Below are 62,652 nucleotides of genomic sequence, written 5' to 3' on the forward strand. Positions count from 1 at the left end.
TTGGACATTAAGAAGCCGTGAATTCGTATTATTATTTATTATACACTTTAATTTATTTGATGTGAAAATATGATATTATATATATTTCAATTCTGATTACCTATAGGCATTAATTTACAAAAAAAAACGAAAAGAATTAGATAAAAAGAAAATAATAAACGCCCAATTTAATCCTATTATATCCGAATTAGTTCGTTTTTTATGCAAACGGGACAAATAAACCTTTTGTGGTTGTTGACAAATTTAATTTCTACCAGAAAGAGTTATGATATACACGTATCAAGAGGAAAAAAAACGACCCAAGTGCATATTTGTGTAGGTAAATGGTCGGAAAAAATTAACTTGTAAAAATATCAGCCTCAGATAAAAAGGGTAAACAAGCAAATAAAAAAAAACCACTGGCACGCGCTCGGAACCCCATTCGTTGCGTGGAGTGACGAAGGGGAAAACTGGTAAAAAAAACTTTATGGCGACCTTTTTTTCAGTCTGTTGACACTGTCACTTAGCACAGGGATTTACACGGTAAAACGTTTATTTTTTAATAAAGATAAAAAAGGATAATAGTTTTTTGTTTGAAAAGGAATTTATTTTATCAAACGTCCAACTAGTTCTTCCCAACATGTTCATGAAGTCCTTCGTCCCACTTTGCCTTACCGACTTACCAAATACCACCAAATAATTGAAAGTCATTTTTTTTTTTTTTTTACATATTGAAAACCTATATTTATATGTTGTATGGTTTTATTTATTTTTTAATCATCTTTTTCATTCTTAAATGTGATGATAAGTCAATTAACTCAATTGAATTGTATTATTCACAAAATTGGAACACATTTTTGCCATGTCGTACGTTTGTAAGACGGAGACAATACACGAAGGTGTGGAGTCCTCAGTCCTATTAAAACATTGATTTTAGGATTGTATACTTTTATAGACTGTAATATTTAAACAAGATCTACATTTAGATGTCTACTTAGATAGTAGGGCTATCACCTAACTTTTTTTCTCTGGCGTAACACATTAAAAAAAAGTGACTTATAAAAAATGAAATTGTTTTAGTAAATAATATTATGAATTTCGAAATGTATCAGACTAAGTTAAGGTTTTTAATTTTTAATTAGTTTATAAATATTGTATGGTATTTTGAAATCAATCTTACAAAATGGGCCATAAATTGAAAAAAATCGTAACAATTACAAAATTGGATTTGAACTAGCAAAACTCGATTTGCAATTATTTGCTGTTATTTTTAAGTCAATGAGATTAAGTAGAGGGGCTACATAATAAGTTGACAACCCCTCTCCCCCACTCACCACCAATGTAAATAATCATTTTTTCAAAAAAGCAAGATTTTCAAAATTTTATTGAAATATATAATTTGCGATGACTTGGAAGTACTTTTAAATCGAGATGATGGGGAGGGAGCTATTTATGTCTATATATTAGGTGTATCACTAAAGAAAAAATAACTATTTAAGAATACAATTTAATAATACCTATTTCTTACGTTCTTAAGTGTCAACTGATCAGTGATCTCACTACTTTACTCTTAAAATTAAAAAAGTCTAATTAAGTCCTATATTTCGGATACTGGTCTTATCAAAATGAGTTCAACCTGATAATTCTGTATATTTTAGTGTTCTTTACACACTGTCGAAGTATTTATATGTATTATAACAAAAATATGATTTTCATCAACATATAAAAATAGTTTTTTTTTGTTTAAAATATTTTACCGCCGAGACTATTGAATTGTATTGAATCTAATCATTTTTAGATATTAATTTGTAGAGGTATAACTTTAGAACGAGTAAAACTTATTTAACTGCATAACTAGGGATCAAAATTCTGGAAAAATTCGGAAAAAAACAATTTTATTTCCCAGAGCTACGGAAAATATGGAAAAATTGGAGAAAATTAAAAAATGTATGAGAAAATTAAAAAATATATATTTCTGAAAAAATCAAATTTTTCGGAAAATTAAAAAAAAACAGAATTTTTGGTAAATAAAAATTGTTCTTACGTATAAAATAGTTAAAAATAGATAAAAAAACCGGTCACTGTCATTCCACATTTGTCAATACGAAGTAAGTATGTATCATTGTACAATTATAACTATTAATAGGTACTGGTATTTTAATATATTTTGTTCTAAAAACCTTTTTTCATGAAATTTACCAATTTTTCCAAAAAATCCCAGTTCTCCCCATCAAAATTATTTTTTCTGGAAATTTTAAATGAAACCAAATTTTCCTAAGTTTTCGGAAAGAAAACCGGAGTAAACCCAAGTATTTTCCGGAAACTTTGATCGATTGCATAATAATTTTTTTTTCAAACAATGGTTTTTAGTAAGTGATAAAGAATTTAATTCAAAGAAATACACATGATTTTGTATTACACGTCATACTAATGAGAGTGTGAATTTGGCACAGAATTTGTTACCTTATTATTATGCTTCATTTTAGGAAAACATGTTATAAGTTTTAAGAGGGACACTAAAGACATAATATAATGTAATATTCTTGGATTTATTTTCACTACAGTGACACGTGCGTCTTTTGAAATATTATTGTTATGCGATTGTGTATTACGATTGCGAACCAGAGGCTGGTCTTTTAGTGCTTATATAGATGGCTGGGCGATGTAAAGTTTTGCCGCTGAAGTATAATATACTATATACTAATTTCCGGCAGGGTAGGTAGTTTCTTCTGCAGGGCCAAGCAACGTTATCTATTCAGGTTTTCTTGGTATAACTCCATCTACTGGCGTCCAATGGCGGCAACCTGTACCATGTTTATATTCGTGTGTATGTATGTATGTATGTATGTATGTATGTATGTATGTATGTATGTATGTACGACGTAAGTAGGTATATATTGTGTGTATGTTATGATTGGGAGGTAGGTACTTTGAAACCAGAGCTACTAGAATTTCAAAATCGCACCGCTATGACAAATAGCTCCCTTATGGGACGACTATCGCCGTCATCGTTGCCGTTGCGCGTTCATAAACTTCTCTCGCCAGTACTCGGGCAATTAATTACCATGTTTACTATATATATATACATAATAATATATTGTAGTAAGGTGTATTCGAGTGAGCGGCCCTGTTGGTGGTGGTGGCATCGGCTACGCAGTTAGGTCTTACAAAAAATTAATAATGATTATGACAATAAATCTCAATCCTGTATAACAGTTATCCACATGCACACCGTACATATTATATTACAACTCAGTGATTCTATTAACAGTAAACGCTCATTACATGCCCCGAAAAGTATTAATATTTTTGAAGAACGACAGTTTTCTTCGAATTCTGCAGATGTACAAAAATCGAATGTCACATGATTATTTAAATAGTGATAACTTATAAATATTTAAATATTTGATAACTAAAGCAATGGACCAATATTTGTGGGGTAATTTCTTTGAAACTCACCTCCACTCATCAAAGCTTAAAATAATTAAAATTATAACGAATTAACTACTCTTTTGAAATTTTCAGAAAAAATATTTTATTAGTGATTTGGAATTAAAAATTCAGAATTCTAATCAAAAAAGTAAATTATTTACAAAATAATAATAATCTGTTTTTTTTAAATGTTGTTTGGTAACAGCTTCAATGTACAAAAAAAAAATATAATAGTCTATATTGTGAGTTCTTACATATTATAGCTAAACGTTTTTCTTAAAGTATAAGTATGCACAGAGTACATTTTTTCTTTCTTTTTCTTGAACCCGCTGATTATAATATATTAGAAAATAATAAAATGTCTTCAATTTTTTTAAATCTTTAAAATCATTTCTAATACAATAATTGGATTACTAAGGTGAAAAAAATAATCTTGTGAATATTTATACACACAAGTATCATCTATAATAATATTATGGTGCCATATTATTTGTGAACCAATAAATCGTAGATTCGTAATTGTAATATACTAATATTTTGGAATGTTTAAGATGCGTCTCCGTCGCATTGAGACTTATAGAATATATAGTGCCTGTTTGGTGATAGCATTGATTATATTTATAATAATTAATGGCAATATAGGTTATTTTCTTCCGAAACGATAATTTCGTATCAATGTTACGACCACATTTTTGCAACTAAAATCAAATTAATTAAGATAGGTATTATACTACTTATTTAACAAATGTTTTTAATTTCATAATCACTTAATACCACAGTTTCAAGTGTTAGCAAGTACCTACAACTCAAAATAGAAACTCAAATGTGCAGTTACGATTAATTATATACGAATTGTATCGTTTTAGACTGGCAAATATTTAAATTCGATACATTTTTAAATGGATATGTGTCACGTCGGAAGTTAAGTAAAAAAGTTGTAAAAGTTAGCATCGGTAACAATTGATACGGTGTTATTATAGAATGCAAGTTATTAAGACACTCTTATCAATGAAGGACACAATTGTAATATGTAGTGAGATAGATTTATATGGTTTATATCTATACAGCTTGTGGTATAAAGATACTCATATTCATGTGCATAAATGAGTGTTTCGGTTTTAAGCGTTCACTCTTGTCGTGAATTTTCTTGGCGAACTTTACCACGATTCCGTTATAGCTTCACTGTAATACGTGAAAAGTACGTATACATATCGAGTAGGTACATACATATCCATATTAAACAAATTAGTCAAGTTTTATGAATGGCCTCAGGTAATGGAACACACACGGTCGTGGTGGTGGCAAAGAAAGGGAATAGTTTTCCACTCCCGGTCTCGTCACTTTACCATGTAATGCGTGTTATAATATATTAGAAGAGTTGTTGCGGATTAGTTTTCGACGAGATCTTGCTGGATAGTAGAAAGTGTTTCCTTTTTAGAAATAACATTTTTTTTTTATCATCATCTCGAATACAAAGCTGTACAGGTTACGGGCAAATTCATACATAAAAATGATCAATTCTGTACGTTAGATTCATTAATATTTAATACAATTATGCATATAAGTTTTAACGAATGACCTAAGCCTTCATAAATAAAAAATGGGACAGTGGTAAGGGTAACCACCCTGCTGTGCGGTAGGAGTCGGGTGATCACTGTAATAGATCTGTTTCACTTGAATTAAATGATGCCTATATATCATTGTACACAGTGAAGACGATTATGTGTTGGACTATAAGATATTTTATTTTATCATAATATTGTTTTTATTAATAATAATATACGTAGGTTGAATTCATTTTTGGAAACCATCATTTTCTATTTGCATACCTATTTTTCAAAAATGTTCTACGATTATTTGGAAACAGTATAAGCTATATAAGTACTTTTGGGACCTTAAGGTTTAATGTTCAAGACTTAGCTGTAAAAAATGAACATTTTATACATTTTTTATTCCAAATTAATTGTGATTTTGTCGAAATTTCAACTATAATGGTTTTAAAAAGTAATTATTCCTATGTGTCGTTAATATTTTTGAATAGTTATAATAAAAACATTGCATTATTTTTTTAAGCTTTTTGACCGAACGAATAATTTTTAATTGCATTTTTAGAAAAAAAAACTTATGTTAATCAAAATTAATTTAAGCAAATATAGTTTATTAAACAATTTTTTTACTAATAATTTTAAAATTTTAATAAATTTTAGTTTTGTATACTAATATTTTTAGTTATAGATGTCTGTTAAAAAAAAAAAATAATATTCCATAAATATATAATGACGTAGGTATAGGTATACTATCGATTTATTTTGTATTATCGAAGTATTTTCAATTATAATACAACCCCTATATTATAATCATTCATTCGGTATGGAAATTTGCAGATGGTACACATAGTTTCAATTGTATTTTACCCTATCAATAAAATCCCCTGTCTGTTAATACAGGTTTGTCGAGTTCGGCACCAAATATATCCACGTGCTCAGAATTGATTATAGATACATATATGAATAGGGATAATATGTGCATACAATACATACATCCTGACACCGGTGAAAGAACTGGTTTTAGCAATAAATGGACAACGTGACCCCTTATAAAATGTTCAAATATTCACTTTTGGCTTGAATTCGATCAAATATAATAATCCATCTATATATTTCAGTAAAGTTGTCGTTGGTTTCTTATTTATTAGGCAAAACAATTTTTTTTTTGATTAAATTTATTTTTTGTTTCTTTTATTTTCTTTCAAATTCTTCTTAACTCAATTTCCTAAGGCCGACATTCCTTTCGATATGTCTGGTAATTTTAGTTAGTTAATATTTATATTTCAGCTCATTCTTCTTCGATATTATTTTTAAAAAATAAGAAGAATTTTTCTAATAATTTCCTAATTATTTTTATATTGAAATCTTTTATTCACACAAAGATAACTGTCTGATTTTATTATCCGTTTATGATGCACTAATGCCATACCTACTAAAATATTGATGTACTTTGCACAACTTTATTACAAAAGTTGTTATCATATGAATATGATGCGGCGCTATTTAGGCTAACTCAAGTTATACTCAAAAATTACCCGTACCTATCTTGTAATTGGGCATCCTTTATTTTATGCTAGAGGAAGTTACATCCAAAATTAAAATAGCTCATGTATAATACAATAAATAAAGAGTATTTTTATTAACTATTGGGTATTGACTATATTGGAATAGGTAATTTTTTAATTAAATATTTAAATATTGTCTTGTGGGCATGTTCTTCTATATAAATAGGAAAAAGTAGCGTCCGTCTCCACAACTGTTATATTTTAATAATAAGAAGTTTTTGAGTAAAATTGGACTCTATGTAGGTAGTCTTTTAATAAATTTAATTTCCATTCCATTCAAAAATCGGAATGTTGCCCCAACATGTACAACTTCTGTGGTCCCCTGATGTAAAAGTTTGACCCACCTAAAAATGTGTGCAGTCTTATTATAAAGCTGAAATTGCACTACTACATAAAATGTTTGTTAGTTGGTATGTTAATTGTATAACTGAGAGTGAAAATCACTCTTAAACAGAAAGCTTTAACATTTTCCTTTAAATTATTCTATTTATTAAACAAAATACCAAATTATGTCAAGATATTGGTTGGGTTTCTTAACTATTATACAAGAAACCAATTAGTGCCTAATTGTACAACATTTCAGTTCAATGTTTATAATATTCTATATTCATCCCCTAAAAATATAACGAAGAAGCATTATAAAATACAAAAGAAACCTCTATTCTAGCGTTTTATTGAAATTGAATGTTGAATGTAGCATAATTGTCAGTAAAGTAATAACATATTTCTATGGATTATCAGTTACCAAGTATTAATTATATTGAACTATTAATAAGTTATACTAAAATATTAGACGGATATAAAAAAAACTAAAAATGTCATAAATGTAATTATATAATATTTATAGCCACTCAGGGAGCTGCTGTAGATTTGTATTATTTCTTTAAACATTTTAAATAATTTTCTTTAAAAATGCTGAAAGTTATTATCGGGATACCTATTTTAAATTATTTTATTAATACTTATCAAAATAATATATGTTGATGAATTATGACATTGATAATCTGATCATCGAAAATCTAATTTTAACATACATGAATATTATAAGTAACTATAGGTATAAATAAAAAACGAAATCCACTATAATAAACCTACGAATTTGTAAAGATATTGATTTTAAGGTAATTCATACGTCATTTACAATATGTAATTACATTATGTAAACGTTTATCGCTTAAATGTTAGGTATATAATATGAACTAATAGTATTCGTAGATGTTCACAGAAATACTATCGGATAGATTAAACTCTAAGGACCATCAATAAAATTAAGACGCACAACGACCGTTGACATTTAATCACAGTTTACTAACATGTTGTATCTAAAATTAAATAAACGTGATAATATTCAATATTGTTTAAACACACACAGCTATAGGGACCATAATGATTCGAAAAGCATTTTTATATAATATATGTAAATATTAATTGAATAAATTAATAAATAAGTTTGTAAAAATTGTCAGAGTAGGTATACAATAAATTATAATTACGTCTTCCCTAAATATTATATCTATTTTATGTTTTTTTTTAAAACCTTTATTAAAGATTATTTTCTTTACTAGGTATACACTATCCACATTTAATCAGAATAAGCTCGTTTAAATATCAATTTATGTAGGTAAAAAAGGAAATATTTTCAAAAAATCATCTGTTTAAAAATGTATACTAAAAGAGGTTTATACTCATTAAAAAAGAAGTTCAATTAGGCATTTCTTAAATAATGAAAAGAAAATAGTATGGAAAGAAAAACGAGTACTCAATATGCTTGATGAATTGCCCTGTAGCCTGTAGGTATATTTACATATTGTTTTATAATATTAATTATTAGATCCGACGAAATTCAGTAAGTATAATATTCATATGGGATGATATTCGCTTTGAATATTAAGTAGGTAGGTAGATAGTTAGTCTAGACAAAATAACTTTTTTTATTCGTCTACCAAATACCTCATGAAAACATTATTTCTTATCAAAATCATATTATAAATGTATGAAGATATTAAAATGTTTATACATTTTTTTGTAAACCTATTTTCTATACTATTGTGATCAACGATGAATGTTATATTAGGTATAAATGTATAATACCTTATGTACCTACATAATATATTATACGCTTTGAAACATTTGTTCAAATACCTACTTCTGTTTGTGATTACCTTAGATTAATTAAAACTACAGCTTGCATTATTAAAATATTTTTATATTTATAATTATTTTTTCAGTCACTCAATTAATTTTTGTATTTATCCAATGATTAAGCAAGTCAAAATAAATTGTTTCTGTATTTAGTTACCGACGTGAAATTAAGCGCAGTCGTAGTTTCTGTATTCAACGCGTACCATTTTTTTTTTTAAACAAGTTTATCCCCTTTTGTAGTAGACCTTTTATAGGGTTCTCCGGCAGATGGCAGTAAATTACTTGTAGAATTTATTTATTTTTCATGACTGAGGTAGAGACCACAACAATATTACAGTATTTAATACTAACATAATTACATATTTACATAGTAGGTACGTTTCTACTACCTAATTTTGCCTAATGTATTTATATATTATATTATTGCATTATAATTTATAATCTTTAAAAACGGCAAAATGCCAATAATAATGAGATTTTAATCAACATAATATTATATTATATTACGTAGACTTACATTCATCATTTACGTATTGAATATTGAAAAATTAAAATTAAAAATCTAGACTGTAAATTACAGTAAACCATAAATTGATTATTTATCAATTATTTTTGAATCTGCTTTCAAACATTATGTACACACAATCAAAATAATAGACATTACATACAACTAGTTATTAGCTGGTGTTTTGTTTGTTCACGTAAATGTAAAGTACTAGAATAACTGTTGGAATGATTGCCTTGCACGGACAAACGATCAATGTACAAAATTAAACATAGTCTAGTAGATCGAAAATATCAGTTGGTAAAATATACATTTTAACGATACCAACACTTAAACTGCAGCCTATAAGCTTTCGATTTTTAGATTTTTAATTTATGTAATAGTACTAGTAACGTAATAATACATTAAGTATTTAGAGACTATTTACTATTCAAGAAAGCAATTTTTATAAATTATGTATCTATGTATTTTTTTCTAACACGTTTTCTTCTCAATTAAAGTTTCTATTTTAAACAATTTAAAAACACTTAACTGTTCTCCCGTCAGGCTTTTGATTAAACGAGTTCGTAGAATATGTTTTCAATGTGTCTCGTTAGTTTATACCTAAAAAATTATAATTTATTAGTAATAACAGCATCACATACTCGTTCTATAACTATACTGTCTACACTCCAACTCATACTCTATAGTTCGGGTGATCATGGCCCTGCAGCAAAATATGATCTATTTCTTTCCAAGCTCGATTTATTCGTTTCCCTTGCTATATACCTGAAGTAGGCTGAGTATTCCAGTATAGGTATCTCATTAGAAACATGACTGCTTCTTATTCGTCTATCCACTTCTAATTATTATTTGTTTGAATCTCAATTTATCTGTTTATTTTATTGTTAAACAAACAAAGAATCGTTGAGATAAAATAAAAATAAAAATTACGATTAAAAAATAAAAAATAAAACTTGCTCGACCGAATTGAGTTAAATCAAATTATAGGCATTAACGTTAACTTTATTAGTAACTCAATGATTGTGATGAACTTCAGCGGCTTACAAAAAACTGATCTTTCTATTAACTTGTCATTATGTATTTGATTGCATAATTGAGTTTTTCTTGTCTTGAGCTTATTACACATACCAATACAATAATCTATACTACATCGCAATGCGAATATAGGAAAAACTTAAAATGAAAAATATGAAAATTATTAGACGAATCACATAATATTTGTATATTATATATAAAAGCTCGAATAAAATAGTATATAGGTACAGGCATAGGTACAGTACCTAACTTCAAATTCGACATTTGGATATATTTTCATTAATATTATAGACAGTCGTTATGTTATAGGTCGGGACGTATTTTGTGTGAACTAGGTCTTTTTTTACTCAGTACTTACCCCGCGCCGTGAGCGAAAACAAAACCACAGCCTGGTATAATAAAACAATTATATTAATACATATATTATTATGCCATTTACACCTATAGTAAAATTATGGTGGTGAAGTGCCACACTCGAGGCGTGCACGGTGTTATATCATAATACGAGTCGTCTTACTCGAACCCGTTTCGGCGTAGGACTTAACCACTACGCACTTGTTTTAGCATTATACAGTTTGTACAATATGCATATACATATAAATATATATACATGATGCCGCGTGTATATAGTAATGCGGTAATGCGGTTGTAGCAGTCGGTCGACTTTAGAGTGTTAACGATATTATTATGTCATTAACGAGTCGGATCACACGCCACGGAGAAAACCTATCGCGAAAACACTCTCGGCATATATATATATATACATATATTATTATTATTGTTATCATCGCATTGTTGTTATTATTATTATTATTATTATATTATAATATAATGACCGTACACGCGGTATACGCGGTTAAACTCGCGTGCGGTGCATAAGTCGTTTCGCATACGGCCGCGTGCGTGCTGTTTATATTGGTGGCGGTGGCGGAAAACTTCATATAGTGTGTGTACTGTACATTATATACTGTTGTGCACATACAAGTATTACGTTTACGTATAACTATGTAAGTATACATATTATATTGCAGCGTGGGAAACGGTGGCGGAGAGGCGCGGAAAGAAGTTTGCGCGCCGACAGAGTGTGACAAAATTTTCCAAGTAGAACGCGTATACGTATACCGTATTAATCCGCCGGCGACAACTCCTATTATTATTATTATTATTATTGTGATTATTATCATGATTCTTATTATTATCATCGCATCATCAGCATTATTGTTGTTTGTCGAAAAGAATCTTTTATGTTCGTGTGAAATTACGGCTCGCAACGCGGCGCTGACAGAACCAGAAATTGGTAAACTTCGGCGTCGCATGTGTCATTGTCCGAATGAGATTGTTAAAGGGGAAAACGCGTACCTACCTACCTCCATCCATTCCAAGCGAACGAAAACTAGAGTCGGCAAAAAGAGTGTAAAAAATTGTCCGAGCCCGCAGACAGAAGTGGTGTACAGTATTATATAAGTTGACGCGTGTTGCGGCGGACTGCTCGATAATCAAATTTTCTTCGATTACAATATATTTTCTACCGTCACACTCCGTACTTATACAATATTTCATACTCAAGCATGCCGATATAAAGTAAACACTTTCAAAATAAATTACGATCGCGTCGAACGCGACATGAAAATATATTTTCTTCCGATCTACGCTTGCATTTCTCGAAAGTCATACGCAAGAGTTAGAGTATATTATATTAGTCTATACATACACATAAAATGTGTAACCTGTGGCAAAATACACGTCTTATAATAACGTCCTATAATGTTATACGTTTCCCGGAAAAGCACAAAAGTATAGAAATGAGAAATTTTAACTTTATATCCGCCGCCAGACTTTGCGGGCGGACGAGCGCGCTGTCAGAGAAAGGCGTTCGCTGCAATTCCTTTATTTTTCTCACCTCACGTATACTATGTATAATATAAGGCGGGGAAACTTTGCCAAGTACATGATTGTGTTCGGCTAAAAATCCAATCACCTGACGACCCACGACTGGTCGGAACATAATATTGTTTGTGCAGCATATTACTGCAGTCACAGTAGTCACACCTAGTCGTAATTAAATACTGCAGTACCCATATGCCTATTACCTGTACGCCCTGCTGCAACTTACTTTACAACTCAGCTAATTTTGTACATAATAAACGTATAAATCGTATTATGATGTATTGGAAAATTGGAAATATTACCAAAACCACAATTAATTAGTATTATATTATTCGTAGGTAGGAAAATAACTAATTATTGTACAGACTTAATAATATTGTAGCCAATACAGATTAATGAATAACGAGGCATATTATAATTGTAGGTGTATTATATGAATCGAATCATTAAATTTGAATAAATCCTTCAATATTATTTGTGTATTCCTAACCTGTATTAATTATCTCATTTTACATGTTCTGTATCATTCGAGTAGTATTAGGTATATACTGTTTATGTGTATGAAATAATATGTGTAAAAATACCTATTGGTGAATTTCAGAAAAATTTCCTTTCGTAGTAAAAAGTGATTGAAATATTTGATATAAGAGCTACCTCGTCTTATTTGTTGTTATATAGTTGTCATTTTCGTATTTTATAATTTATAATTATGTGTTTTACATAATTCAATAACTTTGTGAAATGATGAATTACGTGATGAACAAAATAATAATCATGGCCAAAATTGATTATATCGTTTTAAAAATCAACTATCCGACTCATGACTATACACTGGAAAATTCTGGACATAAGGATCATTATATTTTAGTTTCAAAAAAATATTGACACTACAAGTTTAATAAACAGGGCCACATTTCATATAAGCACCTACTTATATGTTTGTGTCCCACGAAATATGCATACATGAACTCTTAAAACTATGTAGGTACTGATGTAATGACCCAATAGAAAGAACAATGTGTGATGTGTCTGGTTAATTAAGACACCTGCAGTCTCTTTGATTATTAATTTTGGAGATTTCTACGAAAGAAAAGTCTTTGACTCGAACTACAATAATTTTTGTTTTTAAAAGTTATATCAAATATGGGTACCACTTTGTATTTTGTCATTCATGTTGTGAATAAGAACATTTTTTGAATAAAAAAAAATCTGAGTCTTATCTTTAGACCTAACTAATATTAATATTATATTTGTGTAAGAATACCGTGAACTTTAAATATATAAATATTGTCTATTTTTGTACGTTGATTCTTGTGAAATTTTAATTTTCAACTGAGTTAAGAGTATTTTTTAAATTTAATATTGCGCTTACAAATCTTGCTTGGAAAGTAGTAGAACATTTTAAAATATATGTACAATTATACATACTCAGCTCAACGAACACAAATATTATTTCGATAAGATACGAGTGCGTACAATATAAACATAATACAAGCAAGTACTTTCGAAGACTTTTTTGTTTATCATGTTTTTATCGCCTGAAAAAAAAACCACATGCATACGTTCGACTTAATTAAACTTTTAATGTCTCCACGACTAACTTTTTCCTCGTACCCGTTAATTACAAAAAGTTAATATCGCGTGGTTAGGGTAAAGATAAAAAAAATCCACACACACCATGCAGTATATACGCAAACGAATATATATAACAGTATAGTACAAGTATGAATAAAAAACGGAAGGACACTTTCGAAACAGAAAAGCTGTTTTTTCCCTAACACTCTTGCGATAAGGGACTTTGGGGACATCGTTAAAAACTATACCAAAACATAATATCGCATGTTTTTTTTACGTCGAAAGACTCGGGCAAAACGCGTGTACGCAAACGACACGCCTATACCACTTGTAACTTATACATACCCTTAACCACGGGTGTCATCAAGAGCATATTGTAGACCTTTTTTTACCCCTAGTGTCCGGTATTTTTTAACGTGTTATTTTCGTGTTAAAATCTTTTTTAACCTTTTTGCGGTAAAAGCATTTTGTTTTCAAACCACCACAGCACCACAGTATTTAAATAATATCATTGTTTAAAGTATACGTGTATAAAGTTTTGAGGACCCGGTTGTACTACTGCGATCTCATATTATGTTGTTTTTATTTTTTATCATCATCATTATTTCTTTTGTAAACAAACTATAATTTAACATAGTAGTTAATATTTGGGTACTCAAAATATCGCAAATATAAAATAACATTATAATATTATATCCGTACATTGCAAATTAATATAGAAATACTTAGAAATATCATATTATCATGGCACGCGTATGTATAGAAAATTATATTGAATAAAATATCGCATATTTTCATTAGAGGATACATTTTTGTAGGAAGAATTTATTTGCAAATTGAATTTAAACGATAAAAATAAATTAGGAATTCAAAATATGTTCAAAGTACGGTCGTTGATCAGTCTGATAAAAGCTCGAAATCCTACAAAGATTTTCGAGTTGTAATAGAAAATTCCGATATGGTTATAATGCGCGTTTCATTTATGGACTGAGCAGATAAATCTACAATATTCAAAATACTTTGGCTTTAATTTTAATAGTCTTTTCTTCGGAATTTTGTTCGGTTTCTATTGATTTCTAGCCTTTTCAATCACTTCCTATCTGCAAATTGCGTACATCAATATACTATGTTTAAAGTATCCAAGTATCGTTCATGTTATTTTTATTTTTAACATTTATTAGAATATATTATTCAATCTGTAAACATAGTTACAATAAGCGTATGAACGTTAAGATTTACGGCAATGGATGCTTGAGGGGAGTATCTACATATAGCAGTAATACTCGACATTATTTTTATTGTACGGCTAAAATATTAATAATTTTATAACACTACCGTTTGAAATTATAAAATATATACATAATTGTTGTATATATAATATATATATATAATGATTATACGATTATTTATATACCCATAATATTATTGTAAAACATAGACATTAATCTTTGGAAGAATAATTCAATACATTTGAAATGCTTTCTTTAATTTGCTTCACGTATAATAATATAATATATAGTACAATAATTACGCGAGCTACTTTATATATTATTTGTATTGCAATACTACAGACCGTATACTGTATAGGTATATAACATTAATATATAATAGTTAACATTGTTGAATAATAAATACGAAGCTGTAATAATATTACTATGCATTTTTCAAGCAAATCAACCAGCGTTCGACACCCTCTCAGTGTGGAGAGAGTTACTAAATCGTAATTATACACTTAGATATAGGTATTAGCCATTACAGTCACCTACCTAAGATCCAAGTAGATATCTTCTAAGAATATATAACTAATACTCAACGGTGAATTTGTGTTTTGGCTTTTTGGGTAGTTCGTGTCCTAGTAAATATGTCGATAAATGCCTGTATACTATTTACAAGTAACTCATACGCCATTTTCAATATGTTGTTACATTTTGTAAACATTTACGGTTTATTGCTTAAATGTTAGGTATATGAACTAATAGTTCGGTGATATCACGGGAATACTACCGGACAGATTACAACATTAGGTGTTTGGCTCGATGTTAATCACATATATATGATATATGTTGGTAGCTATAACACAATATAATAAAAGTAGATATAGTATAATACGAGTATAATTTACATAAGGGGCAAAAATACTATGTCTATGATAATAAATAATTTATAGATGTGCATTGAGCGCATTGTAGAAAAGAATGTCTTAAAAGTGTAAAAAATTGAAGGGGCGGTAACATTTCATTTGAAAAACCATGTAATAAATGGAGTTCGTTAATGCGCGTAAGAAAAAATTACGAGTATATAGCTTAAAATTAGTTGTGCTTCTATTATATAAGTTTCGTTAGTTTGGCTATTTTATGCAATGACTAAATTCTATAAATAAAATATTTAAAATTCTAATTATTAAACTCTCAATGTCTATAGTATGCGATTTGTTGAACTTCTTTGTAGGGCCAAAACGTGTTTGTAAAGCACTGGTAAGTGGTGATTGTAAGTAATAAGGATCCAGGTCAGCACTCATTCGTATGTGAACAGTAATCAGCAAACGAACCAAATAACACTTGATATATTGTTGTGCTCTCGGTGCTCGTCTTGACGTGAATATAAATCAAACGCGAGTGATCGGCATTTGAACGGCTTTTATTGAAAAACGCAGTTTGTACTGCTCTCCCCGCCCGCGACCATATACCAGATACCTATATTATATATAGGTATATCACGATCGACGATAGAATTATACATTCACCTATATCTCGCGTACGCTGCAAAAAAGGTCATCGATACACATCAACAATTGGATTTTGTTTGCGCATTGTGTTTTTTGACGATATGTAATTAAAACTCGAACGGCGCGCGGCGTCGGCGGCGGTGATATTAATCAAAAAACGGTGGTTTGACGTTTTCAATTCATTATGTGCCGCTTGTGTGTCTACACACACACACACACACACACACACACACACACACACACACACACACACACACACACACACCTCGCACAAATATAGGTAAATATATATATATATTATTATACGTATATGTACATATATAGCGGGTCGTGTAATTATTAATGTGCCGCCGCCAAATAGAAGAATCGCGAGACCAAAAAGTGGCAAAAACTGAGTGGCGTCACGCCCCTCCCTCACACCTCCATATCATCAAGCACACTGTTTGATTTATACGCATATAACGCGCCAGAGAAACGGTTCGGAACAGTTTCATTATTATAATGACATCTACCACCGCCGGCACTCTGTCCGTTATTTCCGATTTTTCGGTCGATTCCCTCAGCCTCTCCCCCTCAAATCCCTACCCCCAGCTTATAGGTCACACACAATTATATTATATTATTTGACGCTCGTTTTATTGTCGGCTTCGAATTCAAAAGTCACCCCGACCCCCCGGCCGCCCACTCAGTTATTCTCGATGACGGCCAAAGCCGATATCGGACCGAGCTCGTATTCGAATTTGATGGGTTTTTCCGATTGACGAGTGACCGACGCCGACCGGTATACTGCAGTCCGTAGGGTGATGTGGGGTGCTGCTATATATGCAGTAGTGCTGGAATCGGGAAATATAATGATATTATTTACACGATTGAAATAATTATTATTAATTACAATATTACATGTTATATCATGCTATTGTGGTGCGTTTATAGTTTCACACCTCAGTAAACAGTACAATATAAAATAATATTTTATGGATATATTTTTTGGGTTTTGATCGTGAATAAAAACCGAAGTTCAACGTATTTAACCATCAATCGTCTATACTCTATAGCACTATAATGCGCTACCTACATAATATTGTACATATAATTTGATTTATTCTATAAAATCCATTAAAATAAACTCAAAACAATTAATACGGAATAATGCTTAAAAATAATAATCTTCACAAACCACAATCATGTCTTTCAATTATTGTAAGATTAAAATTATTTGAATACAATTATGTTACAAGTATGATACAAAATAATAGGAAAATAATAATAAAAAAAACAAAATGTACCAATAGTATATTATTGAATTGTATTACATTTATATATCTTGATGACAAAGGTAAAATCTATAATGTAAATACTATGTGAAGGACATAGGTACTCGCGTTATTCAAGTATATAAATATATTTCCAAGGATATAATCAAGTTTTTGATACATATATAAATCGTTTCATTTTAAATTAATCTTCATGTGGTATCATTATTATTATTTATAAAGGTAATAAATAAGTGAAATATTGTTAATTTAATTAATTTTTAGGCATTTGTGTTCGACAAATTTGTGGTTTTTTTTACAAATTGTCCAAATTAAATAATTGATTCAATTTAAATGTTATCTACCAAGTTCATAAATTGATTAAAATAATAATTAAAATGTTAAATATTTGGTGAAAATTACAAGTTCTAACGGTTGTTTTTGGATTTCAAGAATCATTATAACTTAATCGTTTTTTTCAAAAACCAATAATACATAAGTAATCCCATTTTTGTATAGCTTATTTTTAGTTCTTTCCGAATTTATTTAATAATTATCTACTGATAATTTTCTATTTTTATCCAGCACATCTAATTTTTTAACTGAAACCATATTCATTTTTGAAGATTGAAGCATTTTTACTGCTCCAGTAGGCAAACAAAAAACATATTATTGTAAAACCAATAATATATGCACATCGATCCGCTCGAAATCTAAAAGGAAAAAAATATAAACAAATAAACATTCGGAGAAATTGAAAGATACGGGCATTTCATGACGCAATGAACCGAAACTTAAGATAAAATATCTAAATCCTTTTGTTCCCAAAGAGAACTTTTGGATCGCGTCCAGTAAAGTTTAAGTCGACGATTGAAAAGTACTTTACACTCGGTTAGTGTTCTCAACAAGGATATATTAAAACCACGCCCTGCCACTGAAAAAAAGTTGTTTATGCAAGAGCTTTCATTAAACCTTCGGGTTAACCTTTGATAGTGCGTCATATACATTTTATCCGATTATATATAGTATTATAGCCGCCTTACCAATAAACATTAGCGCAAATAGAGGGGTCTTAGGGAGAATTAGATCTCCCAAAACTATACAATTTCCCCTCCAAATCAAGTCCTCATCAAGTAAATAATAAGTAAATAAATTATTTTTTCAATTATTTTAAACCCAATAAATATTACTGAAATTTTTAAAAATTATTTAAAACTCCGTATTTTTGTTACTGTATTCAACACAGATAATATTGAATGTTTTTTTTTCGGTTAATAATGCGGAAAGAAAATAACATGACCTCGTAAAATGTTATCACAGATGTCAGATACCCATGTGTTTTTTGTCAGCAACTCCATTTGATTTTGATTATACTATACATTGAAAGCAAATAATAAATAAAAATCTGTATTTATATACAAATAACCTACGTATATATATATAATATATATTACACATTTGTCGAAAACTGCAGTTCGATCTCTTGCCAATAAATACTGATGTTGCGGTCGACTAACGAACCACTGAGAACAACAATATAATACGTCCATCACGGAAGCACGAAAGAAACGATGTGGAATGAAACGTTCATACTACATTACTGTGCAATAATGCAACTCAATTTTCGTTTAAACTCATTACTAAGGAGAAAAAACGGGGCAAGTAAAATACGAGTCTCTCTGGGCACGTTAAAATTGCCCACGTAATAATATTATATATATGTTGTAAAAACGGCCATAGATTATAATATAATACTCGACGTGTCTAAATTGCGTTCATCTGCGAATCGTATAATATATTATATTCCGTATTCAACCCTCGGCGGCGCGCGGCGGTAGTGGTAGAATAAATCGCGCAAACTCGACGCGATAAACGACGCACTTTTCGACCTCCGACGCTCGAAATAACGTTGTAAAATATTTATTAAAAACGCAGAAATAAGTTTTTCCTCGACTATACATTATTATATAAAGCTGGACCGACGGATGGCGGGCTGGGGTAAACGGAGGCAGGCGGTTCGTCGTCTCGCGGAATAATTAATGTATCTCATTTTACTTTTAGCCCGTCGCTGCTCGCTTTTTCCGCGATTCGCTCCACACCGCACACCCATCGTCTTGGCCACCGCCACATCCACCACCACTCCCGCCACCACACCGCCACCTCTTTCCTTTTTCTGTCTTGCCAACATCCTCGCGGGGAATACCACCACTGCAGTGTGCGTACGACCATCATCGGCGTGGGGGGAGGGGGTGGAGTTTTCAAGCATTGCTAAATATTAAGAACTTTCAAAATGTCCGCTAGGCTGAGCGGGAAAATTAAAAACGAGAAACGCCCGAGTAAAAAGAGGATAGGACTGCAGCGGGGTGGCGGCGGTGGGTTTTCTTCGTTCGAACTTACGGAAAGAATAATAAAAGCCCCGGCAGCAGCGAACGAGCGCACTTCTTCTCGTTTTACTTCTCTTCTACCCTTGTATTCCTTCTTTTCCCCCACCTGCAGCATCTACTCCTTCTCCTCTCCATACTCTCTCCACCCACTACTCGTCCACTTCCATCGCATCGTTGCACCGTCCGCTCTCGCCTGGCGAATTTATTTGGGTATCTCCGTCCCCGCCGACCCCGGGCATCACGCTCGCAGCACGCTCGAGGGGTTAAATTAAGAAACGCTTCCCGAAATGAAATTTACCGCCACCGTCTCTGCTGAATATAGTTTATTAATGTTCGCGTTTTCTTATAATTTAACCTCCACTCGTCTGCCGCCACTGAAACAATGACAAACGGTCGCCCCCGAGACCCGAACCCTATGCGACTGAAATGATACAGTACCTACAGCCGCCGCCACCGCCACCGCCGTCGCCGCACGCCACACACATTTGGATATGTATTTATTACGGTAAATAGAGAATCGAATCGTAGCAAATGGAATCAAAAAGACGATTTAACGAGTCAGCGCTTTTCAGACGAGTTGACCGATCGCATTTTACCACGAGTAAATCATATAGACTCGACACGTGGCATTTGAATCACACTGCGCCTTAAACGCTTAGAAATATATGGAATCCTATGGTGGTACTAAGTATGTATATAATAGTGTATAAGGCCTCAGTCACCGGGGGAAGTCAATATAATCCTCATCGGCGAAATTCAGTTAAACGTTGTACGTATAATAATGTATGTATTGGCCGAAAACGACCGTACCGTTTGTTCGACAAGACTTTTATTTTTTCTTCTTGTTTTCTTTCCTCGATCAGTCCATTGAAAGATTTTGAAGAAACTTATTTAATAATGCTTTTACGCGCTTATATTTTTTAAAATGACTTTATTTCGGGAATAATTGTAATGTAACGGTAATGTGTGTTTAACCGCAAACATTCTAAAAACGAACGTGTGGAAATAATTTCACCGACGCAGCGGCAAAGTGTAGTTGCAGAGCCGCTGACGTGTTTACATTACTATTTTGTGGTTTATTGCGGTCCTCGTAGTTGATGATAAACTATTACACGTCGTCGTTTTGAAATAATCAAATTCATATTATTTGGATAAAAGTTCTAGAGTATAAACGAATACAACGAGAGGTACGATAACCACAGCCACACGACCATTAATATTATACTATACAGCACAATAACACATAATATTTATATAATAATAAATTATATCAACAACGTTTGTCGTCTTTGCACGTTACGCGCGCAGCTTGAAACGCTTATGCAATGTATATAATATATACATAATTATACTGCAGTCGGGATGCAAAAAAATAAATCCTTCGCTATCCATTAAATAGTCGTAAGACGGCGCATGTGACCCGAAGAATAATATTACCCGGGTGCAGGACTCGCTTCCCTCTCGCCACTCTCCATAAACCATAATAATAATAATAATTTATTATACCGCTCCTCGTCCGCTACAACCATCGCCGCCACCGCCACCGCGGCCGATATTGTTTCCTCCCGCCCGCTCCAAGCGGCTCATCCACTGCCGTACATTTCGCTCGCCACTGCCTCCACACGACGTTTTTCAACGCTGCTAGACACTCGACGAACAACACAAAGCGCGAATATTTTGTGTCGCCGCGAGTTTCCAGACAGTGTTGTTTACCATAGAAAAGCGATTTGCGCGCGTCGCCGGAAGGAAAAAGGAGAACCGACTGAAGAAGTAAAACGATATAATACTGCATATTATTATATGTAATACGCACTGACGTGTGGGGCCGAGGGGGGACAGGGGAGGTGGCGGTAGAGAAATAGCGAACGGCCGTGGACAAAAAGCCACGTTGCACTCGCGACGAGTTTCCTCCTTGCCGTGAACGCATCCGCCCCGCCCGGGCCATTTATTTTCTGTACGAAACAAACGCGCACTTTTTGCACACACACGCACACGCACGCAAAACGTAATATGCGAAATGATATATTATTACTATAATACACAATAATAATACACACGCCGAGCACTCGAAAATTTCGTCGAGCAATGTCCTTTTACGCACACTATTATACCGCTTATAACAACAACCTAACAACAATAATAATAATAATAATAATTATTATTATTATTCTTATTATTACTATTATGTATACGACTGCCGTTATGCGTATATACAAAGATAATTCATATTTACAGTCACCGGAATATCATGATATAGAAACTGTAGTGTGTGTGTGTGTGCGCATGTGGTGTGTGTTGGTGTGGGTGAGGACGCTTTTCCGAGTAGGCAATAACGCACAAAGCGCCGAATTGGATATCCCCCTGACAAAGTCGGGTAAATCACAGGCATTTCCTATTTATATTTATATTAATGCACGTAGCCACGTAGGTATCTATATACCTATACAATTATCATCATTAGTAGGCACGTAAACTATAGTTTATTTGAGGGATTAAGTCCCCCCCCCCTCTCACTAAAATTGTACGAACGTGAAAACATTTTTACTTGTATGTTATAACTTTTAGTTTATAGTAAATATTGGTAATATTGGTATTTATCCTCTCCCCCACATCTAGAACTACTTATACTGTGCCTAATCATCAATTCGTCAAAAACGAAGATGGTTTGAACTTTAAACCAAAAAATGTTACATAACTTAACAATTGGTAGTGGGTGTAAAATATCATATTAAGCCATTTTTAGGGTTTTAGCTTTCATAGGGAATATTTTACGAGATCATATATTGAATACATATTATTCTTATAATACATATTATAGTATTATCATAGTATATAAAATAACATTTTATTTATCGTTGTCGTTGATGAGGGTAGATATCTGAAGGGTGTTATAAAAAAATTAACACAGGTATTGCAGAAAGTTGGAATTTTCAGCACACGGTATAAAATATATTTTAACACTAAAAAACGTCTTCATTCGATGAAGGTGTTGCGGGCCCTGGGAAAGGGTCGTTGGGTTGACGATAGAGATGTTTGGAATAAAATATAAGCACTGATGAGTGGTGGTGCCGGTAAGTGCTGCAAATGAGATGCCACTTCATGTGGGCGGTGTTCGTTTGGGTGAATGTTATAATTTTGAGCAAAAAATTAATAGAACGTTAACGTTTAACTCAAATTGTTACCTATGATCTGTGTTTGATATGGACTTTAATACACATTTGATTTGATTTTGTTCATTTTTGACAGTATACATTACCAAGTACTTACCAATATATTTTTAAAGATAGAGTTCATTAATAACGATTAATAAATTATATTATTTAATTTTTTTTCAATTGACAATGTACAGTGTATAAATTAATTTACCCACAAAACTTATTCATACTTACTCAGCTAAATTATATTTTTGGTGGAAATAAACATTCACCAAAATGGTAAATATAACTATTCACCCAAACAAACCACGATTTCAGTCGATTCACCCTAACCGTTTACGCCCCTTAATTTGATTCATAGATCGACTACAATACTGCAGAGCTTAATGATTCAAATGCAAAAATAATCTAGGTTTTTAGCTATATGATTATTACTGTATTTTTTTTTACGACATATCAAATAATTAATAATATTATTATAAAAACGGATTTCTGTGAATGTCTCGCATTGAATGGCTGTATGATCATCTTACATTATAATCACTAAGTTATTATAATTTATTGGTTGGTGCGACTACATTATAATGCACAAATATTATATTCGATTTATTTTCTCGACGTCTGTCACTTGGTTTAATACGTATTCTTGGTAATGTATTTTGGAATCAAATTGATTTGTATTCGAATAATAAAGTCAAATTAAAGTCATCTCAATAAGTATTAAATTATAAAACTAATCACTTTCTTTTTAATCTCTCCTTTCCTTATTTTCTATCTACCGAGAGAATGTCACCACTCACAACACTTTTAATTTGAATATTATTTTAGCTTCTCATTTCTACTTTATGGTAATCTATTACAAATACTAATACACTCTAATGTATGTTAAAGTGTTTATAGCTCGGTGCAGCGACTAGAATATTCCCAATGTACAGGGCAAACGTTTCATTTCTATACTTACCTGAAGTCCTGAAATAGATAAGCTTATAACCTATCACTTCCTAACATTGTAATGAATATTGTACATTTTAAAGTGTACAGATTTCAAATTTCAGTATTAGTTTTTACTTTTTAATCGTAACTTATGGTTTTTAACGTAAATGCATACGTTTCAAAACTTTTTAAAACTAATTTTATATTATACTTTTATAACGAGGTGTAAGATGTATTAACGTAGTAAAAAAAAAGTGTAAAAGGGTTGTAAAAAAAAATAAAGTAAATTATTTGTTGGGACCGCGTGTTATTCATTCAAATAACGTTTTGTTTGTATTTATAACGAGGAAAAAAAGGGAAAATATTACTAAGCCGAACATATGTTAATTAAAATGAGCCTACCTACACATTGTACCCAAGGGTAGGTATCAAAGAGATAATGGAATAAAAAACAAAAAATGGAAATAAACAGAAAAAAAAATTAATAATAACAATCTTTTTTTCAACACAAGGGGAAAAAATGCGGTTAATTACATCGTCGTACCGAGTATTATTTTTTTTTTCGTCCCTTTTCACACCATTTAAACCTGAGCCATTTGAACGGCCACTCGACCCTGTATTAGTTATAAATTCTACACGTCGAGTATGTGGTTCAAAAAAATATAAAAATTTGTTCATCCTTACCACGATTGTTTACGCAAGTGGTATAACACCTATACTCACATAGAAAGATTAATCATAATAATTAGTTCTATTACCTACTTGTTTTAAAATTATAGAAGACCATGGATCCTCAAGTAACTCATCTGCACACTGTTGTAGTATATAATATTATCAGGTTTCCTCGGTCAAGGACGGAATAGTGTAAAGATCTGAATATCTGATGGTTTTTATGACGCTTTATTGATTGGATGAATTTAACGGTGAGCATTTATTATACGTCATACAGGTTCTCATTTTACAGCTATACTTTATATATATTATGTTACCGTCAATGATGATATTTTAAGCAATTTTGAATAATGAATAAAATTATTATCTTTGACATACGTTTTTTTAGGTAACGTGATATAGTTCTTTAATTCTTTTCCTGTCTTGTTTTCACTCATCGTTACTTTTCGACTAGAATTTTTACGTCTTAATAAACCTGAAAGTATAAATTTAATTAATTTCAGCAATTTAAAATATATGCAGTCATAAAGTAATTTCAGTTAATATCTAAAACAAATATTGAAAAATTGTGCATTTTCTTTATTTATTTTTTATTCAGGCTACCTGTCTCATGTTTTGAATAATGGAAATAATAAAATGTAAATAATTGTAACCTTAATTGATTATGTTAAATTCAATAATAATAAGTAACTAAAATTGCAAAGTGAAGACAGATGAGTAGATCGACTTTGTCATGAAATAGTTGTACCTATTTCAGATTATTTCTTTTAGATTCTAAACGAAGAGATTAATGTATTGATTTTACAATTATGTTTTTTTTGTGTCTGTAGGTGTACACCATAAAATAGAAGAAAAAATACATTGATCTTCAACTTTGAAGGTGGTTTCTGATAGAAAACTGAATATTATTGGTATCCTTCAGAGGTAAAAATTAAAATGTCCAGTATTTTTCAAAATAACCGAAAAAAACAAAAAACATTCAAGATCGATTTTGTTTTTTGGTCTAACTAAAAAACGAATAATCATAGATACTTGAAATTTTCACCAGAAGATTGGTCACTTAATTTTTTTGTTGCATTGAACAACTGTATATTATAATTGGTAAAATCGTTTAATATAAAAATTTTTCTTGAATCAAAAGAGTATGGTACGTATGTTCAAGACTCGAAGAATCGGAAATTATATTTAATTATTCAATTCTGAAATTATTTTTAACTTAACCTAATTTAATTATTCATTGTTATTATTACCAAAGAAATTATGGTAATGACTGGTTTTCATCATGGCAGTAACTATTAAAATGAATTTTTGATGACCCTAATAAAATAATAATCAATACATATTATTCGTTTATCGAAACTTAAAATAACCTATACAATAAGATGCTGCAAAAATTGCATAATAATTTAATGTATACTAGGAACAGAGATGGGTACTCTTGGGAGTATAATTAATGAGTTCCAATTTCGGTACAGATATGTTCAACAGATATCAGAAATGGCATGGTAGTAGATTACATGCATTCTAGTTTATCAAAATTGTAAAATCTTCATTATTGTTCGAAAATTTACGGCATTAACTGCAAAACTAACTTTTATTAAGTTTTCATTAATTCATACAATAAATCGAATTTTTCCATAACAGTACCACAGTTCAAGGTTAATAATGTATATATATATAATATATCATAATCTGCCCAAAAAAAAAATATTAATAGTTCTAAAATAATTTTTTACTATCATTTGAAAATTATTTTTATACAATATTTTTTTATAATAAAGTTGAGATTATTTGTCCTTAAAACTTCTAAAATAAAGAATTTCACTAAATATTATAAAAATTGAACTTACGTACATTGTTTTGTAGACTGATTATAAATAATATTACCAAACTAATTAGTAAAAAAAAATGTTGTTCATTATCATATTCTTAATGCTAATAACGTAAAACTGTAAATTAATTAACTATTTAACTTCGACATAGGTAGTCAAAAGTATCATACTTGTTAGGAACTCTTTGTAATATTTTCAACTTTGACAAAAAAAAAAAAATTGAATTAGGTACAATAATTCAATAATGTATGAAAAAAAAAATGTAGTAAATCAAATTTTATTTTGTTTTCGTCATTGTTCAGTAATTTATTTTTATTTATTAGAAGCCATTATTCTAAAATATATTTTCTATAAAAGAAGAGAGATTACATTAGCTTGGTGAGTTTTCTTTTTATAAATAACTAACTGACCCCGTACACTTCGTTGCCAGTTAAAAATACCAATTCTATATCGTTCAAACTCTGGTCAATTCGTTACCTATTTAATATCCAGTTTAATTGTGTTTAAACGTGAAATATTCTTCAGCCATCTTTAATCAGTTTAGTCTCAAAATACTTGTTTAAGAATCACTTAAAAATGAGAATTTGGGAAAATGATTTCTTAGTGCACACTTACAGTATGGTAGTACGAGGGATCCGTGAAAATTGCAAGCCTCGAGGTATCGTGGTTTTGGCTCTACGTTTATCGGTCAGCGAGTCAGTCAAGACACGTTCGATTATATTATATAATATCTATCCCACCCGTCGTGGACCGTGAGACTCATTGGTGATTATGCAGTATATGATCACTTATCAGGTAGGAAATCCATACGTAAGACCGAACGTAAGTGTATAATTTCTAACTCTAAAGTTTCAAAGTTATACCAAGTCCGTATTTTTAACTTAACCTAACCTACGACGGATTGGATACAGTGTGACATCTGGTGGTTTTTGATATAGCTGTATAACCTGATTTCGTCGGACAAAAAATGACCAATTAATATAAAATACGGAGTTGTATTGGTGGATCTAACGGTTTTAGTGTATGGGTTCAGATTGTAATACGCCAGGATGTAATATGTCGGAAATCTTTGTGGGAGTGTACTCAACAACTATTCCCAAAGTTCCATCGTGATCGGACATTTATTCGCTTTTATATTGTTTAGAATGTAGCCCCCGTGCACTCCGTTGCCAGTAAAAAATTCCACCATTTATAATATGATTCAAACCTTGTGTTATTTGTTATACCCGGTGTAGTGATGTTCAAAACTTAAAAAGAAATTAAATTTCAACTTTGATTTTATTTTGATTTGATTTTTGACACATTAATTATAACAACCTTCATTTGTTTGTACTTTTTATTATGACGTTGTTAGTATAAAAGCTAGGCGTGCCCCTGAATTTTTTAAAAATCTATTAATATTTCTGATGTTTTTGTTACATGTAAATTGTTTCAAATAATATATAACCACTAAAATGTATCCAAATAAACAGTTAACCGTTAGTTAATAAGTAATAACTATCGATTTATCCCATCTTAGAATCCATTTAACATTTTTAACATAGCTATTTTGATGGTTTTGACCAAATATAAAATACAGGTATAAAATTATATTAATCATAATAACTATTTTATTTTTTGTAACCAATTGCAACCCTATAATTAACAAAAATATATTATTTTTCCGTGAGCTATTATTCATCAAATCCCCGAGTTATTTTTATTTTCATGAGGATCTATATTTTTTTTTTTTAAATAAAATACAGACTACCTACGTTACTCTTGCAGTCTGTAGATTTGTATGGTTGGAAAAATATTTTAAATCAGTTAAGTAGTTTCAGATATTACTCCCTATAAATACCTTTTAAAAAAATTATAGAACATACAACTATAATAGATATAGATATTAATAAATTATAAGCATACATATAAGTTTGAACTCATTATAAGTTATAATAATGTAATAAATGATTACATGTTGTGTATGCCAATGTATGTACCTATTGCGTATGAATAAATAATCGTTCTGTATGTTTGTTTATATGTAGATAAGATAAAAATCGATCTATATGGATAAAAATAAAAATACGTTTGAAATATGATAATGAGATTTGTATACGGTTATCTGCTGTGTCTGCTACACGGTGTACACTCCACAGGGAAAGCCCGAGTAAATATATTACAAAGATTCTATTTAGGTACCTATAGTCATTATACTGGTTTTTGGGAAGTTGAAACGTTTTTTTTTATGTCCATTTTAAATTGTCAATTTGAAAAGGAAACATAAAATGATGAACTAATACATAGGTATATCGCCTGTAGAAAGGTATACTATAATAATATTATATACATGTGGGTTGGTAACTGTTTAAATCGTTCACGTCGACTGAATTATTGGTGCCCTGGACCCGAAATCGTTGACGAGAAAAAAGGTCACCATAGGATCATAATATACATAGGTATATATTATATACATACTTATTAATACATGATAGGGTGGAATAAGTGACGCAGCGCGTGTGGGAGGGGTGGTGCTGCGGTCAGAAAAGGTTTTTAAATGCGAATGTGTTTGCGAATTCGATTGATCGCAACGGACGAGATGTGCAAAAGACGAGGTAAAGAAAAAGAGAAACGCTAAAAAAGACGGTGGGTGGCGGCGGGCCGGAGGGGATACTGCATAAAAAAGAATCGATGGGGTTGGCCACGCGGAGGCTTTCTTCTTTTCTCTGCCGTCACCCCGTGTTTCAGGTGCCTTTGTGTGCGCAGCGCACCACCGCCTTTCATCCACCACCACCACCCACACACATACACACTCGTAGACTTCCGGTCGGAAAAAGATGGCGCCCGGATGGAGAGTTTTCTTGTACGGTTGTTTTTGCCACCGCTGCCACCACCACCACCACCACCACCGACCACAACCTTATTGTTCCGATGTAAAGGGGAAGAAGCACGTATAATATAATATATGTATGTATGACTATGGTGCAGTGTATACTGTATATGTGCGTGGAGAGGAAAAGGCCGGAAAGAAAACCACACAATCGTCGACCGCATTCCACCGCTCACGCTGATCCAAATCATAAAATAATAGGTATAAGTACACTCTAGAACTATATATGCACACCGATGAACGGTCGCCACTGTTGCCGAAACGATGCGAAAGACGTCTCTTATTGCATTTTACTTGGCACCATTATAAACCGTCGCTATACAACATTGCAAACGTTTTTCTGCATGTGGTTACACACAGGTACCTATTCATCAATTCGCATCATGTCATCTATGCAGTGTTACAGTGTGGGTTTATGCCATCATTACACAAATAACGTATCTACGTGGGTAATTATTGTACCGTATCGTATTATGAATGCATAACATATTAACGTGTGTACACGTAAGTAATAAGTATATTGTTTCTCAAAGATTAGGTATAGTAACAAACTTCTGCGGCAGTACGCGACGTCGTGTCAATGACATTGTGTGCATTACTTGCACTATATTATTATTATAATATCATAATATATGGCGCCGGGAGGTAGATATTTGCATTGAGTCATCATTTTATGTATAGGTTTTTGAAATAATAAAATAAAATTGTAGCCTTCACAAAGTAAACACCCGGGAATCCGTTCGATTTCATCTCACATGTACGATGGCGATTCTAGTTTACGAAAGTTAATTAAAAGCAATAAATATTAACTTGAAAATCTCAATGTTTGCGATTATTTTTGGTCTTTAGTTGATTACATCGACGGAGTGGGAATCAAATCCAAGCCGGAACGTTACGATTTATTTATCGAGGCCGGTGTGCAACATATTTTTCCAATTAAAAAATGTAATTGTTCTTGCTGCCCTCAAATTCAACTTTTATAATAATTATCATAGCCTACAAAACTACAAAAAAATGATTTAGTTTTATAATTGTGTTATGACTTTTAGTAGTAGTTACCTATAAAATAAAATGTATTTAATAGGTAGTTGAAATAAATGTTACATTCGTCATAACATATTTTGTATTAAATGTTTAGGTATAGTAACAAATACGTTTGAAATTAATAAATATAAATTATAAACAATAAACATTAAGTTTATTAATTAAATATGTAACAATAATAATATTTCATTCTTAAATTATAAAATATACATAATAATTAATGTGTATTTAATTGTTCAATATAAAAAATATAATATTAATGCAACACAAATGAATAAAAATAACATAATATAATATGTACCTTGTTTCTATGTATTGTACCGTTGATATTCTCTTTTATAGTTATTTTCTGAATATATATTTACTGTCTAATTTTTTAATCAGGACATTCTACTTATGTTGCAATATATTGCATAGGTATTAGGTATACCTACCTATTAAATATTTTAAATAATTAATTGTGACTTAAAAATGTTTTTACATATTTTAACTTTTAAGTTATAACTATATAGGTAATTTTATATATAATTATAAGTAATTCATATCAAAATAATTTGTATTAAATACAATAATTTATGATTGTCAGTGATAAACTGATAAATATATACTATTTTTACAATTTTATTAAATTGCAATATTTCTTCTCTGACTTCTGTTTATACAAGTAAACAGTACCTATATCTAATAATATAATTAGCTTGAAACGTTTAATCAATTACTTTTTTAATATTCCCATAAAATAAAATCATTTCAATAATACATTTAAGAGGACTGTGATGGGTATGATTCATTTTCGGTCGAAAGTATAGCTCAGGACTTCAATCACTATTGACTCAATATTATGTTCCCATTTTAATTTTTAACATGGATTTGGATTCTTTACTAAATTTATGTTTTAACGATTCTTTTTATTTTAATTTCATTTTACTCGGGAATTTACCCTCAAAGAGAGTAAAAATAGATCATATTTATAATAATTCAAGTTTAAATACATCGGTATAAAATATGAACAAATTACGATAGTTAAATCCTAGTAAATTTAGAGGAAAATTTAAATCTGTTTTGAAAATTAAAATTGGAACATCCCTCTGAACTTAGTGATGGACGTCGCTGGCAGTATTTTTTAAAAATTTTTTTAACTTTATGAAATAAAGAACTCTCTCTATTAAGAAATAGGTACTTGACATGCTTATGCGCTTAGGCATAAAGAGTGTATGACGTATTCGCCACTTTTATGCCCCTATACAACGTGATCGGTATTATTCCGGGAATTACACACACTGATATTAATTTACTTCTAACACATTGACATGACCCGTATGTGCTGCAACATAAAATATTAAAATGCTTAGTTTTTACTCTTTAGAATGGATGACGCTCCAGCCCCCTTTTGTATCAAGTTGAATAAATAAAAGTATAAATACTTCAATACACCAATATTGTAATTAAATAGTTTAACATTCTATATTCTATAAGTAATAAAGTAAAGTTTACAAACGCTTAATTTCGATTTCAGTTCTTTGTTCAGAACAAAGGCTTATAAAACCGTTTCTTTGGAATCACTAAGAAAAAAAAATAGGATATAATTTGTTATGCACATACATCTAAGTCAATAAATCAATCACCGTTGTATAGAGAAGACGAAGTAGTTGAATTATACCGATACATCGCATTATCTATTACTTATATTTGAAATGTATAGAACTAATGTATAGCTATATAATACGTCACCACAGACCAAAACATACGAGCTTTCAGTTGATCGTTAATAATTATTAATAAATATTCATTTTATTCGAATATATTATAACACATATTTTGTACCTATATAATATTGTGCGCAGTACAAAATGTTTGCGTCAGGATTGACGAACCAGGTGAGTGAGGACAAAAGCTAGTACGAGCTTGTGTGTGTGTGTGTTTGTAATTAAAATATTATTGATATAGATTTATTCGGGGCGTACGAAAACAATTTATAATATTAAAAGAGAGCAGACGTGTGCTGCTGAAGAACACCATGGCGGTAGGATGGGGGGGCGTAGGTGCGCTCGTTGGCCGACGGGCGGTAGAATGCGGCGTGACGTCCGGATCATTATAAAGATGAATTGAACTAGAAAGTTAATTGATGAGACGCGAGCGCCTGAGCGCGCGTTTTCGGCAGAGGAGAAACCCGGGTGCTATATACGTATATACCAGCAGCGTAATGAAGAAAGATGACATGCCCAAGAACAGCAGCGGCAACGTCGTGAGGGTAGTGGGTGCGGTGGTTGGGAGGGGGGAGGCAGGGGGGGAGGGTGTAATTAGAAAAGAAAATGACGAAGAAGAATTTACGGGCGAAACGGACACGGAGACCAATCCAGCGGTGGCGGTGGCGGTGGTGAGGCTTAACGAAGCGCAAAAAACGGCGTCGTCGGAGAAAAGCGCTTTTTCGAACAGCAAAGGACTGCGGATATATTATTATATTATCATACTATTTTATTATTATTTTAACTGCAGCCAGCCATATACAACTCAAACAGACTCAGCAGCACAAATAGAAAAATATATCTCGGGATAAAGTCAGGAAATTAAGCACACTGATTGTTTATTTATATAGTATAATAATAGCGTGACCCTGTTCGATATAATATATATTATAATTTAAAACCTATAGTATGTGCACATTTCATTACACACGTTTTAAACATTGAAATATTCAATTTATTTTAAAAACTTCGTTTATTGTCATTATTTAATTATATATTGTTATTATTTTATAATGCTATTATTAGTTCCATATTACAATCGTGGACATATAACAGTTTTGCAAATGGTATAGAAAAATGTAATGTTTCAGACATTTTTATCGGAAAAAAAAATTGAATCATTTTATGAAGCAAGAAATGCTCTTCTACTTATCCAAGCTTTACCTTTATCAGTGCCACCAAACGGGCTTCGGATTACTTTGAACAGTCAAAAATCCTGGTGAAATAGACAAATATGGCATAAAAACTCGCAATAACGTAATAATATGTACATAATATGACGTCCTCCGAAGTGCTTGGACAATGATACTGACATATGGTGGAAAAGACACGAGAAAAATTCTATTCCATTATTATATCATAATATATAGTATATGGTCTGTGGTTTTGCTGGTATCAAGAAAAAAAACTCCGTAAAAGGACACAAAAACGGATTTAAATGTAAATTTACTTTTACACTCCTCTTACCGACGACTGTGTACATTATATACCCACCTTACCGAGTAGCTTCACGCGAAAAGTAATTTGCCTTTTTCCGCCGGCGGGGCAGCGTCTATGACTATAATAATAATAATAATAATAATAATATAATACAACTGCGACGACGACGACGATGAACGGCTTATGATTATTATTATTATTATTATTGTAACTGCAATGTATAAACATATAGTACGTATGGATGCATAAAAGGGAGTTTCCGTCGTACGGGACGAGAAGGGAAAAAAACCGTTCAAAAGTTTTAAGTAGATAAGGAAAAGCAATAATAATAATCGTTAGGAAAAAAAACGGGTTTTGTCAGTAGAAAGGGTAAAAACGATAAAACCGCAACGGCACATAGTAGTGTGCGAGACTTAGAGTGAGGGAGAGAGAGTAAGAGAGAGAAAGAGAAATGTAACGAGGGAGTGTATTTGGAAAAACGATTTCACGCAATCGCGTTTTAAACTTTATACTTGTATAGGTACCTACATAGCTATAAATGTTACAAAATATTCACGGACCCGATTTTTTAAAATCTATTTATTTAATACTATATTATGTCTATACATCATTAATTATTGGCAACCCGCATAATATTATATCACGATTCATAACATCATAGGTGCCGATTGTTTTTACTAATTTTTTTTCTGTTTCTTGATAAAATTATAATATTATTTCATATGATCTCTGATTTATGTGTGTATAATAATATCATGTTTATCACCCCGGACTGTAGCCGCTACAGTTACGACGACGAAAGTCGTGTCGGTTAACCACATTACACGCGTGTGTGTACACGGTGGTTTCACACGGTGCGGCGTACGCCCAATAACTATACTACTAATTTATATACAATTAACGTCGTTAGAATAATAAAAGTCACTTATAAGGTGTTATGAAACTTAATTAATCGTTTATAAAATCTCTGTTTTTATTTACTTAAAAAAATGTATAATGTCATCAAATTTCAGACCCATGATGCCCACCACTCAATAGGCCACTGTATAGTTTACTACAATTCGGTACATACAACTAATATACTACAATACCTGATTTAAACTCATTACATCGAGGAATTTGTAACTTATATTTATTTACCGATCACAGAGAAAATAATAAACGTTGTTTTTTGTTAGTTAAATACATAAATGTCAATAAATAGTGATAAAAAACAAACAATTTTAAGAAATAGTCAAAAATATTAATTTAGTATGATCATTGTTCAACGCTATTTTTATTTTTTTTTTGAACTTAATAAAAAAAAACTTAATACTCTTCTACTGAAAAAGAAACACTTATTCGTACCTAGCTAATCGTTGCTATCAATCATTAATTACAAATCATCCCTATACTCTAAATGAAAAATTAGATGCAAAATCTTTGCTTAAAAAAACTACCACCCCTGTCTTAAAAATATGAATATCTTTTAAACTAATAACAAAATATACTATTACCCTCCGTCGAATGGGTTGATGATCAGTGACTTATTTGTTATGTAAGTCCAAAGTGGTCGCCAAAAACATGCCTTACATGCGGATATACAACCTCAACCACACATATCCTTATCGACTGTAGAGCCACAAAAGAGGCCCGACAAACACAACACATATTGGAACACCTTCAAGCCACTCGTGGCCCCCCACAAAGAATCCATCAAAAATATTATTTTATTTATGAAAGACATTGAATTGTACAGTTGAATTTAAATTATTTAAGAACATTTTATTTATCATGTGAAAAACAAGCCAATGGTCACGCTATTGAGGCTTTTTCTTAAATAAAAATAAAAATAAAATTTTTTTTATTAAAAAAAAGAAAAAGCCTCGATAGCGTGACCCCAAAATATTTGACACTAAAATCGTTTATTATTAGTAGTCGATATATATAGTAGCACAGTCAGAAATATACAAATCGACAGGCAATTTGAAGTTATCGATTTATTATTATAAATCTATTACAATTCATCTAACTTCAGAATATACCTCACTAATACATTTTTAATGAAAGTATTTTCTGCTCAAACTGATAAAAAAATAATAATTATTGTCACACTTCACTATAGGTAAATTATAATACTAATCTATTCATATTAAACGTCGGTCTATTTTTCATTTATTAATATTTTAAATTATAAACACAACCCAATAGCTCATGGTTAATTATGACATGTATTTTTTTAAAGTTTCTGAAGATTTCTCATTAAAATATGCATTAAATTAAAACCCTAACATACAGCGTATACTAAGAAGTAACATGTAATATAAATCCAAAATAACGGTCTAATATATAATTTAAAGAATATTTATTGGCGTTGCTTATAAGAACAACGCTATATGGTGGTAGGTGCTATGAAAAGGTATGAGATTTATTTTAATTAAATACTTAAAGTTATTCAAGTAGGTATGCCTATGAAATATATTTTGGAATTAAAATTTAAAATATAATTTAATGATACTTAAAATAATGGCAGTTACCAACAATATAAAATTAGGTATAAGCGTCCACAGTTCAAAGATTACAAATTTAAAGTACCTACCTAATATGTACTATAATGTGAAGTAATATATGAATTTATCGCAATACTATGAATATCATAGTTTAGCAGTATTAGAATTAAAATTATGTTATGAATTCATATGAAACAAATTGTGAATATCATAAATAAAGACAATAAAGTGATGTCACAAACCATGATTTTGAAAACAAACCTCATCCTTACCGATCTAATTAAATCACTTGAGCCAAACCTAATTTGATATTTGAAACTAAGCTCATCCGGAAATATTAATTCAAATCCGATCTAAACTTTTTATTAATCAAAACTATCTATATATTTACACATTGATTGTTAAAATCCTTAGGACTAACTAACAACTAACTAATTAAAAATGTATTTGTTGAATACAAATTAACTAGCCAAAAAATAGAATCATAAATAACAATTGAACTAGGTTGGCAAATAAACCCTAATTGGATAAAATAAAAACAAAAATAAATTGTACTTGAGCATCATACTATGTGGGATATATAGGTACTATCTGTGACATTAAAATATATATTACTAGTATTTTACTTTACACAGTCGTTTATAAGTTTATAACGCGTAGTTCATGTTTTTTTAGATTCTGAGCGGAGCGATAAATGTATTATGATGACTGTTATTACGGGTCGGGGCAGTTATAGTGATTTGATTTTCTTCAACAGCAACTTTTCTGGTAGGAAAGTGAACTAGTTGATGCAATCTAGAGGTCAAAATTTAAAATGCTCAATATTTTTTAAAAGCGATAGGAAAAACAAACAAAAAATTAAGGAAAAACGAGAATTTTTTCGCAAGACCAGTGTTCCATCTCCAGTCAGACTCAGTTTTGTTTACAATGATGTATCATTAAATTCAAATTTAATACCATCAATTACAGCGACCTTCTAGACACTTAAAGTACAGCAGAGCGACATCCACCTACCCGCTTTTTTTAAAAGCATTTAGAATAACCACGATGTCTGCTACAATAATAAGTCCCAAAAACAAACATTAAAGTATAACAAAATAATCATAATCACACATTACACAACTAAAGTTGTCGCAACACGACGTCGCGGTCGATCTGGTCTAGTCGAAAAAAGAAACTACGATCGAAATACTCGTACAGTGTTATAATAATATAATGTATATTAATTTATTATATTCATCTGTCACGGAAGGCGATCATCTAACCTCTCACCCCTTCCGCGTGTTTCAACCAAAAACAATGTGCGTAAAATAATTTTAAGAAATAAGAAATAACGCCCTGACTATATTAGTAAAGTTTTCGGGAAAGTTTAGCGTCTTTGGGTCTTAAGTTTTTCGGGCGGCCCTTACTATGCGCGTTTATAAAGAAAAGCCGCTTTTTCTCAACAATGGCCCCCAGGCGGGAAATCCACTGGTACTGCCACGACCACCCCTACCACCGTCCTCACCACCCAAACGTCCCCGCTTATCTCCAGCCGCCACCCCGATAAACTTTTCACCCGGCGGCCTCTACGTCTCGTCGTCCTCGACCTCGTCGTCGTCGTCGTCGTCAGCGGTGGCGGTGGTGGCATATATACTTTTGTATTCTTCGCGCGCAGAGGGTCCGGGAACCCAGAGTTTAAAATTTAATAATAAATATGGCAGGAGCGCGGGTAACCGGGTTAATTTCCCAACCCCTACCCCTCACTCCGTACACCACCACCCCTTGATACGCCTGCACGTCTCCTATATCGTCGGCCCTTTGACTTTTTAATGATTAATCGACTTGGCACCATTGTGCGAGCCGTCGTGAAGTCTTGACGAATAACTCAAAAGCAAAAAGAAAGGGAACAATAATGATGAAAAAAAAATACAATACATAATAATATCTTAAACAGAAAGAGAACAGTTTTAAGTATATTACCGTACAGTGTACAATGGTGTACGGGACATGTACGATGCACGTACAGGTAACATTATACCTACGGATGTGTGTGTATTTCAACGATGCATGTGTACAACCTGCAACGGCGGGCGACGATTCAATAATTTCCGGTCTCCCGGCCAACCGGAAAAACAAATACAACTTTTACACCGATATAAATCGCGGCCAAAAATATTATGCTACGTTTAAGCAATAACAATTCGTCAATACGGCACTCGTGAACTTATTGATTTGACATTGCAATAGGGAGGTGGTGGTAGGTACACAATATATATTTATACGCAGGTTTTAATAAATATACATTATACATATTATATGTACGGAGGTTTTTAACCTTACATCACGACCATCGACCTTTTAATTAATGATTTGTTGAAATAATGTAATATGTAAATTCACGGGTTTTATGTGTTTAATTTATTATACATAATATTGTATAAACACAGGATAGAGTAGAAAATATTTGGGTGATAATATGTAGAAAATTCCCGAGGGACTATGCCTGATGCTTGCGTTGTCGTCTTGTTAGATATTATAATATAAATTCGGTGAAAAAAATCATTGTAAATAATAGTAAAGGTTACTCGATCTTTAATCATGCAATTCTATTATCTTCATTCTAAAATGACATTTCTATTACAGATAAACTTATCGCATATTGCATTGATGCTTCATCACTAATTGCACATTTGTTAAAATAATGACGTTTTGACAATAATGATATTGATCTCGCGGCACTATAATTATCGGTCATCAATTGCAAAAAAAGAACCAATGTAGCTTCTGTGCAATTAATTATTTTACTCATTTGTTTTGATTTTGTACGAGTTTAAAGCAAGTACTCAAAAAAATGTCGAAAACTTGATGTAGGTACATAGTTTTAGTTTTGATATAGATACTTACAAAAACTTCTAATAAATCAAATTTGAACCGTAGACTTGATAGTTCTAACTTAATAATATAAATTATACTAATAAGCAACTGGACTTATTAAAAGTTCGTAAATATTATTTTATATTCAAATACTTACAAATACATAGACATTAAAAAATAAATAAGGAAGTTATTATAACTATTGATTACGCAATAAATTATTGGTAGACCAGGACAAATTACAAAAATGACGAAAATGACGCTGGTGTATTATACATTCATACGATACCTGTGATCGATTTTTTACTTAGATGAATGGAATGTAAAAAATGCGTTTGCTCAAATACTATATTATGTGTCACAGAAGAGGAAGTATAAAAATATGCAAGAGTAAACAAAATATATGTACTCGTTAGTCGTTGCTTTATTATGTAAATTGTATTAACCCCTATTGGCTTTATTGCAATTTTTCAAGAGAGGACTTTAAAATATTTTACATGCACTACAGGAATGTCGGTACCTATAACAGGGATGAGGATGACCATATTTTTTAAAATTTATATTTTATGAATATATTTATAATTTATATTCATTATTCAATAACACTCAGTAAATCATTTCAAATTATTGGTCAAGAAATATTAGATTCGGCAATAGTACGAAAATAAAAAAAAACTTAACAGATGATACTTGCAGTATTATAAAATAATAAATAATGATTCCAATAATTTGGTACAACTCGACATTTGCGAGAGGAAAATTGATTTTATTTATACATGGTGATTATCTTAATAGCGAACACTGATTTTTTTTAAAGTTCAGACTAGGTTCATACTTGGTTCTTCATATAGGTACTATTATATATACCTACTATACATAGCTAATATAGCTACCTACCGTTTGAAATTAATTTGTGGTGCGGTGCACCACTCTGCCACAACCTTTAACTTAGCGTTGAATACTTATCGACAACAATATTTCAACGTTTTACATTCAATATTTACACTTTGGAACTTTTTTCAAAGCATTCTTCTTTAAATTATAAAATTCAAAAATATGGTGTTTGTCGCATTTAAAAATTGAAAGTGTAATTCCCCAAGAAACAATTAATATGTAAACAATAAGGACGCAATATAAAACGTTGTGATATTGGATGTATCTAGAAAAAAGTTAATACTTATCGAAACAATAATGTTATCTACAAATACAGAGAGACACCCTGTATACATTTCCAATACGATAATACATTAATAGTAAATACCTACTATATAATAATGTTATTTATAGGTAAAATCTATTTAAATTGCTTTTGAATCACAAATTGTACCAGTTTAATGTTTTAGATGAATAATGATGGTAGTAAATATTCGTTTTGGCGAATTAGTGTAGAATTCGACATCCAGTTTAATCGTAGTTGAATTATAGAGTTAAATTATAATTGCGATTCATAGAATAGGTTTGTTGATATCATAAATTCCATAAATAAGAGTAATCCGATAAACACAAATTTCAATCCTTACCTTTCAAATCGTAGGTATAATAATTTTACCTAAACAATATACATGTATATATACAGGGTGATTCACCAATCACGATTTTTTTCCTTTAATAATGAATTTAATCAAATAATGATTTGTGGAATTTTTAAATATACACTCAAAAACAATTTTTTCAAGTTCTTAATTTTGTTCGTAGTACTTAAGGAGTCTCCCAAACTTTTGTTTTTCAAACGAGACCCCCCCCCCCCTATTTTCACTGTAAATTATTTAGTGGATCTTATATTTGAAAATGTTGATGTACTTAATTTGAAACTCGAATGAGTAGTTTCTTAGATATTAAAATGTTTGTACTAAGGATAATAATCCTTAAACGTGGTTTTACAAAAATACAAAATAGACGTAATATTAGAACTATTATTTACTATAGGTACTTGGGCTATTATTACGAATAATTAATAATGATTGATTGATATTAATGACTACAATTTTCAAATCGTATTGCCATTACCAAATGTTAAATAATTCAGAAATTACTCGTACGAATTTTGATTCTGGTACGTCAAATTTTTCAGGAAAATTATTCACTGATTAGTTTATAGTTGAAAAGGTGGATTCTCATTTGAAAAACAAAAGTTTGTATTAATGGATTAATGGACACTTTTTAGTGGTACAAAAAAAAATCTCAAGAATATGAAAATATGGTATTTAAGTATATTTAAAAATGCCAAAAAGCAGACTATAAGAACTGGATTTATTAAGAAAATAGTAGTGCTCATGCTTGGTGAATTACTCTGTATATATATATATATATAATACTTTTTTTATTAAAGTAAAACCATAAACTGAGGCTTGAAAAAATGACAATTTTATTTGTAATAATATTATCACATCCGTTATTTTAAGGTTTTCAAATCATTTAGGAGTCCAATACATTGTGTTGTTATCATATTCTCAGCTACTTTCTTGCTGCTGGAATGATTTTATTGTCAAGATTTTGATTTCTGAAAACACAAAAAAAAATATTACACATTACTATAAGCATTGCAATTTTAAAAATAAATAAATAAGTTTTAAATATAATGCTTATTTACAATCATCAGATAATGATACAAAATTATATATTTCATATTATATTTCGATAAAAAGAACACACGCTTGTACACATGGTCTAAAAACAAGTTGAAATAAACCGAATACAATGAACTATTATTGCAACTTATTAAATATTATATACCTATTATATACTTATATCGTATACCTATCTATATACGACTACACTTGGTGAATGTTTGTCCATTACTTCTATTTATTACACATTTGCACTATACAACGCGTTCATTAGGTAGGTACTGTTAAACGGCTACATGATCACTCTCGAGGTTTCCTCGTCTGTCTGCACTCCGAGGTTATTTTTTATTATTAAATGGCTCCAAGTTTAACACTATTACAGCTCAACAATTAACATAGGTGGCTCGGCTTGGCGCGTTGGCTGCTGCCAGTCGCGGAATGCGACTGGTAGTAAGTAACGGCCACAGCTACTAGTTCCCGGATGGGTGACCACCCGGGTTCATAGTAGTTAAAAACCTTGCCACACATACACGTGTTTGCTATCTACCGTAACGATCGTAAAAAAAAAACAACCAACCTTACTCCTACCACAGTTCATAACTCTTACAACAGCTAATGGCCCTAGTCGCCGGTCTTAAGTTCAATAAAAAAAAAAAAAAAATTATCATAGATAGAGTCCGAGGGTATAAATTATAATATACAGGTACGATTATGTTATGATATCGTAAACCGTAACTAAATAATACATCACAATAACGTTGAGACATTTACCTGATATTTTGTAGTACAATATAATAATATGTGTTTTAATTTTTTGGTAATTTAACTGAATTGTTTTATTGAAATGTTTTGTTTTTATGTGTGTATTATACCTCGTAATAGACAAACCTTTTGAAAAAGCATGCATTGTAATAATTGTTGAAAGTCCCGAGCTGTCCAAGTATTTTGTACTACACGACGTACCTACATCCAACTTTTTGAATCTATACGTGTGTCTAATGTTTTCATATATTGTCTACACAGACGTTATGAATATTAAAGTTTTGTCAGAATACGGTAAAGGGTTACAGGATACAGGTACTATACACTAACGCTCTAAATTATCGTTTACATTGTACACTGTATTAGTTATTATACATGGTATTATTATTATAATTACTATACAAAAACATTTTAAGTTTCAAACTAATTTTGTTCAGTATATTAAAATAATGTCCCAAGTCCTTAAAAATTATTTTATATCCGTCACACGGAGATATATATTGAGTAAAAACATGCATTCAAATCAACGGGAATAGACATTTTTAATTCAATTATTGCACATAATATTGTGTACCTACATAAACATTAAGCTTACATTTCGTGACATCTAATATACAGCAGATACAGTTTTTGAAAATATTTTTCCAATATTGTTGCTTTAGTAGGTAAATCGCCACACAAATATACTAGTTATTGGTATATAATAGTAAAACATTATTCTTTTTATAAAAGATTTTAAAAAAGACGCTTAAACCATTTACCTAGCTGGATTTAAAGTGATTTTAGGTTGGCATTATTCAAATTGAATTCTCTGTTTTTATGATTTATTCGAGGCGCTAATAAGTTATTAAAATTTTGAACTGAATCTGTTTATGATTTATAGACGTTTGATCGAATAGAAACAGTATTTTTGACAAAAATATCAGATAGGTTTTAATCTTAAGCAATCGTAATGTATGTATAAACCGCATTGAAATCCTGTTGTCAGACATCGAGGGATTTGAAGAAAATGAGATTTGTATAAATATTTTAAGCGAACCGTGTACGTCATAATATAGAAATATGAAATGTGTAACGGGAGACTGTACCAAATATGATATGTCAAATATTTATCATCCTATCCGTCGGCGACGACGAAAGCAGAAATGCATTTGCGTGTCGTCGTTAAACCATTTTTGTCCTACAAACAAACAGAAAATATGATATCCTGGTGCTATTGTTATGTATATGTGAGTGTATAATATGTATACACGTGAGTGTGTGTGTATATATATACACATAATTCATATACGCACATGAAATATAATATATATATATGTACACACATTATATATATATTTATACGTCCGGGGATAGGATTTACATAAATGAATGCCACCGTAGCAAATATGCAAATCTCGTTTCGGATACGATAATATTCTTTTGCACTCGTCGCCACTGAAGCCACCACCGCTGCCGTCGCGCAGATGTATTCGTGCAAAAACCAACGAGAATAATTTGTTTAAGCCTTTCAGAAAATGGAAAACTCTGGGCGGACGGCCCTATTTGCAGTGTATGCGTACGGAATGCGCGACGTTCTTTATTCAGCCTGGCTTTTTTTTATATATGACGGACGGAAGAATGGTGGAGCGAGTGGGTATACATCTGCCAAAGAATCCCTTTTTCAAGCCCCTTACCCTCAGAACGTACATCTAATAACGCGTGGCGAGGAGAAAATAATTAGAGAGCCGAAATAATATCGTAAAGCTCTCTCTCTCTCTCTCTCTCTCTCTCTCTCTTTCTTTTTCTCTTTTCTACACCGAATCGCACCTTCCTCCACCCGCTGGTCCTCATTTTCACTCCGCGGTGCCACGAGGGTGCTGCAGGGTAGTTTCCCGGGTTCTTTTATTATAATGAAAGAACGTATAAAAGATGTTTTTCGATTAAAACGAGAATGAAGAGCCCTCTTTTTCTTCGCATCGCGCTCAATCCTCCCACCACCTTCGTCATCACCCTGCCCACGCCCCCGGCATGCCGACCCTAGCAAATTGCACCCTTAATGTATATTCCTTGTCCCTTTTCTGTTTTTCTGCGCGCGCGTTTCCTACATTTTCCCTCTCTCACAACCCGGTCTCTAATAACCCTCTCGTTTTTCTTCCTCCCTGTCACATAACCACTCCCCTCCAGTCACCATTACCCACCGAGTTCTTCATTTAATTTCATATTCCTCGTGAAAGTTTTCTACAACGAGTTTTCTAAAAGGTTTTTTTTCTCTCTCGTCCTCTCTCACTCACACCTACACACACACTCCTTCTCTCTCCTTCTCTGTCTTGCTCACTGCGTTATCCACTGCCACTGCGCCGATGTCCTCCTTTAGAAATTTTCTGTACGTGAGAACTAAGACACATGGCTCTTATATAATATATTATATTGTAATATAAATGTATTAAGTACAATTAGTCCCGAAACCAAGTCCGGTATAGCTGGTTGACCGGGAGAGTTTCGACGAATATCGTATATTATAATATATGCCACAATAAAATAAGTAGAAATACAACGGCTGTCATAGAGTTTTTCTAAATTTATTGTTCTTTCATGGGAGAGATACATTGCGTATATTAAACATTTAATAGAATCATAATATTAATGTGAAACTGAAACTTTAGATACGTCCGGTATGACTTTTGTCTGACGATTACATTATTAATATGGACGTTTTCAGCATGTGACCTTTGGTTCATATGTCTAATTTGAGATTTTACTAATAAATTATTCATATCCGTAATAAAACGATTCTTATTTCACAATTAAAATATAATAAAGGCACATATTGTGATCATTAGTGCACCGACGAAATAATATAATAAGATATAATAAAATATTATAATAAGAAACTTAAGAGTATAAGATATAATCTCAAATGGTAAATGTTATAATAATATAGATAGTATATAACGTTTCTTTTTTGGGAAATTTAAGTATTGAATTACTATTACGTTCGTGGTTTATTCACAATATATAGTATGAAATGTGAAATAAATGCAACAATGTTTAACGTTTATGGTACATTATTAATAAATGGATAGTATTACATATTTAAACTTTGTTTAAGTTGTTCGGAATCATTATGTGTCAAACAAATACTGTTTCAAATTAATATATTAAATTAAATATTTTTTTTTAACAATATTGTGATTTCCGTACAATTCATAAAATATATGTATAGGTATTTAATATTCATTTATGTTGGGTATATTAATAAGTTTCAAATATTAGATGTGTTATTTTTCTCCGGTGGTTAAAATATCAAAAAAATCAGAATACATATATTTGCCTGCCGTACATGTGTGACATATCGAATTTTGATAACAGCATATAAAAGTTTAACAAATAAACAAAATTGTTATATATTGTTTGAATAAAATTAGAATAAATATTACAAAAATATATTTTTAGATTAATTACAACTTCTTATGTTAAAAGTTAATTATATTTAATACTTCTGTATAATTTTATTCAAGGGAAAATTTAGTGGAAAATTCCCTAGACCCTGACTATAGTATAGTTATATAATTGTTACAATGATGTATAATACAAAAGCTGTAACCGATTTTCTTGACTATAAAATTACAGCATACTAAATACATACATGCACTATAATATATTATAGGCTAGAATCGGCTCGGAAAGTATAACTAGGCACAACCAATTTAAAGCGTTTTCACCGTCTTTTTCGTCGGAAAATTAAACAGACGAATTAATACTGACACCACCGCTTCCGGCAGACCTTCTGGGTTGATTACGGCCTCGAGAAACAAACTAATTAAAACCCACGAAATAATTGTATCTATATATATTATATACCTACAATCCTAAAATGACTAAGAATGCCGCCGTGTACGCCTTATTCCCAAAATACAGTATACCTAATAATATTATACAATATTAATGTATAGCCGTATGCTTTATTTACGTATATAGGTACTTATATATGCGATAAACATTTTGTACCACAAAATTATATTACACCGTGTTGATCCTTGGTCGCATGCGAATTTTATATTTTGTAAATGTATTCGATCTTGTAAAATATAGACATGTGTAATTATCTGATCAATAATATCGATCTAGCATATTCAATGTATATTTCTGCATGGAAGAATTGTGTTACATTTAAAATATCATATACCAAGTAATTATAGGTACCTATATAACAATCATAGGTGATAGGTATGATAATATTGACACTGTGGAGGCTAGTTTAAAATTTCATGTTCATGCCCCATTCTCAACTGTCGATCGTCATGACGTGTTTTTTTCTCCTGAAATTTGGCTTTGATGATTAAGCATATAGGTACATATATAATAATGATATTTCAATATACCGCTTATTTGTATGGCAGCGTCTAATGTAAAATTAAAATAAAAAAAACTGCGCCATTTTTATCGGCCCGTACATGTACAAATGGCACCCGAGTCGAACGTTCCACCCTCACGCGAATGAGCGTGGTGTACACTGGACGGAGGGTGGAAAAAAATACGCGTCATCCACCATTATCGGTATAATTGGTTGGCCATAATCGATTGCTGCGAATCGGAGTCGGCAGTAGTAGGAGCCGAGCCGTCATGCAGTTAGAATAATTTAATGACGAGGGACTGTGAGACGATATCTTATACCCAGAAATTATACAATTGAAAATGTAAAACGTCACAAATGTTGTTATGCGTAGAGGCTCGAATAATCTTGAAATCGCAGATACATGAATTTGTATGTCGTTAAAAATAAGCAAATGTTCACTAAAAATCCCTTTAAAACAAAATAATATATAATATTTAAAGGAAAGTGGATGCTGTCGCGTCGAGGTCTTACTGATATCAAGTTTTTTTTAGATTTTTAGATTTTGTACACACATTTTTTAGTTATAATTTTTCTAGTCGTAATGATTGTTATATAACAACATTATAGCAATACTATGAAAATATGATTACGAAAACAACGCGCTTCTATGTCAAATACCATTATACGCTTAATAGCGCAATTATCTAAAGCAAAACAACCAAGTTTAAAACAAATTTTAGTTTTTAATTTTGATTTTGATTTTAAAAATTTTAAAATATAAGAAATAAATATCAATAAAAAAGTGTACCTATAAATGAACCTAGAAACCCATGTTTCTCGATAATGATAAATCAAGTATGCATAAAAAAATTGGTTTTGTATATTAAAAAAAATTCGAACTTAATATTCTTTCCTCTAAATTAATATAGGTAATTTTCTTTTATGCACCATAAGTATTTACTCAAGTCATGTGTAATATTGCACGTGAACAAAATGTAACTATTTAAAATAGTTAGCGAAAAAACTACGCTTAAAAACCATGCTATGTGTTAAATTCGCTCATTAACATAAGAGAAAAGGGGGTCGTTTAGACGCGGCATCCCGGAAACAATAGGGGACCCTCTAGAATCACAGGTCATTAATGGAAAACAATACAACCTGAACACACTCGCGTTAATAAACCACTCACCTGCGATTGTTTTCCGTGTTGTTGCTCGCGTACAAGTGTGCCGTTGTTCTACGTGCGATAGGTACTTGTCAGACTAGATTAAATTAAAAAATAAAACACGTTACACACTCGCGAACGTATTCACACACACATTCAGTGTGTGTTATCCCCCTTTCTTCTCCTCGTTTGTTTAATTTTTTAACAACTTCTGACACCGTTTTAGCAAAAGTAGAAGATAGTGTTGATTTTATTTTTATTAGAAATTTTACATGAAAAAACATTTTGCAAAAAAACCTACTTAGCAAACTTGTTAAAAAAAACTTGACATAATTTCGTGTTCTGCACAAATCGTGGTTTTCCGAAAAATATAAACAAACTTCGTTTTTCAACTCATAATGAAATATTATTGTTGGTGTAAAAAAAAAAAAAAATACAGTAGAAAAAAAGAATAAAATATTACATAATATGAAAATAAAATCATAATGAGTGGTGTTATTCAATCAAAGTTGTGTGTTTTCAATTGAAATTAAAATAATTTCTTGACAAAATGAAAATACTGTTTAAAATTAATAGATTACTGTCGTTTACAAGACACGAAGACCAACGGATTAAACCGGATCCTACGTATTAAAAATTAAAATAATTATTAATTATTAGCATCGTGATGACGCCAACACGCAATATACTTGTTATTAGGGTATGATAACGTTCAGACTCGTCTTTCTGAACATCGCTTCGAAGCTCAACAAGCACCGAGGTATACCGATGGTCAACAAACTACTTCCGTCGGGTATTCACTACTACGATTATAACAACAAAAATATCATTTATACAGACGATTGATCGTTATAGGATTTTCGAACGTACATTGTGTACACCGTCGAACGGCCGGCAGATCAGAATTCAATTATTTCGCGTCGAATATGCGTTTATCGACTATAATAAGTACAATGTAAAAACCGTTTCGGCGACTTACCTCGGATGTGGCTTTCTGCGGGCAACCGATTCGGACGATACATGAAACGAAGACTGCGCCGGGACTCGGTTTCTCGGCGGTTCCCACCACCTCTCGCTCGGACGTGTGTGTGTGTGTGTGTGTGTGTCAAACCAGGTACGTGTGTGTGTGTGCTATTACGGTGGAAGTGTGGGGGACATCCGACGTGCTCATCCCTCTGTAGTACGGGCAACCGGTTTGCTGGGAAGACGATCGGCGCGCACCGGTCAAGCGCAAAGGGTTGCACAACAACGGCGGCCGCGGGCAACCGGTTTGGTCCCATTGTCCACTCGCGGGGTCGTAAATAATAATAATAATAACGATAATAATACCTATGCGCTCACACACGCGCACACACGCACACACTCACACGGACGTTACCACCTTTGAGTACGGAAAACTGGTCTTGGAATACGCACACACTGGCAGTCGCAGACGCGCAAGGGACAGTTGCTTTCGCGCGGTGCGTTGTCCGGACACGCGGACCGCCGCACCGTTCAATGGCCGGAAGCGACGTTATGACCCTAATATTCTCACGATTTTTTCAAAAGGTCCCTCTATTTTTTTTTGTGCAATCCGCATTTAACGTCCGCGCCTAAATTCTATCACAATAAACGTAGCTATGCCCGTATAGGTATATATAATGTTATTACATTATAATAATATTATACACATACGCGACGACGCGCGCACACATGCCGTTGCTCCGTCACGACCGGCGGCCGATTTCCGAAACACGCTGTCCTGTATACATTGCGAAGTAATAACATATTTTGTTGTCGGTTGTATAGTGTAGTTTTCAATCTTTCGTCCGCAACAGTAAGTGTGACACTGTTCGAACCGCCGCCGTTTTCAAATACCTCTCGATTCGCACTTTTTGTCCGAGCCGAGCGTTCAAAGCATTCGAATCGTGCACGTTAATGTCCTCACCGACAGACGACACAAAAATGTACTCAGACGCTGAAGTATCGGTATAAGAGGTTCGAACATATTGCACTGTAATGCACGGTAATGCATATTAGGTATATCGTATATATCGTGGTATAATCATATCACAGACGCATTCAGTGTTTGAAAGTGTTTGGAGCGGTATTTTTTTCTTAGTTATAATACTCAATAGCGTCGTGAACTTGCCCAACAAAAGCAAGATGTAATAACCAATAATTAGTGTTTTGACACAACAGTAATCAATGAAATACAATACATTTACTATTAACAGACACGTGTATTTCAGCGTAAACATTTGAGGTTCAATAATTTTGAACTTGAGTCAGCTGCATTAGCGGAAATTTATTAAGTCCTTTCCACGAATTCCTACATACATTGCCATAATTAATCGATTCTCATTGACGTTTGGTATACATAAGAGCACATAGAATAAACAATAAATAATAATAACTTCCATACAAGAAATACTGTTTTGAAGAAAATTCAAATTTAAATATAAATAATACGTCGTAAAATATTACCTATGGTTGATTGAACTCAATAACAGGACGACATATTCTGACATTTGCCAAACACGTCATTTGAAATAAAACAGGAAAACTTAACTCCGTGTTTTCATCACTGAGGATTTTAAACGAAAATTCGTAATTAAATCGCATAATGCTTATGGAATATTTGAATTCAAATAGTATTAGTTATTGTACTATACACATAAATATAATATTAATAGTTATTATAAATATTTACTTATACAAAAACTAGTTTTTAGTGAATGAGAGAACAATTAAATAATAATTTAATTTAATTTGTTTGATTAAGATATTATAATTTATAGGTATGAATTAATTCTAAATTTAAATTTTATCATTTTATTTCTTTCATTTTGATGTTATTTTTTAGAAAATTTACAGGAAAATTCAGCATAATTACACAATTTTTTCTTTAAAAATATTGCTTTAATAAAATAATATTATCGTATATCACTATATCATTATAATTTATAATTATTATATTATTATTTATTACTCTTTATGTATCGTCCCCATTTTATATTATTTTACTAATCATTATTATAACTGTACAGATTCTCATTAAAAACGTTTCCGGTTTCGCCAATAGAACAAATTATAAATAATACACATATTTTGTTTCACGAGTAAATAAATAATAACATGTTTCGTGCTTTTAAAAACATATAAGGTTTTCGCCGTTTGCGAAATAACGTCTACGATGTAACACCAACAGGTGTATAATTCATTATCGTTCTGAACTTCTTAATTAATACACCGAAAACACAAAACATTCGACCAGTAGATCATTACTGTTTGCAGGAACATTGACATAACCGGGGGGGAGGGATTGGAGTACTGACCTCCTAAATGCGTTTATTGCCCCCTTTGGTATTTACCTAAGTCTTTACTACAGCAAAAATATGTCTGCATGCGTCCATTATGTTATTTTAATTTTGGAATACAAGATTAAAATGTATTATAATATCGATATTTTGGATGTAAATATATGGTTATTGATTATTCCAGGTTTACAGAATCAATCATAGCTATATACTCCAATGTTTATGGTTTTCTTCTATGAGAAAAATTAGAAGCTCAAATAGCTTCATATATATTGGACAGTATCATAAAAATAAAATAGATTTAGTGGTATTTATACTAAACACAATATAAAAACAATACGATTAATGATTGTGATTTTTTTAATTATTCGCTTCTAAATATAGGCAATTCAACTATAAAGAATTATTTAAAGTAGAATAAAAAATATTCACTCAAGTACTTTATTGTTTACATTTGATTTTTGGGAATTATTTTTTAATAATGAATAAACCTTTTGAGTCTAGACTACATTTAACTTTGATTTTTCTGAACTTTATCCCCTGCAACAGCTGTGACTATACTAAATTATATTTTCGGCAATGGTCCATTTGCAGTTCAAAACTTAGCAAACCGGAACAACACGTTTTGTATTTTTTTGTAATATATTTATGTTATTACATTATGTAAGTGTAAAGAATAGCTTTAAAATCTTGGTAGATTCAAAGGTATATGAGTACAAGATATTTCGTCCTTCGATATTTGTAGTTCAAATTCGACTGAAACCAAAACTTGTATCATTTCTGGTTTCCGTTTGTTTAGAATACTCGGCCCGATCGAGGTGATGCAGACATCACTGTGCAGGTTATATAACATTCATACAGCGACGCCTTTGTGAATTTCTGCCATAGTGACGGTACCGAACTGTCTACGCGATGGCAGAAATCAGTCCATCGCTCCATCATCAGTGATCTAATGGCCATCCGAAGAAAACGAAAATCCATGCTAATCTCGTGTACGGTTATTGGTGCGAAGCTGTTGCTAGAATCGGCCGGCGGCTGCAGCAGCGGTGGCGTGGTGGAGATATGTACGTGCACATATAAATTGTATAATAATATTAGCGGGGACGGAGGTAGTGGTGGTGGATCCGTTTTGATGGGCGCAATTCTTCTTCGCCAGATGCTTATCTGTTATATTGTAAAAACCCCTGACGGCTTGACAGACAGTGAAATATGAGGCTCGGGGATTTTGTCTGCCGTTCTTTTTGTGCGTGCGCGCGCCCGAGACGTTCCGCGCCGTCGAACCCTGCCGCTTCCTTTTTGCATCCAAAGGAAAACACACCCTGCGCCGTTCGCCCACCCACAGTATACCATCGTCCCCGTCACCATCCGGGGTCCTTGTCACCCTCTTCCGACCACCACCACGTCCAATGAGCTTCTCACCCGCCGGCACGCTCAGTCGTCACTATATATACTGTCTTGTACCCTACCGCACAGCCCCACCTCACCCGTCGTAATATCGTCGAGCTTTCGTTCCAAAAATCCTTCTTCTTCTTCTCTAGACACGAAACCCACACCCCCACGGCCGCCTCCCCTACACCGTCGATCCTAAATCCTTACCATCGGTCCATTATTTATCTCGCTCTCTCCTCTTCACCCCGCCGACCATCACGACTAGGTTTTCGGCAGAAAATGCGGCCATTTGTTTGGGAGCTCGGGAGGTTACGGCTGACGCGTTCGCACAATGACGCCATTGCGCTTTTCTTACCCAAAACAAACGGATGCTATTAATATTGTATGTTTTTGAAACGTTTCGTTTACCCGAAAAACTGACGCTCTCGCACGAATCCTCCAGGCCCACCAAGCCGTGATTGATGGACGCCACTGTAGCCGCATCACCACCACACCCCGACCAAGAGTACAATCGGTAACATCATCTTTTCATCCACCGCTGAAGCCATCACCACTGTTTCAATTTGTTCACGTATATAAGCGTGAGACTTGGTCAACCAATATTGTCATTATCAATTTCTAGTCGATCTTAAAGAATATTTGCCATGCATTTATTTTAATTATTTATACATACATATACAATAGCATTGGTTCACCAATATTCCATTTCTGCAATAGAACTTCATGGAATGACTGAAAAATTCAATTTTCAGTATTCAACTCTATTAATAATTTGCACCACAATACCGCACATACGAAATCTACATTATAATTTATTTTATATTTTTTGATTATGGCAACTCGTTTTTTGATAATTTATTCTAGTACGTATAAAATTCACACATTTTGTTAAAATTAAAAAATACTCCGAACAATAATACATATATAGTACACAAATTCAAAAATTGTTTGTAAAAAATAATTGAAAATAGTTGAAGAAACAATAATTATATATTAAATAACATCTATTGATTATAAAACATGCTGAAGTAAGTCATCTCAGAAGAACTGTAGTTCTACTTTAGGGCCTACTTTACTCCTATTAAATTAAGAATATGACGATGATGATATACTGTCAAATAAAATTACGTTTTTAAAAGAGATTAAACACATTGTTATATACGGGCTTAATTAATATAGATGATCAAAATAATTATTCTTCGTCTTCATTTAATTAGTTTATCTGCCATGTTGGACTTCAGCTTATTTCAGAAATAAACCCTTTGAAGATTTAACTAAACACAGAAACAGATACTTTTCGCTCAATATTGTCTGTTCGGAAATATCAATATAACCTTAAATATGCTGAGGAACATCTTACATTCAAATATCCGTTATACAAACGTCTTAAACTGTAATCTTGTACTGTATGTTGTACAAATAAAAAATAAAAATCTTTATATATGATAAAAATTAAATACCATATCAAGTCCTAAAAAAATTAATTATCATTTCTTATTTTGATACATAATTCTATAACCAATATAACAATACTATGAACAACGAAAATTAGTCTGCAGCTAAATATTAAATGAATGATTCTGTAAACTCACATGACCTGGAAAAATCAAAAGCAACAGAATAGGTACCTAATACTGATAAGAAATTAGAATTAATAACAAAAAGCAATGGTTTTATTACGTACAATACTTTCTGCACAGTCGTAATTCGTTATGACGAAGGAAATTGCTATATTGAAATGTTGTTACAAACGGAAAAATACATTAATTGTAATAATCCATTTACAAAAACTGAAAGACGACTGTAACAGTCAAATATATAGTAGGTAGAAAGCACATAATACTGTAACACGACTAAATGAGAAATAAAACATAACTTAATATTTTTACTGCGTCATAATTTTGAACTAAAATCACTACTTACGTAAGCGGTAATCAAATATCAATTATATTCAGGGTATCATAGTCGTAGCTAAGGTGCACTACACTTTACAACTATAATATAATTTACAAATAATTAAAATTGTTATTCGACACATAGTATCTTTGACGGTAAAATCCCATGGTTTCACAATAAAAATGCTATACAACATAAAAACACTTAAATAAAATTGATCTTTTCAAGTCACAACAGTATACCTCCTTCGTAGTTCTTCTGCCCAAATAATGAATGATTAAAGGGATGGTGCTACTGAATTTCCAGACAGCTATAGAATATCGTAATATATGGTACATTATACGTAAATGGAATTTTTGAGTTCATGATTTTGACCATACTTATGGGTACCTGCACAGTAAAAAAATAATACAACACAATAAGACCATTATTATTATATAATATCACACATTTTTTTTGAATATTTTTTTTAGTTTTATACAATGTTTACATTATTCCATCGGGCAGCTGTTGGATTGTATGGGTTTCAACAGGTCCGGAACGACGATTTTCCTAGATGCCTCTAGGTGCTTTACAAACACACGTACGCTCAGCGTGGAGAAAAAATAACAATAATAATAATAATAATAATGTAATTGAAGCAACGGCGCGGGCGATGGCAAAAACAAAAACGCCACCAAGACGAATTGACCATATGCTCCTGTTCACCTGGCGTGTTTATCTATGCACGCGTTTGTGACGTGGGCGACGTAAATAAAGTGGCCTCATAAAAAACGGTTGATTGGCTATAGCTATAATATATGAAATGAAAAAATAAATAAAAACATAATCAACCGAATCGAACAATGTCAGCGTTATCGATATAGGTCATCGGAATTTAAAAGTGAAAAAAAAAATATTTTTTTTTATAGCGTTCGATAACGATTTTGTCTCAGAAATTATGTTCACTGTTATTCAACACGTCATAGTATATAAATAACACTCGTCGATAAATTATTATTAGTATACTTAATATGTTGTTCTCTGAACTATAAGTTAATTTATTATTTTTAAATCAGATGTTCGTTTATGGTTTATAGTACTATATATCACAAAACGGGTCTATATAACATACTATAATAATTATATTTAAAATTAAAATCAACGACACCAAATTTGATTTTTATTCATGAAGAAATAACCTCTATTTAAATTAAACACACATTATATGCCCAGCATTGACCTTTTATATACCTACCTACAGAGAGTCGTGTTTTTCATAACACAACAAAAACTACCTAAAAAGTAATAAACCGCAACGTGGTAAGAATACGTTAATCAATTAAAATTATAAAAACTATAATCTCTCTGGAAGTATTTAAATGTACCTACCTATTTTTTAAAAAAAATTACAGCTGAGGAGACTTTCATCCTATTATAGGCATATTATATAAACAAAAACTTATCATGCTATTTAAATTGTTATCCAAACATGTACAATTAAAACAAATATATTTTCCCCGAAATACTGTTGTCATACACTCATATACACCCTCGAGTGGTATGTTAATTGAGGTCTGGGACCCCATCCGACAATCCTGCAATATATATATATATATATATATGTTTCCCGACCTGGATCACACACCTATGTATATAATATAATATATATATATAATATTTGTACTCCAAACAAACTCATAGGAACGGTTTCGTTGCTGTACGGCTTAAATTTCCACTGTAGAAATGTATTGCTACAATAGCGGATTCTATTTCAAATAACTTAAAAATCAACCTTTTTTATGCATAATATGTGAAAAGTATCAAATTTGGGAGTTAGGTGATAATGAAAATAAATAATCGTAATCACTATTCCATACAATCTCTATAGCATTGCAAATTATGACCATTGCAGTTGAACACAAACTACTATGCGTCTATGCATATATTACATTATAATACACACAGTATTAAAAACATGTTTAGAGAAATATTCTTATATGTAGTTAAAGTGTAGTTTTTATAATGATTGTGAATCGATTATTTGGAATTTCATAAAACGCGTGTAATTATTTTTTACTGGTAATTTTTTTAAGATAGTTTGAAATTTTGTAACCACATATATGTGTATCAACAACAAAATCAACTTTTTTTAATATAGTAACAGATATTTATTGCTTAATGGATTCTAGTACCTAGTGCTTTTTTTATGAACATTTTGCTGTGGAGAATTATTAATTTCTACTTTAAGCTACGCCCCTCTTAAGTTTACTTAACTGTTTCGATTAAAAACATTTGGAATACAAGTCTACTAATTCTCTATTCATCGATTCTTTAATTTTTAATTTATACATTTATTTTACTTTTTTAAACAAATTTTAAATAAACTATTCAATAACCAGTCAATTTTAAATATAATCTCTTATATATAGTAAAGTTCGATAGTTCATTCTTTATGAAGTTTTAAAAGTTATTGTTGTAAACCATGCACACATCGTTATGCATTAAATTAAGTACTTATATAATTTCAGATTAAAATATATTTTAGCATTGCTACTTTAAGTTGACATTATTTATTATATACACTGCAGTTTAACCACTGCCAATCCTAGTTATATACCTACAACTTAAAAGTACTTATATGCACTTAAGTCAACCTAGGCAATTAAAAAATAGATTTTCTATATGAGTGTAAACAATAACCATTCATGTATACAACTATTAATTCTTAATAAAAGTTTCATTAAGTGTGGTGTACGAAAGATTGCCGCCCAGACGTTCGTAAATTCCAAATAGTACGAGATTTAGTTTCAAACTTACACCTCGAGCCCGGTTCCGTTAAAATTCGGATGGTCATCAGAACTGGGATTAACAGGCCATTTCAACGTGTCCAACACCGGCAAACAAGCACAATACCTACCAGGCCACTGCTGACGCCCGTACCAGAACCAATAATATCTAGAGCTGTTCGGTGAGAAGACGGCATGCACCGGCACTTCATTGTCACCACACTATATTTACCATCCGGTCGGCACGTGCAGGATGGTCAGGGACACAGACACCGTCCCTGACCCATCCGCCGTAGGTACTCTATTGTACTACAGTGTTTGACCACCGGTTGTGGGTGCACGGCATCCACAATCTACAGGTTGTGGAACACGTGCCTAATTTACAGCGGCAACCCCAACAGCTTCACCATCTTGATTGTTAAAAAGGACCCTGACTTCACTAAACATGGTAGCCCGTGATCGTAGTCTGACAATCGGTGGTTAACGTCTCAGTCTGCTCAAGTCCGCAATTCTTATATTTTCTTTTTATGTTATTATTATTTTTAACATACATATGTTTTTGGGCTACATACTTTTTTTATTTCTGACCTTAAGGTCTTTTCGGAAGGTTTTCGTTGTCACGGTTACTATTATTAGGTAACTACATATTTATTATTATTTATCGATTATCCTTGAAAACGAAAAATATTGAGAGACGTGCTATATTTTGTCATTTGTTGTTATATCTCCCTATAAAACGTTAAATTTTCAGAAGGTCTTTGTAATTTTTTTTAATATTTTGAAATTAAAATATTATTTTATAATCGAATTAGGTAAACTATTAGTTAGGAAGATATCGTTTTAGCCACATTTACACCATTTCAACTAATCGAACTCATCAAAGTTAGTACGGGGAAACAATTATTTAACTAATCGATATAGACAATTATGATTTCACAATAACTAATAAGTAGTTTCTTATGTTATTACTATTATATGTTATTACAATTAAAAATAGTCAACTATGCTTTCCAGCTATTTTTGAAGGCTCCCATACTAAAAATTAATGAAATTCGACTTTTTTTTGTTTTTATTTCATTAGATTTTCTATTATCATAAAAAATATACATGAAATATTGTATAAGGCGATAATTTAATAAAAACATGTACCTATCTATAACTCTAATTTTATCATTCTTCAATTTATTTTAACAAAAACTATTAATGAGTTTACTTAACTTCAGAGGACGGTAAATTAATAAATTGAGCTAAAATTGATGAATGACTCAACATTTTTAAGAAAGAGGTATTTACGAAAAGAAATTAACAAATAGTTGTAACCTACTACTTAAAAAAATAAAGTTGCGGTTTTTTTTGGCACAATCTAACATTTTTTCTTACTAACAATAAAAAATTGCCAGTTAAAAATTAAGAATAATCTTTTTCATTGTTTAGAAATTCAATCCATACACACGATATGCACATAAAACAATCTAAGTACCTAAGTAAAATGTTTGTTCTGATTTTCAAACTTTAAAATGTTGAAATATACTTCTTATTGTATCATATAAATCTACGCAGATGTATTCTTATACTCTCTTAAAAAAAGAAATATACTTAATACTTATGGAAAAATAATCGATGAAACAATCAATGTCTTAATTCGCAGATTTTAAGATTTTTAACAAAAATATACCCGACAAATCAAATTGTCACTATAAAATATAATCATCATTGTTGGATGCACAATTTAAGTGTAACTTTAAATGATTTTTGGTACTGGTCAGCTATTGCCGTTAATTTATTTAAAAAATATTGAATTATTAAAAATTACAAAAATTACAAATAATTACAAAAAAGTGCATGATCAGACATTAAAAAAAATGTACATATTATTTAATTTAGGATTAGGATTTTGAAACATTCTCAAAATAAACTCGGTGTTTAGTAAATCTTCTTAATTTTGATCTCAATTCAGCCTGCATTTACACAAAAATATATTCAACAACTAAAATAGGTACATACAAATCTGAACTATAATATAATAATAGGTACTAGTTCATTATATAATGCTCTGATGATAGGACCCGCAGTTGACATTGGATGAGTGTCGACAGCGGCGCGTGGTGGGGCGCCCACTAAAGGAAAATATTTTTTCCAAAAACTGTATATAGAGTCTTCCGTTTATATAAATAATTAATAAATATCATATATTATTTATATTTATATAATTTGTACACTATACAGTGTGCGTAAGGGGCTAGTCGTTAAAAACACGGCAGACCGGGAAGCACTGCGATCCCTGTTGAACACACACACACACACATATATATATATATATATAGGTATATATTCCGCCATATTGAGCCCGAGCTGCAGCGGACCGCGGGGGACGGCAGCGGACGATGAAAACGAGAGGCGCGCTGTATTTTAATCTGGTATAACTCATCTCCCTCCTTCTCTCGGCGACTCGCGCCATAAAAAGCAGTCCAAGTAAACTGCAGAAACAAAAGGCTCCGCCGCCTCCGTCGTGTGTCTGTGTGCGTGTGTGTGTGTGTGTGTCTGTGTGTGTGTGTGTGTGTGTGTGTGTGTGCGGCTGTGTGCGTGTGTGAGGTAGGAGAGGATGGCGCGGAGGAGTTTAGGTTTTACGACGTAGCCTTCTTAATTATATATGCGCGCAACGATTTTTCTTGACTCCCCGCCGCCGCCGCCGCCGCCGCCGATTTGCAGGGGCGAGAGGTGACCTCCCCCTTGTCGCCCTCACCTCCGTCGGGAAACGGGAGCTCGTTTGAATCCAAAACACAATTTATAAGCTTAAAGGGCGCGCGCGCTCTCGCGTTCCCGGAGCGTATATATATGTATGTGTATTATGCTGTGCGGGACGCAAAAAATAAGCCGAGTGCAATTTACGATTCTGCGGTCGGTCTGCGGCCGCCGCTGGTTAATATATATATTTAAGCGGGACGAAGTTTTTCGTTTGGCAAACAAAAAACGACGTTTCGGTTCTACAAAACCGTATAATGAACCAAACGGATAAAATAATAATAAATATATCGCTACTTTATACCTATACGTTTTACACAAGGGTTATAAAGGTAGGTAATATTATAAAATGTACCTTTACACTTTTTGTAGTCGATCAAAGCCTCGTCGAAAAATCGATGTTATATGTGTATAAAGCCACGACTCGTGTGGCACTACCGGTTTAATACATTATTTTTACAATTATTTACGAATCATATTTTGTACAAGTGTCGACCCTTTTAAATTTTAAGCGATACAATATATGCATTGGTTTCACGCGTTTTCTTCGTCATCTCTTTCACTTTTTCACAGCAGAAAAAGCTATTGTGGCACTATAGTTAGGCGTGAACACAATTGCAGGAAATAGATAAGTGTTTGATTTCGACAATAGTTTCTCCAAGCGTCCGAAGAACCTATATAGAACAACAACTGGAAAATCTGTTGAAAAAATGTAATTTTCTTTGGGATGGTGTCACCGTTTTCATATATAATGCAAAACACGTCTGCGCGTATTTGGTCCAAAGCGAATGGAGCCGTACACTGTCCACGCATCGATGTCTCTGAGTATCCCTGCGAGGTGTCCGACGATATGGACGCTAAATGTTGCTTCGATTAGGTGAGGTTTCAACGCTTGAAACGACTATGACGTGTGTGTGTGTGTGTGTGTGTGCGTGTGTGTATGGGTGGGTTGGGGTGGATGGGGCAAAAGTTTATCGCTTTACCTGTCGGACGACGAACAATAACCGCACGCTGTCACGTGTTATTTATAAAGTAAATATATATATGCATGTAAAGGATGAAATTTACCACCTCACAGAGCGTTGCGGTGTCGTGGGAGGGGCGAGGAGAGTCGTTCCCGGGGGAGAATGCCGCCTCAAGACGCGCGAGCGTGTTATCTGCGGTCCGGGCGATAAAATTGGTGGACAGAAAAACCGCGAAGTGCGCGCGGGTTTACGAGCTCCTTGGGAAACGATCGCGACGAAAACTGCGCGCGCGATAAGGTGGCGAAATTTATGGCGGTGGCGGTTGTGGTCGTCGTATAACGCGCACGACGACGGTGGCCGATGGCCGAGGAAGTCCGCGGCGGGGTGGGCGGCCGCGGATTTACGGTGGCGGGCGGGGCGACGTTATTATTGTGTGCACCGCTCGGCAAAAACTGCGAGGGCTGATAAAGGCGACCGTCGCGAGCGGTGGACGGCCGGTGGTAGGGGTGGCGAAAAAGAGACGACATATAGCGTCGCTCGAAGACGAAGGCAAAGGCGACGACGACGACGACGACGACGGCGGCGGCGGCGGTGGCGGTCGGCGGCGCGCGTACAAATATATTGATCGGGGGCGGGCTCACTATATACTCTTTCTCTGCTCTCTTTTTGACCATCTTTCGTTCTTCTTTTTTCCACACCCTCCCGGCGGCCGCGGCGGCGGGGTCGCTCGCCCGTCCGTCTGCGAACGACCGACGACCGTCCGCGCGGGCCGCGTAATATAAGTCGCGCTGTGCTGCCGTCCCACGCGTCAACAAAAAAAAATTACATTACCCAGAAAATAGTCCGATTTAATAATATTTGGCTCGCCGTGTCTCCCGAACGACTTTTTAGCCTTAATAACGTCGATATTTTTAAGTGCTCCCACCCAGTCCATTGCTGTCGACCGGTCAGCTGACGTGTGACGGCCGATGAGTGGGTAGTGCGAGAGGGGCTTAAGCGTTAACACGTATTTATTACCGTGGTCGACGTTGCAGGACTTATCCTCCCTCCCTCGACACACGCACGATGAAAATATATAACATCTCAGTCCACTGCCCTTGTAAATACATTTTTTTCGTGTTTATAGTAAATATGATTTACGGGTAGTTTTTAGAGATTTCGAGTTGATAACAACAAAATCGTAACTTTTTTATGATATAAGAAAATACTTATTTAAATATTTATAATAGTCTGTAACGATATGGAGGACGTAGGTATAATGTACAAAATCAAAAAGTGTTTTATTATAATATTAATTATATCTATTAGGTTTCTACTAGTTTTCATCAAAATCGGACAATTTCTTTACACGAGACCGGTTGGGTTTTCTTATGTAAGTTACTACTTTACTTTTTACTATGTATAGGGTATAATATAATACATCTTCAGTTTTAAATATGTGATTTGGGGGAGAAAACACTCTCTTCAAGTCACGCGTACGTATGTTATGCGACCCATGTAGATTAAATACAGCCAATGCAGGTAGATAGTAGGTTATATATATAAAATAATAAATAATGTAAATTATTATCTAACACTTATATAAGTATACAATATTTAATTAATTTGACCAAGCTTATCTATATTATCATAAATTGTAAAAGTTAATGAAAAATTTAACTAAAGATGAATCTAAAAATATTACACTGGTCCTAGTAAATGTATAGTTGGTGGG

General features: G+C 32.2%; 1 protein-coding gene and 1 long non-coding RNA gene across 2 annotated transcripts; both read right to left on the reverse strand.

Moving 5' to 3' along the window:
* Window positions 1-41,409: 41,409 nt before the first annotated feature.
* On the reverse strand, window positions 41,410-49,330 carry LOC111042443. The gene is made up of 2 exons (XM_022327061.1): window positions 48,859-49,330; window positions 41,410-41,567 (listed from the first exon to the last, which is right to left on the reverse strand). The coding sequence occupies exons 1-2, from the start codon at window positions 49,157-49,159 to the stop codon at window positions 41,518-41,520; spliced, it is 351 nt and encodes a 116-aa protein (XP_022182753.1). The 5' UTR covers window positions 49,160-49,330; the 3' UTR covers window positions 41,410-41,517.
* A 5,095-nt stretch (window positions 49,331-54,425) lies between these two features.
* LOC111042445 lies at window positions 54,426-56,048 on the reverse strand. The gene is made up of 2 exons (XR_002605435.1): window positions 54,954-56,048; window positions 54,426-54,853 (listed from the first exon to the last, which is right to left on the reverse strand). It is a non-coding gene; the product is annotated as an uncharacterized LOC111042445 (long non-coding RNA).
* Between the last annotated feature and the right edge of the window lie 6,604 nt (window positions 56,049-62,652).

Source organism: Myzus persicae, unplaced genomic scaffold (assembly GCF_001856785.1).
Source record: "Myzus persicae strain clone G006 unplaced genomic scaffold, MPER_G0061.0, whole genome shotgun sequence".
In the NCBI taxonomy this organism is placed as follows: Eukaryota; Metazoa; Arthropoda; class Insecta; order Hemiptera; family Aphididae; genus Myzus; species Myzus persicae.

Coding starts and splice junctions, on each gene's coding strand:
- LOC111042443 (XM_022327061.1), bottom strand. CDS start 49,159: ATGGGACCAAACCGGTTGCCCGCGGCCGCCGTTGTTGTGCAACCCTTT. Junction 41,568..48,858: donor CGCAGAAAGCCACATCCGAG/GTAAGTCGCCGA, acceptor TTGTGTTTTCAG/AAATCAAAATCTTGACAATA.